The 53,425-nt window shown below is 36.5% G+C and overlaps 2 protein-coding genes across 2 annotated transcripts; both read right to left on the reverse strand.

Annotated features, from left to right (window-relative positions):
- Positions 1-31,569: 31,569 nt before the first annotated feature.
- On the reverse strand, positions 31,570-33,909 carry LOC145088615 (omega-3 fatty acid desaturase, chloroplastic-like). Its single transcript, XM_079026989.1, has 8 exons — positions 33,312-33,909; positions 33,144-33,233; positions 33,003-33,069; positions 32,821-32,913; positions 32,544-32,729; positions 32,375-32,455; positions 32,164-32,301; positions 31,570-31,938 (listed from the first exon to the last, which is right to left on the reverse strand). The coding sequence occupies exons 1-8, from the start codon at positions 33,803-33,805 to the stop codon at positions 31,765-31,767; spliced, it is 1,323 nt and encodes a 440-aa protein (XP_078883115.1). The 5' UTR covers positions 33,806-33,909; the 3' UTR covers positions 31,570-31,764.
- A 5,191-nt stretch (positions 33,910-39,100) lies between these two features.
- Positions 39,101-40,040, reverse strand: LOC145090817 (protein DOG1-like 4). The gene has a single exon (XM_079028883.1). It carries the CDS (start codon positions 40,022-40,024, stop codon positions 39,317-39,319), a length of 708 nt encoding a protein of 235 aa, XP_078885009.1. The 5' UTR covers positions 40,025-40,040; the 3' UTR covers positions 39,101-39,316.
- Between the last annotated feature and the right edge of the window lie 13,385 nt (positions 40,041-53,425).

The raw sequence follows: 53,425 nt of genomic DNA on the forward strand, positions 1-53,425 counted from the left end.
TTGTATGAGCACATAGGATGTTCTTAGGACCAAAACCCATCAAATTGATCCTCTAAGGAAACCTTAGTGCACTCGTATGGCTAAGAAGAGGAATCGTGAATTGTTGAAACGGTTATATCAATTAAGGAGAGTTATAATTCGTTCCAAAATCAAGTCTTAGAGTCATACTCCAAGATTGTGCCTTGAGTGACATAATCCTAAGAAAGGTTTATAACACTTATCAAATGTAGAGTAAAAAGTTTCTTACTCTTGTACATTTGAAATTGGTAAGTTGTGATGTCTTGGATAAGACAAAGACTAACTAAGACCAATTGTGTGAAGTGTTTGTCTAGATAAGAAACCGCAATAACTCTTGAATATATTTTTTTTCAAGTAATGTTTCTTGGCAAATAGAATCTTATATGTCAAGCGGTCAGTGGGAGTCTTAAAGATCTTAAAGAGTTTAAAGAACTAATCAAGAGTAAACCAATTGTTTATCAATAGCACACGACTTGAGGTTTATAACCTATCGTGTTGACATATTCTTATTTCTATGCCCATTCTAGTTAAAGTTGACTATGCATGTGAGTTCTATGAGTTCTCAGTTGTTTTCATAACAAGTTGGAAGCAATGGTGGGCCCTTGTGCTGCCAAGTGGCAATAAATTAAAATTGAACAAGTTCATTCCATATGAGTTTAGATTTGTTACTAACCTTGTCTTGTGATTATGGTTATGACAAATTCACATGGATAGAAACACATACACCATAAAATCTAAGTTACATAAGTTTTCTCTCCAATTCATGAAAATGATTGTGAGGAAACGCTTTCACTAAGTAGATTTTAAAGAGTTAGAAATTGTGATATTTGCATTCTCAAATTCGATTATGATTATGGCATCCCTCTTCATAGTTCGAATTGTGAGAAATGGAACATAGTTTGAATGTTCATAACTTATTATTGTAAGTTCTAAATAGTTTAAACACACACATGAGCTTTCTAATAAAAAGTGTATGAGCTTAGATAAAGGCTTACCAATATTGATTTCTAGAAGTCCAGCTGATTTCTGAGTACATGTCAAAGCTAGTGGGAGCATAAGTTTTATGCTAGTAAGAATGTAATTATTATGCTAGTGGGAGCACAATTATTACTTTAAGTGTTGCGAGTTAGCAATGTTAATTATAGAAAACAAAAGTTTAAATTCGTAAAGTTGTTTTGCTATAATTAAGGGAGAGGAATTCATATTTCATTTCATATCTAAAAGCTTAGATTGAGTTTTAATCAAATTTGGTCAAGAACATATATGGGTGTTATGTTGAAATGATTCAACATAAGGAGATTATATATGTGGAAATATTATAGCAAGAGACTGGTAAAGTATCATGTCTATATGTGAAACATTATGTATCGTATCCCATATGCTTCGGATATAGGATTTATTACATATGCTATAATATTAATCTGTTCTAATTTTCCTAATAGTTAGGGCATTGAGAGGGAAAAGGTACTAGAACGAGATATGAATAAAATGCTTAAGCAATTGTCGAGGACAATATGAGGTTTACCAAAGATTGGTTGCTTATGGACAGTTGGAAGTATATTGTAAATTTTGGAAGGACCATATTGACATACTCTAAGAAGAGGTAACTCTTGTTCAGAAGTGATAGTAAAAATGGGAATATGGAAATATTACCATAAGTGGAAGTTACTCTGTAAATCTATGTAAGTTAGAAACGTTTATGCAAGAAGGATGTTCAAAGGAATGTACTTTGAATATGAGACTTCGCTTCCATGGAATTGGTCCAGTAACCAATGTCCATAGGGAATACTTTGTAATGTGTGTTGCTATGTCTCTATGACTTTTGTGCATATTCATTACAAGAGGATTGTTGCATATAAGATTAGAATCTAACAGATTACAGTAAGTGGCAAGAACTTGGTATTCTCACACTTACAATAATGAAACATCCCAAAAACACAGTCTGAAAATTTTGTTTAATTTAATAATAAAAACCATAGTCAATATACCTCATAAAAATCATAAGCAATGTATCTCAAAATATTATAACAACTATAAAGTATATCATAGTATAAACATCTCAGGCTGAACAAATGGCATGTGCACTGCAATCTTCCTAAGCTCCTCTCTTGAAAACTGAGTACCTGAAACCAAAACTGAAACTGTAAGCACGAAGCTTAGTGAGCTCACCCAAACTACCACATACCATACAATAACATATAAAGCACATACTATGCCTTGCCCACTGCATCGAACCGAAATCCGAAAACTGCATCAGACCGAAGTCCGGAAACTAACCAGGGCCTTGCCCTCTGCATCGGAACGAAGTCCGGAAAATGCATCGGACCGAAGTCCGGAACTGACTGGGACCCCGTCCCCTGCATCGGACCGAATTCCAGAACTAACTGCATCGGACCGAAGTCCGGAACTGACTAGGACCTCGTCCCCTGCATCAGACCGAAATCCGGGAACTGACTGAACATAGCATAGCATAAACATATCAACTAGAATAAGCACATATAGTGCATACTGCATCGGACCAAAGTCCGGAACACATAGCACAAAAACATGCTTGAATCACAAAGACATTAAGCACACTAAACTACTACATCGGACCAAAGTCCGGATCTACTGCTAACTAGACAGGTCGGCATTGTGGCCGTAGACCCATTCCTACTGGAAGGAAACTCACCTGTACTGCTAAACTCTGCTGATAATCCTCTGGCTGCTATCCGACAACTCTCTGAACCGTCGCTCCACTAGCTCCCCGAGCTACTAATATCAATAAAACACTTAGTTCCAAACTGGACACTAGAAGTCAAACTAAGTCAACTATGGTTAAAGTCAAAGTCCTGGTCAAATTCAACCCTCCAATTGACTCGACTCTCCGAGTCAACCCGTAGACTAGCCGAGTCCTTAAACTCAGAAGCTCTCAAAATACAACCCAACTCGCCGAGTCACCCCAGGACTCGTCGAGTTCAACGATCTCTGAGTCCCATCTTATCCAACTCACTGAGTCACCACTCAACTCACTGATCTGCGTCTTATCTAGAAGAGGTTGGGGGTTCTACAACCTGACTCGTCGAGTCCAAGAACAGACTCGCCGAGTCCTAGGCAATCTTCAACAAACTCGTCGAGTTGTTGTTCCAACTCGCTGAGTCCATGCACATATTCATACAACTTGTCGAGTACACCCATGTGACTCGCCGAGTCTCTCCAATTCTCAATCCATACAGTGGCTTTTCGAGCCATGCAGGGGATCCAATCCATAGATCCACTCTTCTACAGTCTAACCCTCACATAAAGTTGCAAACTTTACATGAAACCAAGGAGATATAGGCCCAAAACACTCTAGGGCTAGGGTTTAAGACAAACGGGCTTCACCAATGACTCATTGATTGCTACTTTAAGACATTCTAGACCATCACAACCTTAGATCTGAAGTAGCAACCTCAGATCTAAGCCCCAAACCCGAAATAGACCTCAATCTTGCCAAAATAGCCCCAAATCTCATTCAAGAATAGATCTAGATGCAAAAAGGGTGAAGGTAGCAGCTTATTACCTCCAAGATGACCTCCTACTGAAGAATAATCCAAATCTCTGTAAAACCCCTTGATCCAAGCTTCTTGATCTTCAAGATCTCTTCACAAAAACCACTTATCTAAGCTCCAAATTGCTTCCAAGGAATCTCACTCACGATTTAGGGTTTCTAGATCTCAAAAGGGTAGTAAAGAGGCTGGGGAAGGGATGTAATGTTCTTTAAATAGGGCACAACCCCCAGGATTAGGGTTTTTCTCGTCCAGACCAGACTCGCCGACTCCACTAGCCGAATCGCAGAGTCGGCCACTTACTCTATGCCCTGGATCCCACTCCGAATCGTCGAGTTCCTCCCTAGACTCGACGAGTTGACTCTTGACTTAGAGCCTTTCCTTTCTTTTCTTGGTCTTTCTGATTCTGGGTATTACAGATAAGGATTTGGAATTGTGAAATGGGTATCATTGGAAATGTTTTACAATTGATCTATTTCACAAAGTAATGACCATAGGTAAAACATAGTGTGCATGCTTGGAGCAAGGGATGACTATTGTTTTAATTCAAGTATTAAATTGATCAATCGAAACATTATACAATGAATAATGTGTAATCACTATGGTGATTAAATAAAAGGTGTTTTATTTATATTCAAAAGTTTTGAGACCATACTGGATTCGATTATTATTATGTTTCACTTTGCATGTTTTGACTTCCCGAATAACGAGGTTATTCAAACTATTCACAGTCGATCACACTTTGGAAGTAGGTATTGAAGCTAAACTGTCAGGAATGGGTCTGTAGATTGTCTAAAGGCATTTAGACATAGCACAAGTTTGATGCAATGCTCATGAGTACTTCTGGAATAAGATTCGAGTGTTGGATTAAACCCACGCTCATCTGAATCACTTCATGGATTTCATCACGAGTGATTGTGAGACGATAATATCTTATATTCTTGAAACCAAGACATGTGAGTTGTAGTTTGCAAGTCGGTTGCACATTGACATATGTAAACGTACCAATAACTTGGTGTTATAAAACATATTGTTGTGTGTGATTTGATGAGTAAGTACAATCAATCATTTGAGTCGAAGTTTATCCATTCCTTTTACCCAAAGTGGGATAAAAGCGATATATGTGGGCCCCTCGATGATTTAGTGATGAAAACCCTAAGTGCTTGCCCAAGCCTAGAGTGATTTGATTTGTTCAATTAGTTGGTCATCATAAATCGAAAATCGAGAAACAACACATGAACAAAGAGAATGATTATAATCCATGTCTCAGTTCATACGATATCTAGAATGGAGAAATATATGATCCCTTATCTAATGGACACGTCATTTGACTAGGTCAGAGTTCGACAACAGATTTTGAGAGCTACGATTGCTAGTCGGGATCTTAGAGTCGTACTTGCAATAATAGTTATTAGACTTATCCAATTGGAAGACTGTTGGATTTGGTGTCTAAGCCCATAACTATAATTGGTATGTACTCGACCCGAGCGTAGCATGGTCCATTTGGGTTGCCTTCACAAAAACAATCTGATAGTATGGACATTTGAGAAGGAGGTTATTTATAATTTATTAATATATTACAAGTATAATATATTAATATGAAATCATATTATTTAATTAGTATTGATCAAGAATTAATTTGGAATTAATTTTGTGATCAAAAGAGACTAATTAAATTAACGGGGACTGATTATGTAAATCAGTGAGATAGATATATTGTTTGGGCTATTGATCCATGTTGGGCTAAGTTTATGCAAGTATACATAAGATTAGCCCACATGAGATATGGATCATAAACCAAGTGTATGGATTAGGGTTTACCCATGACTCTTGGAATCCTACACTATATATATGTTGCCCCTTAGCCAAAATCGTGACCCTATGTGTTCTAATAGTTCATATAAATGATTTTGTGTGATCCACCCTCTCTCTCAAAGTCCTCCTTTGTTCATGGTGTTTGTGAACCATTTGATACATCACACTTTAGGTGCTAAGCTCTTGAAATTCCAAAACTGCAAGCTACAATAAAGAGGTATTATTCTAACTTGATTTTATGATTCATGTACCAAATTGTATGCTAGATGTAGGCTTCATGCTTTGGAAAATTTATTGCATGTATAATTAGAGAAAACATAGATCCAAAGCATTTAGGGTTGCATGTGTACCATAGGAGTGTTATAGTGCTTAAAACCCAACAAATGTTGTTTTGTTTATTGTTGTACTTGGGTTATATATTTAGTTTATTTGTGATCTATGAACTAAGTTGCACAATCCGACATGTTCCGTCACCTCGACCGGAGGTGTTCCATTGACTTGGTCATTTTTTCTACGACCAGGCTCGCCCACTCTGATGTTATGAGAGGGGTTTAGAGAGCCACTTTGATTCCTAATGAGGTCGGTGTCTAAAAGCCCTTAGGCTTGCATTTTGAGAGTGAGGTTATCGAAAGGGTTTGATAGGGTAATGTTCAAGTTAAAAGTATTAAATTAAAAGTATAAAACAAAATACTGTTTTATTAATAAAATATGAATCTTATGTTATTCATGACAATTACACGTTTTATTTATAATCTGTTGATGGAGTTTGTGTGGTTAACCAACACATCAATTTGAGAATATAGTTGAAAGATGTGGAACTCGTGAATCTCAAGCGTAACTTGAGCTAAAGACCACACATTTTTTCATGGTTGATTCAACATTTGTTCTATGATCTGCAATGACCCCGTCATAGAATTTGAGATGAACATAATCCAAAATTAACATGCCATTAATAGTCAACGAATCTCAAAAGAATCTAGGAATTCATAGTGATTGAAATTGAGAAATTGTATTACCTACCTAAATAACTTTGTTGGTGTGTTTACAGCGACCCTTTACACATCATTGAGCCAAATATGGATCCTAGTCTTATTAAATAATTTTATTTAGGCTAATTATTTTAAGGATTATTGTAACATACTAATTGGAATCTTTCTTTTGTATATATCGATCCCAAACAACAACATCAACAACAATAACAACATCAACCTTCCTCCTCCCTTACAAACTCAAAATTCTAGCTTCTCGTTCCTCTCATTTATAAATAGGGAAAGGCTCAATGTGACTATATTAAATTATCTAGATTTCATCCACACCTTGAGGTATGATAACAAATAATATGTTCTCGATGATGATGTTCCTAAATTTTCAGAGGACGCTAACGAAGAAGAAATTACTGCCTACAACAAACACTACGATGAATCAACCAAAGTTGTGTAAACTTCCCAAAAATACCGAGTAAAACATTTATTTTAAATAAGTCAAAACCATTCATAAATTATCTCAAAAGAGGATTAGAGTAAAAGTATTCTCAAAACATCAGAGTAAAATCATAAATAATCATTGCGGAATACATCTTCGAGGGATGCAATGCAATCAAGCCGGGATCTTCTGTTTAAAACTGGAAGTACCTAAAAATGTTTAAACCACAAAACCATAAACACAAAGCTTAGTGAGTTCCCCAAAATACCACATACCATACATATATGTTAGCTTAAGGTTGTATCAGGTCTATTTCACCTCCAATTCTATTTCAACTCATATGTCAGCCCAAGGCTGTACCGGGTCTATTTCACCCCTAGTCTATTTCAACTCATATGTTAGCACAAAGATTTACCAAGTCTATTTCACCCATGGGTCTATTTTAACCCCCCCCCCCCCCCCGATATATATATATATATATATATATATATATATATATGTATGTATGTATATATATATATATATATATATATATATATATATATATCTGAAGCACCATTTCTTCCCTAGGCAAGAATCCTTATAGATCTAAATCCAAAACTTCATATCTACTCCTTCTCAATGAATTAATGGATAAAGTTTCCAACTTTATCCATTAGGACCTCATTCAAAGGTAAAATCATGAACCCTAGGTCCAATAAACACTTAATATGACCAAAACTCAAACATGGGATCAGGAACACTCAAGCTAAGACATTTTTCTCACTAACTCAGAAGTTCATGACCATGAGAAAACCATATCAAGTTCTGGAGTTCCTTAAACTCCACGAGTACCCAAGACTGGGACCAAACATCAAACAAGAAACAAAAAGGTCAAGATATGAACTTTATACCTCCAATAAGTCAAAAATGTGAAGAATATGTTGGATCCAAGCTTGATCCTTGCTTCCTTGCAGCAAGATGACCTTCTTTCTTCTTCAAGTTTCACCAAAAAAAGACATTAACCTCAAGATCAAGCCACCAAGCTCATTTCCATGGAAGAGAGGCTAGGGTTTTGAAATGAAGGGATGGAGGCTGAAGAAGATGACCTACAATTGGGTTTAAGATGCTTAAATATGGGAGAAACCCTAAAAATACGTGGGCTTGGGCTTGAACAGCTGCCATGCCATGGCGGCCTTACGTCATGTCATGGTGGCTCCATAAAATGCATGTTCCTTTCCAACATGGCCATATTGTGGGCATCCTAGCACCACGTCGTGGCATAGAGTTTTCTTCAAAACTCCATCTTTAGTCCTTGAAGATAAAAGGCTTAACCAATATGGAACACCAATGTTACAAGCGGTTTGCCTTATGTTGGTGACCATGGTCTCTGAGCTCCAAAGGAGATTTGAGAACTGAGGTTCCTATGACATAAACCAGTAACTCATGAAAATGTTCCTAGTACAAGCTAGGCAAAAATGATTCGAGATCACTAAATCCCTCATGGAATGTAAAAAACAAGAGAGAGTTTCTGTATATGCACAAATCCAAAAGATGACGTTGCACATAGATAAATCAGGGAATCTTGGTGTCTAATTGCCAAAGGAGTTGACCATTGACATGGTTTTGAACTCACTTTCTAGTTCATATTCTCATTTCATTATGAACTATAATATGAACTATCTCGATAAGACCTTGATGGAGTTGCATGGCATGCTTAAGAATTTTGAAGAAAGCATGAAGACACCTCCTAGCTCAAACCCTACTACTCATGTCATGGCCATTGATCATTGTACTGCTAAAACGAAAAGGGTTTCTTATCCCAAATGCAATGGAAATGGTAAGGTTGGACAATTTGACCAAAGCTCTAAGAAAAAAGTCCAAATCGAAATAGCTCCTACCACTGATCTAAATGAGGTTGTGTGTTTCTATTGCCAGACCAAGGGACATTGGAAAGGTAGCTACCCCAAATACTTCAAAATCTAAAGAAAGGCAAAATGAAAGTGGTTGGCACCTAAGGTATATTTATGACTGAACTGCATAACACATCCACTTTTAATTATTGAGTTCTTGATACAAGATGCGGTACACACATTTTCTCTGATATGCAAGGACTAAAGCAAAGTAGGAAGTTGAAGCATGTAGAGCTCAACATGATTATGGGAAATAGACACACTTCAAATGTTATAAGGATCAGGGATTACGAGCTCGTGCTTGGTAGTGTTATTAATCTTAGTTTAATAAATTGTTGCTTTTAGCCTGATATGGCACGAAACATTATTTCCTTTTATACATTGTATAAGGATGGTTATCATTTTTCCTTTAATAATGAAAGTGGTGACATTTTGGTTTATAAGAATGGCTCTTTTATTTTCAAATCTAGTCCTTGCATTGGTATTTATGAGAATTTTTTTTGCAGAAGTAAATTTGATAATCTGATCTTAAACTTTGGTTCTTCCAATAGTGAGGCAGATAAATCTTGTTTGTGGCATTATCGTCTTGGGTATATAAACAAGAAAGGTATCGCCAAGATCCAATCAGATGGGATCTTGGAATAATTGAACTAAAGTAAGATGATGTATGAAAATATTGCTTATTTGGAAAGATGAAAAGGCGCCATCCACAAGTCAGTGTGAAAGAGGAAAGGATATGTTGGACCTCATCCACACAGATGCTTGAGGAGCGTTCAGATCTGCCACAAGACACGGTGAATGATACTTCATGACTTTCACTGATGATTTTAGTGTATGTGTGTGTGTGTATATATATATATATATATATATATATATATATATAATAGAGCGTAACTCATAAACCTTTGAAGTGTTCAAAGAATTTCAAAATGAAATAGAGAATCAAAAGGGTAGAAAGATGAAGATGATCTAATATGATAGGGGTGGAGAATATTTAAGTCTTGAATTCTACGATTGTAACATCCTTATTTTCGCTTGAAGATCAAGATTTCCTTTGGTGAATTGAAGTGAAGAGCAAGTGTAGATCCAACAAGGTTGCACGTTTATTGGAATTTTGTGAGTATAAAGCTTCAAGCTTTCCTTTTAATTTACTAGATCTTGCTTATTGTCATTTTATGCAGTTTTGGTCTCTTTTTGGTAGTAAGCTTTGAGTTGAGATGACTCCAACTTCTTTTAAGCACTTAGGATTTTTCTATGGACCTTTTAGACTTGGCAAGTTGGTGTTTTATGCATGTTCTCAAAGCCATGCAAGTTGTGTTGGCTTTTTTGGTCATTTTAGTGCTTAAAGTTTAAATCTAGCTTCACTAGAGTGTCTTAATGAATAAAGATGGAAACTTTATCCATTAAAACATTGCTAAGGACCAGATCTGGAAGTTTAGGGTTTTAAATTAATGAATTAGGACTTTTCACCTTGTGAAAAGGTTTGGACGCGACGTGTCCTTCCCTGGAGCGGCACACTTTTTAGGGTTTTCTGAGGTGCATCTATTTTAGCTAGTGATCCCGACTGTTTTTTTCCTTTTGTGGATGTGGGGCGCCCAAAAGGATTCGTGGTGTGCATGTTGACCAATATGTTGACATGTTGACTTTTTGACTAACTTTGACTTTGGGTAAAACTTTAGGGTTTTGGGTCCTGGACTGAGGTTTGACTTTATTAAATTTCTAGGTGGATCGTGACACCGACTGTTACTTTATTCGCATGCAACAGTGATTATCCAGTTATCTGTGAGGTGAGTTTTCTCACTATATATTGAATACAGTGTGTGTCCTCATATGCTAGGATAAGATTAGACTATGGTGTGTGGTTAGGCAGGTAGACTTGAAAACTTTTACTTTTTATTATGAGATATTTGGTTTATCTACTTTATGTATATATCAATATATGTGGTGGTCGACTGAGGCGTTCCAACTTTGTGGGGAAGGTCAAGATGCGGGTGGACCAACATTATGCTGAAGGCTAGATTATGAGTTGATGACAAGATCAACATTAAATGTTGTAAGTCTAGACACTCACAAGGGGTAAGTTGATGACAAGAACAAATAAAGTTTTTTTGAGCCTGGACACTCGATGTTGTTTAGGTGGACTAGTCTAGCACCTAGATCCTTATTTACATGTTTGTATGTTTAATGTTGTATATGGTATTTTAGGGAACTCGCTAAGCTTTGGTTTATAATTGTGGATTAAATGTTTGAGGTACTTCTAAGGATCGTAGGAAGGCATATGCGTGACTATACACACTTATCAAAAACTTTCATATTTTTTATTCCACATTTATTTATCAGACTCAAATTTTATGATTTTACATTTTAGAACATATAATTGAAAATTTTAGGGTTTATGAAAATTTTATCTTAATTAAAAATTGAAAATTTTATCACGAAAAATGGGATGTTACAAGTTGGTATCAGAGCCCTGGTTTGAGGGATTTGGATGAACACTCATGCGATTCCACACTCTAACTAAGGATCTAAAAACTTTTACAAAACTTTTTGAAAAAGAATGAAATTGAAAATGAGAAGAGAAGATGCAATGTATACAATCGTGAGTTCAAAAACCCTAAACCCACAGAGTTTGACGGTGTCAAGGACCCAATTGTTTCTATGAGATTATAACTCCCACAAATTTGGGCTAGACGTTTTAAGGATAATGGTTATGATTATCCATATTACCAAACAATTAAAATCCTCGAATATGATAATTGTTCTGCGTACGTGTTACGAGTCATATAAATAGTTATTTATTTTATACACATTATGTGGACAAATATTATGGATATATAATATTTGTAGAAAAATCTTAATACCGTTAAGCAATAAATTAACTGTTAAATGTGACTTAAGCATTTGGATCTTGCTCATGGAGCATGTGGAGCAATTAGATCACAATGGAGCACTTGGGGTTCGTGGAGCATGTGACAAAGGAACACATCTTCTAAGAAAGGAATGGATGTGGTGCCATGAGGGAGTGAAATTGCACCAAGAGGTTGATGTTGGGCCATAAAGGAGTGGAGTTGTGCCAAGGAGGAGAAGTTGTGCCATCTTGAGGAGAAGTTGTGCCTTCCTCATGAGATGTTGCACCATGGAGGAGATATTACGCCATCATGGACCATCTTGGTACATGATGCACCATTTCGATTCCTTTGTTGTGCTATGTTGATTCACGTTTGCCTAGAGGGTGATCATACTCAATAAATACACCATGTTGTGCCACCATGATGGATTTTAGGCTATTAGTGTTCTAGATGTGCCAATTGTGCATTATGATGCTCCAATATGGTCAAGGTGGTCCATCATGTGCGTTGTTGATACTCATGGGCTGTATGACATGGAAGAATGTTCCAAAAGATGTTGCATGGCGGATTGTGATTGGTTGACACCTTTCATGAGCCTATGGACCAATGGGCTTGGCCTACTATGGTTTTAGGTCTGATCCCTCAATTATAAATAGGGATGCATGCTAGGTCATTTTGTATCTTGAATTCTAGAGTGTTAGGAGAATCTCTGTGAAAAATGTACTTGAAATATATGTGTGAGAGCTCTTAAATAAAGCATACTCCCTTCTTTCCCGTGAATTTAGGTCACCTTGACCGAACCACGTTAATATTGTGTCTTGTGTGCTTATAGTTTTTCTAGTTATCTGTTTTACTTCCTAACAAGTGATATCAGAGTTACAGTTTGTATTCATGTGATTAAATATGTCTACTCACAAGTTTGATTTGGTGAAATTAAATGGTTTAAATGACTTCACATTATGGAAGGAGAAGATGAAGGCTCTTCTGGTTCAACAAGGATGTGCAACGACACTGGAAGGAGAGTCAACACTGCCTAAAGACATGGCGATTGAAAAGAAGGTGGACATTCTGATGAAGGCACACAGTGCCATTATGGTGAGCTTAACATATGAAGTATTGAGGGAGTTCATGGATCAAACAACTGCTTCTAGTCCCTGGGATAAACTTTTTCACAAGTCCCAGAACAACTCGCTGACGAACAGTTTGTATCAGAAGCAAAGGCAGTACACTCTCAAAATGTTTGAAGTACCCAAGTGAAAGATCATATGGATAAATTCAATCTCATCATCTTGGATCTACAAGGGGTTGTTCTAAAGATTGAAGATGAAGATCATGCGCCCATTCTCTTGTGTTCTCTTCCTAACTCATATGATAATTTCGTTGATACCATGTTCTATGGTACGACAAAGATCACTGCGAATGATGTGAAGGACTACCTAATGTCCAAGGAACTAAAAAAAAGTTTCAGTTGGAGAGGAGGTGTCCAGTTCTGGTTTGTTCACAGGGAGAGGAAGGACAGAAGAGAGAAAGGGTGGAAACAGAGGGAGATCACGTTCAAAATTGAAGTCTAAAGTTCCATCGAACGCAAAATGTTATAATTTTACGAAGAAGGGACACTTCAAATGAAAGTGTCCACAACAGAAGAATGGGAAGTTCAATGGTGAATCAAGCAGTAATAACACTGCTACTGTGGTTCAAGAAAGTTATGACGAAGGGGACGATGGTGATGTACTGAATGTTAGTACATCAAGTTATGTTAATGCCCGGGTCTTGGATTATGTAGAATCCTATCACATGACGTATAATCGTGAGTGGTTCAACTTCTTCAAAGAGTAGGATGGCACAATCAATATGGGTGATGATTGGGTGAGCAGTATCAAAGGTAGTGGCACGGTGCAAATCAAGATGCACGATGGCATGGCCATGAAGTTAGATTGCTGGTACGTTCCAGAAATTTAGAATAATTTAATTTCTCTTGGTACATTGGATAAGAATGGGATGAGGTAGGATAGTGAAGGTGAATAGGTTAAAGTGACAAAAGGTTCTTTGGATATAATGAAAGGGAAAATGAATCGTGGAGGGATCTATATCCTAGAAGGCAGTACGGTTATGGGAACGGTGGCTAATCTCCCAATCCTTGAATGAAGGTGATGACAAGACGGAGTTGTGGCATCATAGATTGCGGCACATGAGTGAGAAGGGCATGTCAGTTCTAAGTAAACAAGGACTGCTTGGTGGAGAGGCTACTGGAATGATAAATTTTAGTGAAGCTTGCGTCAAGGGAAAGCATCGCAAAGTGAAGTTTGGTACTAGTCAACACACAAGCAAGGAAATCATGGGGTATGTTCACTTAGATCTGTGGGGTCCTGCCAATGAAGTCTCAAGGAATTTGCTCATACTTTGTGATGTTCATTGATGATTATTGAAGGAAGGTTTGGTTGTACTTTTTGAAGACCAAAGATGTGGTGCTTGGGATGTTCAAGGAGTAGAACACCATGGTTGAGAAAAGGACTAGAAAATAGGTCAAGACTCTAAGGAATGACAATGGGTTGGAGTTCTGCAATGCTCCATTTGATAATTTCGTCAAGAAAGAAGGTATAGTGAGGCACCACACTGTACGACACACACCACTACAAAATGAAGTGGTAGAATGGACAAACCAAACACTCATGCAACGTGCAAGATGCATGCGCATATTTGCTAACTTATCCAAGCAATTATAGGCGAAAGTAGTTAACACTGCTTGCTATCTGATGAACAAATCACCATCAACTGCAATAGACTTGAAGACTCCTGAAGAGGTATGGTCTGAGAAACCCTCTCACTATTTTGGTTTACGTATATTTGGATGCCCCGCATATGCTCATGTGAATGATGGTAAACTTAATCCAAAGGAAATGAAGTGCATATTTCTAGGATATACAACATGAGTAAAAGGTTATCGAATGTGGTGTACAGAAGAAGGAAAAACTCCTAAATTTATCATGATCAGAGATGTAACCTTTGATGAATCTGCCATGGGTAACTAGGGAGGAGGTGATACAACTCAAGCAGGGAACAAAGATCAAGGTACTAGCCAGAAGGTGGAGTTTGCAACTCAAAGTCCATACATATTTGTGATAAGTGACAAAGATCAAGGCAAAAGTGAACAACTTGGACAAGATGAAACCCTAGAGTAACCCAAGGGATCTTTGTCCAGTGGTGTCGATGTCGGGAAGGATGATGGGTCTGAGTCTATGGAAAAGAGAAGATCAAAGAGGGTAATTCGACAACCTGATAAATAATTGGGATGTGTGAATTCAGGTGAAATTGACTCAATTGTGTTTGCTTTAGCAATTGGAGAAGACATTGACCCTATGGAGCCTCAATCGTATAAAGAGGATGTGGCGAGTAAAGAAGAAAATGATTGGTTGATGGCCATGAATAAAGAAATGCAATCTTTAGAGAATAATGAAACATAGGATCTTGTTCCATTAATAAAGGGAGCTAAGCGAGTGGGATGCAAATTGATCTTTAAGAAGAAGTAAGGGACACCAAGAGTTGAACCAGCTAGGTTCAAGTCAAGGTTGGTGGCGAAAGGGTTTTCTCAGAAAGAAGGAATTGATTATCATGAGGTGTTCTTAGCGGTCATAAAGCACAAGACAATTCAGGTTCTTTTGGCCATGGTGAGTGCATTTGATCTAGAGCTTGAATAGCTTGATGTGAAAATTGCATTTCTTCATGGTAACTTAGAAGAAAAGATCTATATGTACCAACCAAAAGGGTTCCTTGATTCTAGGAAGGATCATGTATGTTTGCTAAAGAAATCTCTTTATGCTTTGAAGCAATCTCCACGACAATGGTACAAGAGATTTGATTCATTCATGATCTCAAATGGCTACACTCGGAACCAGTTCGACAATTATGTCTACTCTAAGGAAATGTCACCAGATTCCTACATATATCTATTGCTATATGTTGATGATATGCTCATCACATCCAAGGACATGGTTGGAATACATGAGTTGAAGGTGACCCTAAAGAATGAGTTTGAGATGAACGAATTGGGAGCCGTAAAGAAGATGTGGGGGATGGAGATTTAAAGGGACAAAAGAGCAGGGTGGTTATGTATTTCTCAACAAAAATACATTGAGAAAGTTACGCAGTCTTTCAACTGTGATTAGTCCACACCAGATGGAACACCTTTGGCGGATCACTTTAGACTTGGTCCAAACACTATACACACTACTAATGAAGAAAGGAAGTACATGAGTAGGGTTCTGTACTTAAGTGCTATTGGAAGTCTTATCTATATAATGGTTTTTACTGTTGGGTTTTATGTACTATAACACTCATATGGTGCACATACAACCCTAATGCGTTGGATCTAAGTTTTCTCTAATTATACATGCAAATTCATATTATCCAAAGCATGAAGCCTATCTAGCATAAAAATTTGGTACATGAATCATTGAAATTGTTAGAAGAATACCTCTTATTTGTAGCTTGTAGTTGTTGGCCTTTGAAGAGCTTAGCACCTCAAGTGTGATGCCTCAAACACGTCACAAACACCATGAACAAGTGGAGGACTTTGAGAGAGAGGCTTGAACCACCAAAATCGGCTAGGGTTCTCTTAGAACCCTTGGGGTGTTGAATTTGGAGCTAAGGGTTACTTTTATAGTGTGGAATTCCTAGGGATTCAACTTGTAAACCCTAATTCATTCCTTGGGACATTAATCCAATAATCCATATGATAAGCCTTATGGACTAACACTTCATGGACTCCCACATAAACTTAGTCCATCACTAATCAATCATGGATCATTGGCCCAAACTATATGTATTACTGATTTACTTAATCAATCCCCTTAATTTAATTAATCTCTTTTGATCACTAAATTCATTCCAGATTAATTCTTGACCAATATTAATTAAATAATATTATTTCTCAATTAATATATTATACTTATAATATATTAATAAATCACAAATAACCTCTTTCTCAATATCCATCCTGTCAAATTGTTCTGGTGAAGGTAACCCGAAATGGGCCATGCTACTCTCGGGTCAAGTACATACCAATTATAGTTATGAGCTTAGACACCTAATCCAACATTTACCAGACCTAATTTTGCCCATTTAGTTAGTTTGGTAAGCAGTTTTATGAGTAATCCAAGGAAGGCTCAATGGGAATATGTCAAGCGGATCATGTGATACTTGAAGGGAATGAAAGATGTTTGCTTGGTGTATGGATCCAATACGAAAACTAAATTGGTTGGATATGTTGACTTTGATTATGGTGGTTATTTTTTGAAGTGCAGGTCATGGGAGTGCTACATATTCACTTTGTTCGGATGTGTCATCAGCTGGAAGTCAACGTTACAAGATACCGTTACTTTGTCTATAACTAAATCCGAGTACATATCCATGATAGAAGATATAAAGGAAGAGATATGGTTGCACGGGCTTATTAAGAGTCTTAGTCTAAAGGTGGAGAAGCATGTCTTGTATTATGATAGTAAAAGTGCTTTGAGTCTTGCTAAGAACCCAATGTATTATGAGAAGACAAAACACATTGATGTCAGGATGAATTTCATTTAAGATATTATGGAAGAAGACAAGTTTTCAATACTAAAGGTTGACACCAAGGTGAACCCAACAAACATGTTAACAAAGTCATTTCCCATGGAGAAGTTCAAGCTTTGCTTGGACTTAGTTGATGTTCACAGGAGGTAGGTCCCTTCGAGGACGAATGACAGGATGGGAGAGGAAGTTCTTTTTTGAGTTGGAGTTCAAAGGATGCTCAAGTCAAGGTGAAGATTGTTAAATGTGACTTGAGAATTTGGATCATGCTCATGGAGCATTTAGAGCACTTAGATCACAATGCAACACTTTGGGGTTCATGGAGCATGTGACAAAGGAATGGATCTTCTGAGAAAGGAATGGATGTTGTGCCAAGAGAGAGTGGAGTTGCACCAAGAGGTTGATGTTGTGCCATCAAGGAGTGGAGTTGCACCAAGGAGGAGAATTTGTGTCATCTTGAGGAGAAGTTGTCTCATCATCATGAGATGTTGCGCCATGTAGATGTTACGCCATCATGGACCATCTTGGTACATGATGTGCCATCTTGATTCCTTTGTTGTGCTATGTTAATCCAGGTTTGCCTAGAATATGAGCATACTCAGGAAATACACCATGTTGTGCCACCATGATGTATGTTGGGCCATTAGTGTTCATGATGCGCCGCCTGTGCATTATGATGCACCACTATGGTTAAGGTGATCCATCATGTGTGTTGCTGATACTCATGGGTTCTATGACATGGAAGAATGTTCCAGAAGATGTTACATGGCGGATTGAGATTGGTTGACACCTTTCATGGACCAATGGGCTCGGCCCAATAGGGTTTTAGGTATGATCCCTCAAGTATAAATAGGGATGCATGCTAGGTCTTTTGTATCTTGAATTCTAGAGTGTTAGGAGAATCTCTTCGAAAATTGTATTTGTAACCTCTGTTTGAGAGCTTTGAAATAAATAATACTCCCTTCCTACCCGTAGAGATAGGTCATCTTGACCGAACCATGAAAATATTGTGTCTTTTGTGTTGTAACACCCTGTCCCGAATCGTTCCCATATGGGTGCGGGTGACGTAATTTAGATGATATGGGTGTTCGATTTGTGTTTTATAGCCCAGGGGTATATCGGTAAAGTGTTAGTTCGGGATTTTATGGAGATTGGATTTTTAATCGGTAAGTTTTAAGGCGGTCATGAGATGATTAAAGTGTAGAGCTTTTGTTACCTTTTCATGGATATAAGGATCGTCGGAATCGGATTTAGAATGAAGAAGTTATGGCCTTTAGAATAATTTAGGGTTTTTTGGGAAAAACCATAGTACATGGGGCGTACATGGGGAGTACGCAGGACATACTCATGCAAAGAACCTTACACGAGGCGTACCTTGGCGTACGCTGAGCGTAGTCAACAGTTGGCCGCAAAGCTTCGGCCTCGTACGCTGGGCATACAAGGAGTACGTTGGGCATACGAGGGATTCAAGAATCCCTAATTTGAGTATGTTGTACCCTATTTAAGCACCTTAAGTCTTTGGGGATGGCCTCTTTACAAGCCTCTAATCCCCCAAAACCCTAGAAATCGCCCCTTAGCGTCCATTAATGTGATTTTGAGCTATTAAGGAGAATTTGGTGTTGTTTTTGTCTATTTTGAAGAGATTGAAGGAGGAAGGTTCATAGCTTGATGAGGAACTTAGAGATCTAAAATCATCCATTACTTTGCAAGCTCCTAGAGGTATCATGTTCGAATCATGACTTGTTAATGTTTAGAACTCTTCTTGTCTTGATTTTCATGCTTTTGGGTCCCTTTTGGGTTGATTAATGAGTTAAGATGTTTGAAGGACTTATTATTTTGGATATAAGTTTATTGGGGGTTCCTTATGCATAAATGTGTCGACTTTATGGGGTATTGGGTCTTATGCAAGGATTAAGTCATATGTCAAGTCCCTTTAAATCTTAAGAGCTTCATTTAGCCATGCATGAGCGTAAAGTTGATAACTTTAAGTGCTTAAGCAGTACACAAAAGTCAGATCTAGGTTGTGGTGTAAAGTCTTTATGGAATAAGAGCTTAAATTGGAAGTTAGCTGCATGCGAGGGTACACTGGGCATACAAGCAGGTACGCTTAGCGTACAAGCCCTGAGGCGAGTACGTTGTGCGTACAAGCTGAGTACCGCGCACTCAGCAGGTTGGGCCTCATATTAATGGATCTTTGGTTTGGGCCATTTTTGGATTTAGGTGCTTTTGGCCTTGTTGGGCCATCAGAATTCAAGTGTTTTGGACTAGAAATATTTTGGTCTTTGGGTTAAGGGCCATGAAAGGGTTTGGGCCCAATATAGAAAATTGGGCCATATTTGGGCCTTGGGTATTTAATGGGAATTTAGGCTTTTGGGTTGTTGGATTGGGCCTTGGCTTTGTGACAAGTTATGAAAAGGGTAAAAAGGCCTTTTACCCTAGTTTGGACACTTATTGTGGGTCGGATCCGACTATTGATAGATGTTTAACTTGTGATTGATAGCGCGGGGATTCTTGCGGGCCAGCAATCAGAGATTCTTTTTATGAGATTCGGTAGTGCGAGGTGAGTTTTCCTCACTGTACTTTTGGGTCGAAGGCACCAAGGCTGACCCTTTGGAATGTTATCCTGGTTTATCGTATGATTGTGTATTGTAGTGATCTTTTAGATTTGTATCCTGGTAGATAGGATATGCTACGCTTAGCGATATGTAAGATCTGTCTGTTTGTTTACTGGTTGTTTATTTGTATGCTTGTATGTTACATATGTGTGTTGAGACGGCTTGTGTGTAGTTGGGTTGAGGAGGTCCTGCTTTGTGCTGATGGCCAACAGACCTAGGGCGTCCCGAATAGACCGAAAGCCAGTGGGGCGTACCAGTCAGGCCGAAGGCCTGGAGAACGGTCCATATAGGTTGAAGGCTCGGTGATGCGTACCAGTCATGCTGAAGGTTCTGTGAGCGTACCAGATTGACTGTAGGACGGTAGGGCGTTCCAGTCAGACTAAGGGCTCTATGGGCATACCAGATAAACTGTAGGCTGATTGGGCGTTCCAGTCATGCTGAGGGCCCTGTGTGTATGTTGTTTATTGGTACATGTTATTTTTTTGTGTGGTGGTACTTTAGGGGAACTCACTAAGCTTTGTGCTTACAGTTTTTGGTTTATGGTTTCAGGTGCTCCAAAGAATCATAACAAGGTGAAGGTGTGACCGTACACATCCATATTTCATGTCATCGATCTTGGAACGCAAGCATTTTTAAATAATAATTTTGAAAAACAATGTTTTGTAAACACTTTTATTAGTAATTGGGTTGTTTTGAAAAAAAATTAATTGGTTGAAATTTTAGGATGTTACATATACTTATAGTTTTGCTAGTTATCCTATTTACTTCCTAACATTAACATTTTAGATAAAAGATTATTTAAGATAAATGATCTAAATGAAAGTAGTAGTAATCCTAATTACGAATACGTGGGTATAAAGAACACAAAAATCTGACTTTGTATAAGGAAGTTGTGATTTTTCGAAATTTTAGGTTCGACACGATACAACATGTGTGTCATAAAAAGTGAAATAGAGATTGGTTAATCTTTAGACAAAACGATCTAAACGAAAATTGATGTCCTCATAAATACGAATATGTCGATGTAAATAACGTTGAGAAGGAAGTTCGTATGAAGAAGTTATGAATTCCACAAGTTCTTTTTGTAGATGTAAAATTGTAAAAGTCGAATATAGTGTTTTGTATAGTTTCGCATCTTATGTTATTTTACTAAGTCATCTTTATGCGAAGTTAAATGTCTAGACTTAGTATATTTTTTGTACAATCATGTTCCTTATAAATAGGGACTGAGATTAGAAGTAGAAAGAGACTTTTTCGTAACAAATATCTCTTTTCTGCTTATGTTGTAATCAGTCTTTATCAATATGAGATCTGATTAGTATTTACTCTTCGTGTTCTAAATCTTCAATTACTCAAATCAAACTTAGCTTTCTCAAATCTCGGTAACAATTCTCATTAATTGGTATCAGAGCAGGATTCAAACTGCTTCGATCTGATTTTCGTGTTAGAATCATTTGCTTTTTGAGTTGCAACTTTACTCAAAATTTTCCGCGCATTTTGGTTTTGAAAATCACATTTGATCTTTAAATTTGAATTGATTCTGTCTTTGAATTGTTAAGTCGAGTAATCGATTAGTGATTTGTGATCAATTCAATTGATCAAATTCTCTATTTCATCAAGTTTTTCAAGCTTTCTGAAAATTTTTGTGTTCATTAATGGCGAACTTCAACATGAATACAATGACTTCCTTCTCTCACTTGCTTGGTTCTTCAACCAAAATTCTGATGTTAATTCCAGAATACTATGATCAGTGGGCTGATAGAATGGAAGATTATTTAAATGGAATTGATGAAGAACTTTGGAATTGTATCAATGAAACAGTGCAAGCTCCTGTTAATGTTCAACCAATTGGTTCATCTACTACATCTACTGAAGTTGCTGATCAAGAAAAACGGTTGAAGAATAATGAAAAGAGGTGCATGAGGGAACTAAGAGGTGCTCTACCTCCTGTGGTTTACAATTACATCCGTAGTTGTAAAACAACCAAGGAGATCTGGAACACTCTAAAAGAGAAGTATCAAGGTAGCGAAAAGACGAAGATCAACTCTGTGAAGCAATGTCTAGTTGAACTGAAAGAATTCAGACAAAAGGATGCAGAAACTCTTGAAAATTACTATGATCGTCTGAATGAGCTTATGTTTCGCTGTAATAGGTATGGAATCACTAGGTCTCTCATGGAGTTCAATTTAACTTTCATTATGGGTCTTCGCAAGGAATGGCGAAGTGTGAGCATGATGACTAAGAATCAACAGAGTTTTGATACAACTAAATTGAATGATCTCTACAATCAACTGAAAACACATGAATGTGAGGTTTCAGAAATGTATGAAGAATCAAAACAAAGTATTGGAGGTCCTTTGGCTCTTGTTTCAAAGGTATCAGAAACTGATGTTAATGAAAAAGATGGTTCAGATGAAGAAGGATTTTTGATGAACTCTGATGATGAAGCTGTGGCATTCTATTCAAACAACAGAGTTAAGAAGTTTTTCAAAAAGCCTTTTAATCCAAAAGGAAAGGCTAGTGATGTGAAAAATGCAGTCACAAAAACTGGAGGGGAGGAGAGGAAGAAATTGGAGAAAGCTGATGAGAAACAAAAAGATGCGAAAGAAGAGAAGAAGCTGAAAGGTGATTCAGGAATTTACTATCACTACTGCAATGGTGCGAATCATTTTGCAGCTGATTGCATGTTGCGAAAGAAAGAAGAGAAGAAGAAAAAAGTTAAAGATGAAGCATACTACTCTGAAAAGATTGAAGAGATACGTGCTAAGACCAAAGGAGTGTCTTTGGTTGCGAAAGGTGAAACTGACAATGAAGAAAGTGGTACGTATCAGATCTGGTCTTCAGGATCTGATGACGAGGAAATGAGGCATCCCACACATGGAGCAATGTTCACAAGTTTTGAAGATTGCGAAGAGGAAATTTCAGGAAGGTGCTTCGTATCCAAATCCACAGACAAATCACCCATGACAACCAAGGTACGTGCAATACTTGAATCTTTTAATATTCCTTTATCTGCTTATGATGCTGAAATTGTTTCATTTGATGAAACTGTGGCTTATTTTGATTCTGTTATTGTGTCTGCTAGTACTGAAGCTCAAAAATTAAGTATGCAACTAGGTGAGACAAGGAGAGAATTAGAAATAAAGAGGAGCAGAGTAGAAAAACTTGAAATGCAGATCAAAAATATAGATTGTGATAGGAATAATCTTAAAAATGATGTTAGGTTGTTGCTAGCACAAAGGAACATATATTGTAATTCTGCCGAACGGCTATATGCAAAATTAACTGCTTTACATCATTCTTCTGACATTAGCAAAGAACAACATAGAAAATTGTTACCTTTTCTTGAATATGAACGTGAAAAAGTTGATGTTGTTTCTTATGATTGTGAAAGTATAATTGCTCAATTTGACAAAATACCTGATGATAGATATACATATAGTATTGTCAAAATTGATGAATTTCTGAATGCTGATGAGTTAGTTAACATTGTCAATGAAAGTTTGACAAAGAGTGAACAAGTGAAAATCTTAAAGAAAACAGAAAATTCAACTCTTGCCTCTCAATTCAATTATGCTGATATTGATGAAAATTCAGATAATATGAGTGAAATCAGTGAGATAGAAGAGGTAGATTGTTCTCAATTGTCAATAGTTAATATCACATCTAAGATTAAAGGTAAAGAAATTATTGTTGATTCGATAGTAGAGGATGAAATTGATAAACCTTTAACTTCACAACATTGTAAGTTTGATAATGTGGAAGTTGAAAGCTGGAAATCTGATGATAATGAAGAAAACAGAGAAGAAAAGAAAGATTCAAATGAAACATCTCAACGAGTTGTGGTTGATCAAGTGTTTGAAAATACAAAAGAATTTGACAAAATTTTAAATGACAAAGGTGCACATTATTTGGAAACCAACACAGTGGTATATCCAAATTTTGTATGTACTGATAAAACCATTTTTCCAAATCAAGTTTTTGTCACTACTGGAAATGCTAAGAAAGTTCATCCTGAATTCAACAAAATAATTGAAAAAGATAATCTAAATTCAACCACAGAAGGTTTTTTCACAAATCAAAACACAGAAGAAAACAATTTAACTCAAAATTCTTATGTGTTTCAAAAACAAAAATCATTACAAAAATGGGTGGTTAAAGGTGAAAAACCAAAAAAAAATTGAAAAAGTTGAAAAATCAAAGGTTGAAGTGAAATTAAATTCTCATGAATTCAAATTGATGGTTGGAAATTATTCAACAGAAAATAATGTTTCAAAAAGAAAAGCAAGAAAAGTAGTTTTCTGGCAAGTTGTGTCAAATGACAAACCAAGAGATGAAAAAGAACAGATTTCAAAAACAAAATCATCTAAATTTTAGAGCAATAATAAACAAACAAATTTTGTTGATAAAAGTCCATATGTTCGCAAATATGACAACAATCGAAAATTTGAGAATTCGCAAAAATTTGCAAATAATCAAAAGTTTCAAAATGTTGGCAAATTCACGAAAACTTCATCAAGTTTGACAGATTCAACTCAAGCAAAAATAAAATTTTCACCAAAACTACCAAATTTTCCAAATCCTTCAGTTTCAAAACAGACCAAAGTTTCATATACAAAAGGAAAATCTGATGTAAGTACAATCAATCGATGGTTTGAAGGGAAAGGAAGAAAATATCAAAGTGGGAAGTTTTCAGAGCAACAAATCAAGAATGCATTTGACAAGTTCGCAAATAACTCTTCCACTGCTAGTTCATCATCTCATCATTCGCAAGTTCCAGTTCAAAAATGGAAACCAGTTATCAAAAATGTGAATGTTGTGAAGGATAAGATTACAATCAATGGAAATCCAAAACTATTGAATGAATATATCTCAATATCTAGATCTGATGATGTTGATATAATGGATTCTGTCACAAACAAAGTGAAAACATGGTTTTTAAATTCAAAGAATTTGTTTCATTCTACTAATGATGGACCCAACAAGTCTTGGGTTCCTAAATTCTTTCAATAAATGCAGGTGATGTGTGAGGAGCAATATGATTCGAAATGGTATATTGATAGTTGTTTCTCTCGTCATATGACTGGAAGAAAGGAAAACTTGCGAGATTATAGAAGCTTGGAAAATGCAGGAGTAGTCAAATTTGGGAATAATCACAAGTGTCAAGTGAAAGGCTATAGGAAAGTCACAAATGGAAAATTCACTGTGAATAGAGTTGCTTATGTTGAAGGACTTCAACACAATTTGATAAGCGTGTCACAACTTGTTGTTGGTACTGGAAATCAAGTTGTATTTAATGAAGATGGAATTATCATTTCAAATGCGAAGTCAAATGAAATACTTCTCAAATCCAAAAGATATGGTGATATGTTTACACTGGACATCAAACCAATTGTGGGAAAACCTGTTGTGTGTTTACTATCAAAAGCATCTAATGATCTCAGCTGGCTTTGGCATACAAGATTGTCACACTTGAACTTTCGAAATATTAATAAACTTGTCACTGAAGATCTAGTTCGAGGGTTACCAGTACTAAAATTTGACAATGATTCTTTGTGTGCAGCTTGCGAACAAGTAAAACAACATCGAAAAGGTCATCCGATTGTGATAGATTCAAAAATCGTAGAACCATTGTAACTTCTTCACATTGACTTATGTGGACCGTCGACTGTTGCTACAATCAATAAAAAGCGGTATATTTTAGTTGTTGTAGATGATTTCTCTCGATTCACATGGGTGTTTTTTCTAAGGTTGAAATCTGAAGTTGCTCAGACGATGATTGATTTTATTAAAAAGATTGAACTTAGTCGGAAGAAGAATGTACGAAAAATTAAAAGTGATAATGGTTCTGAGTTTAAAAATCAAACTCTTGATATTTTTCTCACAAGCAAAGGTATTTCGCATAATTTCTCATCACCATATACTCCACAACAAAATGGTGTTGTTGAAAGAAGAAATCGATCTCTATGTGAAGCAGCCAGGACCATGTTAACATATGTGAATCTACCTCAATATCTTTGGGCAGAAGCAGTGTCCACTGCATGTTTTACTCAGAATCGATCGTTCATTCATCGAATATTCAATGTTACTCCATATGAAATAATCAATAATCGGAAACCTAATGTAAAATTCTTTCATGTTTTTGGTTGCAGGTGCTTTATCATGAATCTCAAAGATAATTTGTCCAAGTTCCAAGCTAACGTTGATGAAGGCATATTCTTAGGATATTCACAAAATTCAGTTGCATACAGAGTGCTTAATAAAAGAACAAGAAAAGTTGAAGAAACTTTCAATTTAACGTTTGATGATTACTATCTTAAACACATAGACAGTAAATTTGAAAATAAATCAATACTTGTGGATTCAAATACTCAAATTGATAATTCTGAAATCAATGATTATGAATATGACTTAATTTTCGGAATTCCTGACAGGGCAATTGAAGCAGAAAATAAAGCTCTTGATAATCAAACATCAGAATCCTCAAAACATACTGATGATTCGACAATAACTACAACATCAATAACTTGTGAAAGTACGCCTGATATTCGTATGGAGGAGGAACATACGAGTATTAATGAAGATAGTCAGCCAACTTTCGAGGGGAAGAATGAAATTATGAATCATCAAGTTGAGGGGGAGCATTCGCAGAATCAACAGGAACATCAAGTTGAGGGGGAGCATTCGCAGAATCAACAGGAACATCATTTTGAGGGGGAGCATCAAGATGAAGATCATGTTGAGGGGGAGCATGATGAAACAGAGACAATTAATCTTGATGAAAATGATGAGTTTCATGAACTAAATGATAATTTTTCTGTTGCAAGATCTGAAAATGAAGATATGTATGAAGATGCACCATTAGAATTTGATCCTAATTTTCCACCACTTGAGAAATGGACAAGAAACCATCCAAAAGAACAGGTAATTGGTAATCCACAAGATGGTGTGTTGACTAGAGCTCAAATTCGTGCGAAAAATGAGGTACTGAATGCGAACCAAGAACTATGTATGTTTAATGTCTTTATTTCGAAAATAGAGCCAAAGACAGTAAAAGATGCTATGGAACACTCAGATTGGGTTGTTGCTATGCAATCTGAACTGGCTGAATTTGAACGAAACAAGGTTTGGAGATTAGTTTCTAACCTTTTGATGTTTCAATTGTCGGATTAAAATTGATTTTTAAAAACAAAACCGACAAAGATGGCAATATTATTCGAAATAAAGCTAGACTAGTAGTTAAAGGTTATTCGCAACAAGAAGGGATAGACTATGAAGAAACATTTGCACCTGTTGCAAGACTTGAAGCAGTTCGCATATTTTTAGCCTATGCAGCTCACAAAGACTTTGATGTTTATCAAATGGATGTTAAATGTGCATTCTTAAATGGAGAACTAGAAGAAACAGTGTATGTTGAACAACCACCAGGATTTATAAGCAATGAACATCCTAATCATGTTTACATCCTAGATAAGGCTGTATATGGATTAAAACAAGCACCAAGAGCCTGGTAAGCAACACTTACAAATTTCTTGAAACAATCTAAATTTAAACAAGGATCAATTGACCCCACATTATTTCGCAAGAAAGTTGGGTGTCATCTAATGCTTGTTCAAATTTATGTTGATGATATTATCTTTGGCTCAATTGATCCAGCATTGTCAATTGAATTTGAAAATCTAATGAAAAGTCAGTTTGAAATGAGCATGATGGGAAAATTAATAATTTTCTTGGCTTAAACATAAGACAGAACAGGGATGGAATCTTAATTAATCAAGAACAATATACGAAGAATTTGCTTGAAAAGTTTGGAATGTCTAATAGCACGAAACTCAGAGTACCAATGGCAGTAGGAACAAGACTAACTCCTTCGTTAGATGCTCATGCTGTTGATTTAACTAGAGATAAGCATGGGTGGTTTAAATATGCTTTTGGCTAAACTTAAATCAAACCACTGAAAATCGATTTTTCTGTTTTAAAACCTATATGGGTTTGTTTCTGCACGAGTTGGTTATCGGTTTGGGTTTATGGGTTGTTGGTTTGAAACCATGGGTTTTGTGGGTTAACGGTTTTTTGATTTTTTGAGTTTTTCGGGTTAAACCCACATAAATTACATTGTTATAAATGGTATTGTACCCAATTTAAATATACCAAAATTTCTACGCAATGGTAAGAATACTAAAATAACTTTAACTTTGTCTTGAAACATAACAAAAATAAAAAATTATAACATAGTTAAAATTAAAAAATATATAATAAATATAAATAATATTTAAAATATAATTAATAAATATTAAATAATATATAAGATGAGTTGGTTTTTAAATCCATTGGTCAGTTCGGTTTTACTGGGTGAGTTTATAATACAAAACGGAATCGAACCATTAATATCGGTTTTTATAAAAACTCAAACCACGCAGTCGATTTTTCGGTTTTCTGTTCGATTTTTTATGATCCAGAAAAACAACACATTTTGTTATAAGACCATTCGTTATACCCACCACTAACCACTATAGTGGTGGGTATCACGTCATCACTACTAACAACCATTAAACCTATGGGATACCCACCAGTAACCATTCCACTCCACAACATTTTTTTAATTAAAAAATACAATAAAATTACATTTTTTGAAAAAAAAAATATGTAGAATTTTTTTAGCTAGTTTTTCATTAATTATAAAAATAATAATACAACTTCAAACTACATTACTTAATTAACCTAGAATTAAAAAAACATTACCTTCCTTAAATAACCTATAATTAAAAAAAAAAAAAACAAACAAACAAACATAAGTAAAAAAAACTAATCTTCGTTCATGTTGAGTTGGTACAAATGGTCCACGACATCTTTTCGAATATTGAAACACGTTTCGCTGTTTTAAATTTCAACAATTCGTGATAAAAATTCATTCGTTTCGGGTAGGAACTCTTTAAGCGGGATGACTCCGCCGTCCTGATCATACATGCAAATCGCTTGACATTGATCTTCAATGATCATATTATGCATTCTAATACATGTTTGAACCATTCGTTTAATTTTATCCTTATCCTAAAGTCGTATAGCGTATTTCACTATATGTCATGTTTGCTTGAGGATTCCAAATGCCCTCTGAATATCCTTCCTCGTTGATTCATGGCTCTTTGTGAACAACTTTTCTTTTTCACTCTGAGGAACCGAGTATGCCTTCATAAGTGTAGAATAATCTGGGTATATCTCATCACAAAGGTAGTAATCGTATTTGTACAAATGTCCGTTCACCGTGAACGTCATATCAGGTGTTTTGCCGGTCCAAAGATCGTTGAAAAAAGGAGACTGGCCAAGAACGTTAATGTCGTTGTTAGACCCCGCAACTCCAAAAAATGAATGTCATATCTACAAATTTTGAGATGCAAAAATTTCTAGGATTATACTTGGTTTACTTATATCTCCTTGAGCGAATTGACCATGTCATGCAATTGGACATTTTTTCCAATCCACATGTGTACAATCTAGACTGCCAAGCATACCAGAAAATTCATGCCTCTCTTCATGAGTCAAATATAATCTATCAATATCACGTGGAGTAGGTTTATGCAAATATTGTTAGTGAAAAACCTCATACACACATGCACAAAACCAATCTACACAATCAATTGCGGTCCTCTCAGATACTTTCAAATATTTGTCAAATGCATCAAATGTTATACCGTATCCCAAATACCTAAGGAGAGCCGCACACTTTTGTACACTACTAAAACTCATTCTTCCTCTAGCATCAGGTTTTTGTTTGAAAAATTCATAATGGGCTTCTAAAGCATTACTAATATGTAAAAATATAGTCTTATTTACACGGAAACGACGTTCGAACGTGTCGTCATTGCAAAGACAATTATCGACAAAGTAATCACGTACCAATAAATCGTGTGCGACTTAACGACTACCCTTGAATGAGCAAAATTCCAACTTTTTCATCGTGAATCTATTGCACAACGTTGAAGAAGGTTGGGATGAATTCCCTGTCTTCATCTGAGTCAAAATTCTTAAAGAAATCCATTTATTTTTCTTTTAGAGAATGAGAGTGTACATTTTGATGAAAGGTGGGTGTAAAACTTGATGTATTGTGATTATATAGATATTGAATTTGAAAAAAAAGTTAAAAATTAAAATTCAGACCGTTGAACAATCGAATTGAACAACTCCTATCCCATTGGTTGAGCACCTTCATCGTAGCCACCACGATCCACAACGTGACACCGGGACGGTGTACACGATTGTGGTTCGTGGTCACGTATACTAGAGATCCACTCGTCCTTCTTATACCGTATGGCCTAAATTAAAGAAATTTCTATTAGACCATCTGTTATAACCACCACTAACCACTATAGTGGTGGGTGCCTCATCATAACCACTAACCACTACTAAACATATGTGATACATATCACTAAACACACCACTTTACCTCATTTTTTTAATTAAATTTAAATAAAAAGTACATAAAAATCATATAATTTTTTTAAATACTAGTTTTTCATTAAAATTAAATACCAAATTACATTAAATAAAATTAATTAAAATAAAAAAATAAAAATTACATTAAAATTAAAAATTACATTAATTAATATCAAAAAAATAAAAATAATATTAAAAATAAAAAACCTAAAAATACCAAGTATAACTCAAATAAAATACTCCATACTCCTACGTCGGGCTCGAATCGACTCTTTCATCGCAAGAAAAAGCTCTAAATCTTCGTCATTGAGGTCATCCGCTTTCATTTTCAAGATTTACGTATCGTTTTTGTTTGAAGCGTCGCTTGTACCTCTTGAAATGACATTTACGCTTCAATTATTTTTTGTTCCACCCGACTCATAATCTCAACCTTGTTCTCTCGAACTTGCACATATCGATCAAATTTCTTTCAAAAATGGTCCATAACGCTAGATCTCGTAGACATTGAACCCGATTTTTTTGCTTTATTCTTCCAACGGGTCGACGAAGAGGTGGCTCATTTTCAAGATCGAATGAATCATCGTTTATGTCGATGTGTGTTCGTCCGTCCGATTGTTGGAAAGTTGCATCCAAGTTTCTTGAATGCTTTGAATCGAAAGAGGTTTGTGAAGTTCCTTCCGTTTGTTGTATCTATTTTGGAATGTCTTTCAATTTTAGTCACGCTTTCACGTACAGAAAAGCTTTGCGGGTTGACGTTTTTTTCAAATTGGTCAAAGGCCGCATTGAAGATATCAAAATCGTTTGACCCATTTTGCATATATTTTGGAGGTTGTAAATTTCTCCAAATTTCGTGCATGTTAGTGAAATATCGTGTCACTTGGAGCTAATTTGATCGGGATTTCGAGATTCACTTTTCGTTAACGCATAAAAAACGCTTCGAACTTTCTCCCAAAAATAATTAAGGGGGTGTTTGACTTATCTTTTGAGAGGCTAAAAGTCCTTTTAGAAAAAGTTGCAAAAAGTCAGGTTTTTAACTTTTCCAAAAAATTGATTTTCGTTATATCCAAAATCCAAAAGTAGTTTTTAGAAGTGCTTTTACCAAACATCTTTTACCCTCTTATCTTTTCTTAAAATGATTTTTGGTCTCTCAAAAGATAAGTCAAACACCCCCTAAAAGTTTGATTATCTTCTTCAATCGGGTATTGGGAAGCCGAAACCCACGCCCCCTAAAAGTTTGATTATCTTCTTCAATTGGGTATTGGAAAGCCGAAACCCAAGCGGCCGCTAGATTTTCTTCGTCCTCTTTTGTTGTGGGAGTGGTGGGTCAATCTGGTTTTTTTCCTTTTTTCTTCTTAGAAAAGCAGTTTAACTTATACGTGTGATTATTGATTATAACAATTTGTTCAATCAAATTCCAAGATTCCCACAAAGAACAAAGTTTTGGCATACTAAATTCTTATCATCGTCAAATCTCTATTCGTTTACATTATTTTCATGATAAGAAAAAAAAATGCAAGTTTAAGAATCGTGTGAGAATGTGTTGATAGAAACTCATGAATAAATTCTTGTCAAGCAAAGAATCATTAGAGGTCATGTAGCATCCCTTTCTCTTGTTAAATCTCGACAGAATGTACTAATTTCCACTGATTTTGGCATCCGTTTGGTAGTATACAATCTCCCCTTCGTCACTCACATAGTGATCCTTCTTCAAACTACTTACAAGAACTCCCAACAAGTGAAATGGAAGAGGCCAAGATTTCTTTGGCTCCCGATAATATTTCCCAAAAACTGGCTTCGCAGCTTCAGTCTGTTGAGAAAATTTCAAAATACATAAAAGTCAAGTCATTTGGAGGAAATAAAAAAGTAAATTTTGATGTGATAACGACATTTGTGACTATTCAAATATCCCTACGACCCTTTCAGACCTTTCAAAGGTCACGAACAGAACAGTTATGACAGATGTCACAATCATTATATTTCGTTCGATTAGCTTGAAAGAATTTAAACCTTTTTCGGAATCAAGAACACTAACCGCTTCTATTAGATTGTAGTGAGGGATTTGAGGGAAGAGATGATGTATCACATGGGTTCCGATATCGTGGTGGATGTTATTGATCCATCCATAGTCACGATCAAGCGTTGTTAATCCTCCTCTCAGATAACTCCATTCCTGTGGTACCCATTTGAAAAATTCACGACGATGAAATACAGAACAGAAATCTGGGTCGGGTCAAAGTTCAAACCTTTCCACGGTACCATGGGAGTTTATCTTCATGGCCATGGTGATGCAAATAAGTCACTAGATCCAGCCACATGACAAAACCCTGGATTCAAATCAAGGCTTATGATTGTTAGTTAGAAGAAAAAGGGAATAACACAAAGATTACGAAGAAGATTAACTGTTTAACTTACCCAATAAGGGATGCCGTAGAGTTTAAGTACTTGAAGAGGACCCATCGTGAAGGACAACCCCACAAGCAGAACAGCCATGGCTGTCCAGCACACTGTCGAGGTGATGATGTCTTTCTTTTCATTTGGGAGAAACAAATCGCTGTTGGGGTCGAAATGTGAACCCTTTTTTCCTGGGCTTCGATTCCACTGTTAATTTTTAATTTTTAAACATATCTGTCAATTACCAAAACTGAATAAGGCGACCACACATGTTCATCCATCCACATGAGAGTGTTACCAGATAGAAAGGGTATGCCAGCATCGGGAATGGTAACGTGAACCTCAATTTTCTTGTAGCATCTTCTAAACTTCTGTAGATCTTCTCCGACAACTGGAATATACATGCGATTTTGTTACAAAGTGTATCAAAATAATGTTAATTGATAATATGAATCAAGGTTAGTAACGAGATAGACTCACTGGGTGCCAAGATTCATCGTTTTCTACGTGTCCATGGTTCTGGTGATGAGTTCTATGGCTAATTCTCCTGTAACATCCACAACCCAATGATTAAAAGACGAGAAATAAATTGAAGCAAGACTAGCAAAAAATGAAACGCACCATCCATGGTAGGGTACAAGAATGGAAGAATGAAGAAGATGACCAACTACACTATTAAGTTTTGCATTATTGGAGAAGCTTCCATGGCCGCTGAACAATGGAAGATAGATTATAATTAGAATGACAATTAAACCAAATAGAGGATTTTTTTCACATAATCGTGATTACCAATCATGGCCAAGAACAAAAAGGGCCCAGAACATTGTGGACTGAGCAATCCAATAAAGTGGCCAAACGACGATATTATTGAAATACGCCGCCACCACCGCCAGCCCAAAAACCACCGCCACATCTCTTAAAACATAACTCATTGACCTCCATGGATCCTTCACCCAACAATGCTTGGGAATGGAGGCTCTAATATCGGCCAATGTGAACGGTGGTGGTGCACTAGGATCGAACTCAGTGGCTATTTCTCTTTCGTCTTCATCTAAAAACGGAATTGTAACTGGTGCACTCACCTTCAATGCCCAATTCTTGTCTTTACACATTCTTGAAAATGAGGACGAGATTGTGATTGACTTAGTGGTGTTGAATAGGGTGACTCCAATGGAATCGGATTTGGTATTAGAAAAGAAGGAATTGGATACTCCGGTTCGTGGCTTGGGGAAGAATGTTGGAATTGGTCTTACACCACATTCTGATAAGACCCAAGCCGCCATTGGAGATACCCAGATGATAAAAATAGAAATGTATAGCTTATCTCTCTCTAGAGAGAGAAGAGGTGAGTGTGTATGTCTAAAATCAATTGTTATGAAGGTGTTTCTGATGATCATTGGGGGATGAGGATATGAAATACAAGGGCTTTTTTACTCCACGTCCCTCAATTTTAGATTCTTATGCAATACACAGTAGTTCCACTACCATGATTTTTTTTTTTAATTATTATTATTATTATTATTATTATTATTATTATTATTTTTAAGCTTTTTAATGGTATACACTAAGAATAAGATCGGAAGGAGGAGAGGGAAGCTTACCTCATTTTTTATTGGCCATACTTTCCTTTCCCTCACTATTTTTTTTAAATAAAATTAATTGATTTTAATGATAACTGAAATATAAAAGTATAGTGTCTATTTTGTAATTTTCGAAAACTATTTTTGTGAAGAGAATTCAGAGTTGGGTGTATTCTCCCATACGACCAAAACATAGGGGCCAAATATGCCATTCCTAGAAATTCTTCCTTCTTCCTCGTTAAAACTTGCAGGCCCAAAAAAAATTGTAGCCACTAACAAGAAGAGAGAGAGAGAGAGAGAGAGAGAGAGAGAGAGAGAGAGAGAGAGAGAGAGAGAGAGGGGGGGGGGGGAACCCATCCCCTCACCTCCACCCCGCGCCTTCTATCCCGCACCGTCGGTGCGGTGCTCCTTCGAGCGGGAATGGCTCCCGCATATCCTTACCGTTCCACTCCGTCCGGCCTAAGACAATCTATCTAATAAATGAAAGTTTTTTGTCATATGTCATCAACTAATTCAAGATGTCACATGACATTTTTAAAATTTTTCAATTTCATATAAATTCATTTGGCAAAGCCCTTTTGGCTTTGTTATTAAGTTATATAAAAAAATCTAATCTAAAAATATAGTAAAGAAAAAATAAGGAAACTTAAAAGTCGCTATAAATTCCACGTAATTTGTCAATTAGTGTATTAAATTCAATTTAAATTCAAATCAACATTCTTAATTGAAAAACATAATTTTTTGTCAATCTCTTTTAAATTCACGATAATTTGCAAAAACCTTATAAAAATTGGTTTATTCACGGCTAATATTGATATTCTTTCCAAATCCAGTTTTGTAAATTATTAAACATGTAATGCTTAACAAAATATATTAATTTAAAAAAATAAACCCATGTATTACACGGGTCTCACATAGTACTCCTTAATAAATGAAAATAATTTTGTCACTTATCATTCTCTCATTCATTATGCCACATATCATTTTATGATAAATTTGGATTAAATTATATATATATATATATATATATATATATATATATATATATATATATCATTTTGTGTTTTTTTTTTTCATTTTATTAATTCAATATAATACTGAAATGTAATAAATGCATATACAATTCATTAATGCAATTTTCCTTATAATTTCTAAATTGAATCCAACTATTTTAGTTGTTTATTTATTTAAATTATTAGTTCAAATTTACAAGATAAACAAACACTTCAAATTTTAATAATTAAATAATTTATTTATTTTAAATTTAAAATTTCCAAATTGTTAGATTTTCATGTTTGTTTGTTTGTGTGTTTTTTTTATTTGAATAAACCCATGTTGGTCTCACAGTAGTATCATAATATATTTAAAGGACGTAACTGGACTGACTGAAAGTAAGTTTGACAACTTTTGATCGGCTAGAAATTGCAACTTTGGTTCAAAAAGCACTAGATGCTCAAAAATTTTATTTTGTTGCGAGTTTGGTCCAACTTGTTTTGAACTTTTTTATACGAAGATTTTACCCTTACATTTTCTTTTTCAGTTTCTTTTTATTTATTTAAATACTTTTCTAAATTAAAAAAATAAAAAAGAAAATTTGCCCTCTCTCTCACACAACAATCACACATACTTATGTTTGACAACACATTTTAAGAAAAAACCTAATTTTAGGCTAAGAGATGTAACGCCTCATTTCTGGTATGTGATTTAAATAAAGTAATTTTCATTTCTTAAGGGGTACTCGACGAGTCAGTAGCCCGACTCATCGAGTAGAGACGGGATTTGCACACGGTTTAAGTTGGTGACTCGATGAGTCCATATTCTCGGACTCGGCGAGTCTGCCAGTCTGGATGAAATCCTAATTTCAAGGGTTTGCACCCTATTTAAACGTCATTATAGCCCCAAACCAGCCTCCTTCACTTCCCAGAGACTTATTCCCAAAACCATAGCCTCCTTGAAGTGTGTGTGAGTGATCTTTGCCTTGTGAAGGAACTTTTGGTGCATTTTGGAGCAAGGAGAAGGCATCAGAACTCAAGAAAGAAGAAGTAGATCCAGAATACACTCCTCTTTTGCCATCCTTTTTGGTAATAAAGCTTCCATCTTGATTATTGTGCTAATAGATCTAGTTTGTCCCCAAATTGTTCGTTTTAAACTCAAAAACCCCAAATCCTTTGTGATAAAGCCTTGTGATCGAGTCATATCTCAGATCTAGCCTCTCTTGAGCTCCAGAAGCTCAAGGAGACCACCTTTTGGCAGCCATGGCTTTGTTTTAGTCAAGTAACCCCCCATAATAGCAAAGTATGAGTGTTATTGCTTCATTGCATCTTAGATACACGTAAAGTTAGCAACTTTATGTGTTCAGATAGTCCCAGAAGCTTAGATCTACGAATTGGATGCACTAAGGTTGATTAGAATCGACTGTATGGAATTTGCATGCAAAGGACTAGACGAGTCGTTCTTCTGAGTCGACGAGTCGGGTCGCGAGTCTTAGACTCCCGATTCAGTAATGGCGAGCCTGTGTAGTGAGTAGAGTAAGGACTCAGTGAGTTAAGACTTGGATTTGGAAGCAGACGGACTCGACGAGTTGTTCATACGACTCAGCGAGTTATAGACTGGGTGTGTTCTTTTGTTGAAGGGGAACTCGACGAGTTGTTCATACAACTCGGCGAGTCGGATGAAGTTAGACTCGATGTAAGTATCGAAGAAGAACTCGTCGAGTCTTTGCCAAAATCGACGAGTAGAAGCGGGTAGAGTATTAGAATGGATGATAGGGACTCGGCGAGTTGGCGGCCCAACTCGGCGAGTCCGGTCAACTGAAAGTTGACTTTGACCAGGAAGTTGACCTTACAGGGGTAAATAGTCATTTTACCCTGAAATTAGTTATCAGTATTTGATTTAGTGTTTATGGGATTTGTAGTCGGGGAGTTTCGGAGTAGCAGTCAGACAGTTTCAGATCTAACATCTCAGCAGCCAGCGTTACGAGGTGAGTTATCCTTCCGATAGGAACAGGTATACGGCCACAATGTCGGCCCGTTTAGTCAGCAGTAGTTCCGGACTTCGGTCCGATGCAGTAGTTCAGTGTGCTTGATGTCTTTGTGATTCAAGCATGTCTTTGTGTTATGTGTTCCAGACTTCGGTCCGATGTAGTATGTAGTTTATGTGTTATGTTAGTAGATATGATTTTGCTATGCTCTGTTCGGTCGGTTTCCGGACTTCGGTCCGATGCAGAGGGCAAGGCCCTGGTTAGTTTCCGGACTTCGGTCTGATGTAGAGGGCAAGTCCTTGGTTAGTTCCGGACTTCGGTCTGATACAGTTTCCGGACTTCGATCCGATGTAGAGTGCAAGGCCATGGTTAGTTCCGAACTTCGGTCCGATGCAGAGGGAAAGGCCTTGGTTAGTTTCCGGACTTCAGTCCGATGCAGTTTCCGGACTTCGATCCGATGCAGTTTCCGGATTTTCGGTCTGATGCAATGGGCAAGGCCCAGTATGTGCTTTATATGTTATTGTATGGTATGTGGTAGTTTGGGGAGCCCACTAAGATTTGTGCTTACAGTTTTAGTTTTGGTTTCAGGGTCCTCAGCTAGCAAGGGAAAGGGCTCGGGATGATGGCGTGGCACCCACCACAGTTTTGGCCTGGAGTTAGACTCTGATATTTTGTCACGATCTGACATCAATTGTGATATGAGACATATTTTATGATATTTTGAGACACATGACTTATGGTTTTATTATATGATATTTGAGACATATTTTATGATATTTTGGGGGCAAGGCCCCAGTTAGTCCGGACTTCGGTCCGATGCAGGGGGCAAGGCCCCAGTTAGTCCGGACTTTGGTCCGATGCAGGGGACAAGGTCCCAGTCAGTTTCCGGACTTCGGTCCGATGCAGGGGGCAAGGCCCTAGTCGGTCCGATGCAATGGGCAAGGCCCAGTATGTGCTTTACATGTTATTGTATGGTATGTGGTAGATTGGGGGAGCTCACTAAGCTTCGTGCTTACGGTTTTCAGTTTTGGTTTCAGGTACTCAGTTTTCAAAAGAGGAGCTCGGGAAGATTGCAGAGCACACACCATAGTCAGTTAGCCTGGGATTGTTTGACTCTGATAATGAGATTATGTTTTGAATTTATACTCGAAAAATTATGTTATGACTTATGATACAATTTTTATAAATATGATTTCAGTAATGTTTTTAAAGAAATTTTTAGTCGTGATTTTTGGGTCGTTACAATTTGGGTTGAAGTGGTTGAAGGATTTATGGGTTTATGATTTTTGGGTCGACGGGTTTGAAGGGATGAACATGATTGTGTATGTGTTTTCTGATCTAAAAAACCCACACATACACACCGATTGAAGGGTTGGAGAATTTTTGTTCAGATCTAACAAACACACACACTCACATGCAAATCTGAAAACATTTTTTATGAACTCATTTTTCAGATCTAGTTGTTCTTGAATATGCTCAATTTGGGTTGAAGGGGTTGAAGAATTTTTGAGGAAAACACATGAATCTAGGTGTTTTTTGTTTATGTATGTGTTTTTTTGGTGTTTTTGGTCGGAGACTCGCCGGAAAAGATGATCGGAGTCTCACCGAAGCTCACAAGAACGCCGAAAACCGGCTAAACCTCCGATAATATGTCATAAGGATGTTTTTCGAACAGTTAAACAAGTTCAATGGAAAAATTTGGATAAAAAAAAATCAATGACTAAATGTGTACAAACTTAAAAAATATGTTACCCTTATTTAAAAAGAAAATTTAAAAAAAAAAAAAAAAAAAAAAAAAAAAAGTGTGAAGAGAGAGAGAGACGATGGTGATCATCGTAGCAGAGGGAAGGAACCCCTCGTAAGAAACGGTTTTTATGTCCCTAAAAAATGAGAAAACTTAAAGTGAAAAATAAAATAAAATAAAAACCTCTTTTATTATAATAGAGATTTTTTGTTGGGCCCATTCCTGAAACCACCTTGGACAGATATTTTTCTTTGTTTTCAAAATAATCCTATGACTGCCGTTTACTTCATCGTAATTTTTCTTCCATTTCCTTGACCACATACATCTTTGTCGTTTACAACACAAACAAAAACACTTCCACACAAAACAACCTTTTGAAGAAAAGAGTGGAAACATTGAATTTAAAGGAACACAACAATTCTAGTTGTCATCATCCCATAGCGCATGGCACCTGCCTTTGGAACTTGGAAGTACCTTCGAACGACTATCCTTAAGAGAGATTAGCATCTCCATGAATCTCCCTCTCCCTCAGCTGCCCCCACCTCCTAATCCTTAACTGAAGTTGAGCCATAGCCGCCAAGAACCTCACCGTCTGAGCCGTCGTCAATATCCCCACCACCTTCGCCACCGTCTTCTCCCTCAAATAATCTGCACACCCAACCAAAAACTCCATATGCTCCGCCATTCTCTCTACTGCAGTATCCGCTTCACGAATCATGCCATTCACCTCCCTTCCTCCCATCCTCGCCATGGCCAGCATGGACGGCGCCAGTACCTGCTGCTCCAACCTCGCCAGCCTCTCTGCAATCACACTCTCGTGGTCTTTAGTGTCCACCGTCAACCTCTCCATCCTCTCCGTCTGATCGGAGCTCAATTCCACCCCACATTTACTCACGACGTGGAGGGCAAGACCCGGCTTGAACCCAGACAACCATAGGAAGGTTCGCTCATAGGAGCTGAGCCACGGTGGTGACATAATAAGAAAAACATTCCGGCTAGAAACTCGGGCCTTGGCAAGGAAGTATTTATGGTAGTGAGCCATGACTAGGCGAATGAGTTGTTTGTGTTTGGACTCGTCTTGTTGATCCGGGGACTGAAGAATGTGGAGAAGCTGATGAAGGTAAAACTCCAGTTGGGTCACCCATTCCATGAAGAAGGTCTGGAAATTATGGAGTTGAGATCCGGTTGTATACTCCATATATGGAAAGGTTTGATTGATCTGCATTAATGACGGAGATGATATGGGGTTTAAATAGTATGCCCGATCAAGAATTGCTTAATCTGTAAGAATCTTGAATCAAAATTGGAGGGAAAGTAGCTGATGGAAATCTTGGATTTTTCTGATAATAAAAGTGGTATGCTTCTGAGGATTGTTTCTGTGTTGAAGAAGAAGACACGCGAGAGGGTACGGAAACTGTGGAGAAATCGACTGCTGATGATTATAATATTAGCCCCAGCAGACCGAAGCTGCCCTGTTTCAGTTGGTTTCTGGTTGTATTGCATCATTTTATTTATTTGTTTATTTTTTTTTTCTTTATCGTTGTACGTGAAGGATAAAATTATAAATGAATATTACATCTTGTCTCTAGGAATAATGGAATACAACAGTCAACTTAATGTTTCATTGCTCAAAAAGTCCACATGCATTTTAAAAACCATGACTTATCCTTTCTTTCAAAACTTAGGATAAGTACTTTTCCGAAACAGAACTTCGTGATGAAGTTTTATGAACAAACGTATTTGTCTAATTCTTCGATCATGTAAACAAACTTGACACATTTAGTTTTATAAACCAACATGTTTACCGTCAAGTCAAGCTTCAGTTTGTCTTTATATTTCAAGAAATACGCACGTACCTATATATATATATATATATATATATATATATATATATATATATATATATATATATGGAAAAAGTGAATATACCTAACAACCTTATATAAGCTTAGGTACCTAACCACATTATATTATGTAATTTTGTATCATATTTGAATTGTAATCACCTAAAGTTCTTAAAATTCAATCTCATAACTTGATTGCTTTCAAAATCTTTGGACTTTCACCGTTATCTTCCTTCAAATGACGTCTTTCTATCGGAGACCCCCTGGTGGGCTTCATATACTACCGTTACAAATCAAATGGTGTAGGAGGAATATAATAGTGAATGTCTGAAAATTTTGGAAGTAAATCAAGTTAAGGGTTGAAGTTTAAGAACCTTAGATGATTCCAATGGAAATATAATTGAAAACAATGTAGTATAATGTCGTTAGGTACCTAAGTTTATATAAGGTTGTTAGGTATATTCACTTTACCCTATATATATATATATATATATATATATATATATATATATATATATATATATATATATGGGTAAAGTGAATATACCTAACAACCTTATATAAGCTTAGGTACCTAACCACATTATACTACATTGTTTTGCATTATATTTCCATTGCAATCGTTTAACGTTCTTAAACTTCAACACACAACTTGATTTACTTCCAAGATTTTCAGACATTCACCATTATATTCCTCCTACACCATTTGATTTGTAACAGTAGTATATGAAGCCCGCCAGGGGGTCTCCAATAGAAAGACGTCATTTTAAGGAAGATAATGGTGAAAGTCCAAAGATTTTGGAAGCAATCAAGTTATGAGGTTGAATTTTAAGAACTTTGGGTGATTACAATGCAAATATGATACAAAATTACGTAGTATGATGTGGTTAGGTACCTAAGCTTACATAAGGTTGTTAGATATATTCACTTATATATATATATATATATATATATATATATATATATATATATATATATATATATATATATATATATATATAATAAACTTTAAAATTTGGCCATTTAAAATTGGGGCTAAGCTCTTGCTTAGTTTTACAAAGTACAGAGTCGGCATGTGAACAAGGTCTTCATGAGTTTGTAACCGACGCTTACGACTTTTAAACCTGATTATTTGATATTTATATGGGTTGAAATATTGATTTACTAAAAACTCACTACAAGAAAAATAATACTTAGTGACGAAAATAATGTGGTCACTTACAGTATAAGAGTGGTCACTAAAATGATTTTTAGACAAAAATATTGTTGGTTACTTTCGTCACTATAGGTTTGTCACTAATTTTGATTAGTGACTGAAATATATATATGTGGTCGCTAAATAGAAGTCATCATTGTTTTATCCAATTAGTGACCATAAAAAGTTGTCACTAATTTGCCCATCTAATGACCATAAAAAGACAATTGTTGTATTCAACTACTGACCATAAAAAGTTGTCACTCAGTTATTCAATTAGTGACCACAAAAATCGTTAGTGATTTTGGTTGTTATTTCTTGTATTTAATCCATTTAAGTAACTAGCATAAAAGTTCGTCAATGGTAATATATATATATATATATATATATATATATATATATATATATATATATATATATATATATATATATATATACATACTTAGGTTACTTTGTTTTTACGAATTATTATGAGCCAGAATGCACAGATCTGGACCAACGGATAGAATTAATCAATGGACATAATTTGAGAGTGTATGATATTACAATGGGATAACATGTACCATATAATCACACAAATTTTACCAAAAGGGTATTTTGGACAATAAACCACATTTATAAAAGGAAATTTTCGGATTTTTAGGGATAACTAATTCTTCTAATTTTAAAAATCTGATTTTTTTTAATTAATTCTAACATAATTTGTAAACATAACCGATTTTATTTTGTCATAATATTTTTTTTGTTAGAATGATGTTCTTTTAAAATTTTATTCTATTAGAATATTATTGAAGAATAACAAAATTCTTGAATCTGAAGTTGAAAAATAACAATCTAATATATTCTTAAACATCTGAACTTAAATACAAATTCATATATACTCTTACAGACTAAAAGTCTTATATATTTTAATATAATTATACTGTAACGACACAATTTTCAAGTCCAAAAATTTCATTTTTATTTAGCTGACTCATAAAACATTCATAAGAAAATACTGTGAAATCACATCATTTCATAAAACAATGTATCATGTCTGAAAACCCAAGTCATAAAAGTAGTAACATGTCAGAGTACAATCCAAGAATATCCATAGTGCAGAAAAACAAAGAGTGTGTGTATGATGTGCCGCTACCGCGCCAGCTCCTTCCCCTTCGCTGAAGAGGTACCTGAAACCAAAACTGTAAACTGTAAGCACGAAGCTTAGTGAGTTCCCCCATCGTACCACATACCATACAATCACATAGCATACATACTGCCGGGCAATTCTGGGGTGCCCGACCTACCCGGTACGGCCATTCTATGGTGCCGACCTACCCGTACGGCCATTCTGGGGTGCCATCCTACCTGTGTCAAGCCATTCTGGGGTGCTGACCTACCTATCAGTCCTAACAACTGACCCTCGGGGACTATTCCACCCTCTACTGCTACTATCACATATATCATAACATAAACATACTATCAGACATATCTGAGGTGTCCGAACTACCCTTCGGTCCTAACAACCGAACTTGGGGACTATTACTACCACTATCACATATAACGTATCATGCCAGCATATAAACATATCATCACATACTGTCAGACATATCTGGGGTGTCTGACCTACCATTCGGTCCTAACAACCGAACTCTACTACTATCACATATAACATATCATGCAAACTTATAACATATCAGGTAGTAGCAAACCTAGATGATATCACAAAGACAATTATCTAATCATACAACTCCTACTGGTGGGCCGGAATTGTGGCCGTAGACCCACCACTACTGGAAGGTAACTCACCTCGTACGAGTAGTTGCTGATAATCTGTGCGGGAAACCTTTGTCTGCTACTGCTCCGGAAATCCTCTGGCTATAATCCCCACAAAACACTCAGTCAGAAACTGATATCTACTCTTAGGGTAAAATGACTATTTTACCCCCAACCAATTCCAAGTCAAAGTCAACTGCCAGTTGACCCGACTCACCGAGTTGGGCTGTCAACTCGCCGAGTCCGTAACCCTTTACCCGTCCTTATCCATGACCCGACTCGTCGAGTTTGGCAACGACTCGATGAGTTCCTCTTCGATATGAACATCGAATGAACCTTCATCCGACTCGCCGAGTTGTATGAACAACTCGACACCTTCATCTGATAAACAAGTTCTGACCTTGACTCACCGAGTTGTATGAACAACTCATCGAGTTCATCTTCAACCATAAGGATATTGCCTTCGACTCGCCGAGTCTGTTCTAGCACTCGTCGAGTCCCATGAACTCCATGTCTAAGGCTAAGTCCAAAACATTGGGTCATTCCTTCGGACCTTCTACAATCCTTCTAACACCCAACTGAGTTGTTTTGACCCTCAACAGATATGGGACTTTATGCCTTGGACTCTTCGAGTCCCAAGAACGGACTAGCCGAGTCGATAACGTCCACACCCTAAATCCTCGATTTCTGATGTACAACCTTTGACCAAAAGACAGATCCAAGCCCCTAAGCTCGATCTAGCACATAAAGTTTTGAACTTTACATGCATGCATGGGACTTTTGAGCCTAAAAGGCTCTAAAATGGCTCCTATGTTGCATGGGACCTTCCTTGGGTGCAAAAGCAACCCAAATCTGCCTTGTGACTCCTCCCAAGACTTAGATTCGAAGTCTTGACCCACAACCATGTTTGCAATCATGGTTGGCTACCTCATATGGCTTAAAAAGCCCTAAATCTTCCCCAAAGGGATCTAACAAACAAGCAATCAAGGTACAAACTTTATACCTTTCAAAGACTGCAAATGATGAACCAAACTCAAATCCTTCAGTCTCCTCTTGATCCTTCTATGCTCTTCCTTCTTCCTTAAGGTCAAAACCCACAAAAATCACTCAAAAGCCTTAGATCTTGCACCAAAACACTTAGGGTTTGCTATGGAGGGTCTCTGGGAGCATTAGGGACGAGTGGGGGCTGAAAGAGATGATTAAATAGGGTGCAAACCCTCAGATTAGGGTTTTATCCAGTCAGAGCCTACTCGTCGAATCCGGGACCCGACTCGACGAGTCCATCACTTAAATCCCGCGTCCCACCTCGCTTCTACTCGGCGAGTTGGTCCTTCAACTCGCCGAGTCCAAGGCCGAAAATGCAAAATACTTCAATAAAAATACATACCAAGAACAAGGTGCTACATATACATATTCTAAAAGAATATCAACAAAAATGAATAAAATTCTTAAAAAGTAACAACATTCTTAAAATGTGAGTGTAATCAATCTATTATGCATTCTTCAAGTTATTCCTATCAGGTCTTCAACACATTCTTCCAGTCATTCATATCATAGATACAAAAAAAAAACTAAGAATTGTTAAAAGCATGTTATCACTTTATATATTCTGGCAAAATATATAGAATATGACAGAATACATACAATACATTTGCAACTGGAATACATAAAATACATTCTAACATAATACACCAAAATATTAAAATCAATACCGAAAACCACCAATACCAATATCAATTGCTTTTAAATTTTTCTGGTCGAATCAATTTGACCATAATTAAGTTTATTGAAAATAATGAAGTAAAAATACATAGAAAAAAAAGTTATGAATTAAAAATAAATTAAATCGACACAATATAACTAAGATCATAAGCAATAAAAATCATTCATATGTTTATAATAAATTACTAAATACAGTGGCATATGTGGAATCGAAAATAAGCACACAAGTTAACCATATATGTAAATGATGATATGAATACCTAGGAAGTTGTCGTTCCATTTGCATATGTAGCCTTACTTTTGAGCAATAATTATTTTCTTTTTTGTGTTGGAAGAACATGTATTTTCTATCCAAATTCTTCTCGATCTGTTTTTTTAACGAGCAGCGGCAATGATGATAATCAAACATACGTTATGATAATCAGACATAGGTTTTTTAATACGGTTTTTGACTTTGATATCTTTATTTAAAGGGATAATAAATGTTTTAATTATCTACCATAATTAAATATAATAAAGATTACTATTATACTTTTAAATAATTTATTTAACTATTTTTTATTTATAAATTCTTATTGGTCTTTCAAAGCACACAATAGTTGCTAGAAACATTTGAACCTAGCTATATATATATATATATATATATATATATATATATATATATATATATATATATATATATATATGTTATGAAATATTCGTTTATGAATGACTATTGAATTTTTCATTTCTCTCATAACACTCTATCATTATTTAGCATTATTAACAACCATTTCAACATGTTTTATGAGTGTAATAATGCACCATCATAATGTGCATTCATCTTGTTGGGTTTTATACAAACAATCCTATGTGTTCATGCAACCCTAATTGGATCTATGTTCTCACTATTAGACATACAACTTTATGAACACAAAAAGAAACCTGGGATACTCCTATGATTTTAGAAATCCACAAAGGAGAATACAATACATACCTTTTGTTGTTATATAGCAATAACAACTAGTTCCTTGAATTTCCTTAGCTCTTGAAAGCAAGTACCACAAGTGTAGTACCTCTAATGGCTCACAAACACACTTTGGGTGAGAGGATGAATATGAGAGAGCGGAAGGGAGGCAAGAGGCTCTAAAATTCGACCCTAATAGGGTTTCTCCAAAGGGTTGGTCGAATTTAGTGCCTTAGGGTGCTATTTATACTTAAGGCTAACTAGGGTTTCAAGGTGGAAACCCTAATCCCTTAGCTTAGGGCCTAAGCAAATCCATGAACTCCTTTCCTTAAGCCCTTGGATGAAAACTCCTAGATCCTTCTAGGATTTTCGTTCAAGCCTTAATAAAGGTGATCCAATAGCCCAAACTCTCAATTATCAAATAATTACAAAACAGCCCCTGTACTTTTAATTAATTCCTTAAATCCCGAAATTAATTCCTAATTAATTTCTGATTAAATACTAATTAATAATATGATTCCAAATTAATATATTATTCATATAATATATTAAAAAAATCATATTTATACCCCAATTTATTATTCTTAACAATAAACCAGCCTCTCTCCTCAACAATCATCCTGTCTAATCACCAGTGTGAAAGCAACCCAAAAGGACCATGCTCACAATCGGTTCAAGTACATATCAAAATAGTTATGGACTTAGACACTAATCCAACAGTCTCCCACTTGGATAAGTCTAATAACTATTATGCGTAGGGGTGTAAGTGAGCTGAGCTACTCGTGAGCTACTCGGGATCGACTCGTTAAAAGCTCGACTCGAGATCGAATTAAACGAGCCCGAGCCGAGCTCGAGCCTAGATATGAGGCTCGTTTACTAAACGAGCTCGAGCCGAGCTTCAATTAATGGGGCTCGCGAGCCTAAACGAGCCTCTCTCTCTCTCTCTCTCTCTCTCTCTCTCTATATATATATATATATATATATATATATATATATATATATACACACACACACACATATATATATATATATATATACATATATATACATAGAGGCTCATTTAGGCTCGATTAGGCTCGCGAGCCCACTAAATTGTTCATGAGCCGAGCTCGAGCTCGAGCTCGAGCTTCCTCAAATTAAACGAGCCGAGCTCGAGCTTGGTCAGGCTCGGGCTCGGCTCGGCTCGCTTACACCCCTAATTATGCGTATGACTTCAGAACCTGATCAGCAATCGTAGCTTTCAAAAGCCGTTGTCAACTCTGATCGTATCAGAAGCGTGTCCTTTAGATAAGGGATCATATATTCCTCCATTCTTGATATCGAATAAACGTGAGACATGGATTGAAATCATTCTCTATGTCTATGTGTTGTTTCCTGATTTTCGATTTATGACGACTAACAACAGACTACAATTTAACACATCAAATTAGTCCCGGCTTGGCCAAGCGCTTAGGGTGTCATCACTAAATCATCGAGGGGCCCACAAATATCGCTTTTACCCCACTTTGGGAAAAAGGAACGGATAAACTTCGACTCGATGCTTGCTTGTACTCAATCATCGAATCACACACAACAATAAGTTTTATAACACCAAGTTACTGGTGCGTTTACTTATCATCAATGTGCAACCGACCAGCAAATAACAACTCACACGTCTCGGTTTCAAGAATATACAATATTATCGACTCACAATAACTCGTGATAAAATCCATGAAGTGATTTTTGTGAGCGTGGGTTTAATCCAATACTCTAATCTTATCAAAGCACTCATGAACTCTGCAGCAAACTTGTGCTATGTCTAAACTCTTTATGCAATCTACAGACAGATTCATGACAGTCTTCCTTCATACCTACTCCCAACGTATGACCGACTGTGGAGGTTCGAATAACCCAATTATTCTGGAAGTCAAAACATGCAAAGAGAAACACAATGTTAATACTTAATCCTATATGACCCCAAACTTGTGAGTATAAATAAAACACATTTATTTAATCACCATATTGATTACTCATTATCCATTGTTTAATGTTTCAGATAATCGGCTTTATAACTCGAATTATAATCATAATTGTCCCATGCTCCAAGCATGCACACTTTGGTTTCCTATGATCCATACTTTGTGAAATATATCAATTGAAAAACTTTTCCAATGAAAATCATTTCACAGTCCCCAATCCTTATAATTAGTGTAAGAATACCAAATTCTTGCCACTTTTAGAATATGTCAAATTCTAATATTTTATTCAATGATCCTTTTGTGAAGTCACGGCACAACAATCACAAAGAGTCGGCCAATGAAATCACAAGGTACTCTATCAGAAATTGTTACAAAACAATTCTATAGATGTGATGTCTCTCACTCAAAGTACATTCCTTTGAACATCCTTTTTGCATAAAATTTTCTAATCTAGACATGAATTCTTAATTTCCAACTCCCAATTATGGAAACATTTCCATATTTGCCATACGACAACTCATTCTAAATAGAATCTTATCTATTCATAATAATGTCGATATGGTCCATCCAATACTATACTTCCAACTACTCACAAGCGACCAATCATCAGCGAACTTTGGATTGTCCTTTGATAGTTGTTTAATTATTTTAGTCAAAACCGGTTTTAGTCCATTTTCCCTCTTAATGCCCTTGGTATTTGGAAAAATTTTAGAACGGTAAAATATTATAGCATATGCAATTGTTCCTATACCCGAAGCGTATGGGACATGATGCATAATGTCTCTCATAAAGACATGATACTTTATCAGGCTTCTGCCATAATATTTTATTTTATGCGTCATGTTCTCACAATTCGAACTATGAAGAGGGATGTCGTAATCATAATCAAATTTTGAGAATGCACTATGTATCCTTGACTAAATTTATTAACATTCCACAATCTAAGCCTTTAGATTTGAAATGAAGCATAATATTCTCTCCCTTAATTATAGCAAAACAACTTTTTAACCCTTACGACTTTGCAAAGTATAACTCTTGTTTTCTATAATTAATTTTACTAACTTGCAATACTTACCAAAATAATCATGCTCCCACTAACATGATGATTATTTCGTTATTGGCATAACACTTATGCTCCCACTAGCTTTGACATGTATTCAGAAAACAGCTGAACTTCCAAAAAACAATGCTTATTGAATTCCTTAAGTTCATATTTCTAATACCAGATGCTTTGATAATCCTTTATCTAGGCTTCTTAAACTCATACACCTTTTCTTAGAAAGCTTACATGTGTGTCTAAACAAATTCAGAACTTATGTTACTAAGTCTCAAATGTTCAGATTAATTGTTAAATCTCACAATTCGAACTATGAAGAGGGATGTCGTAATCATAATCGAATTTGAGAATACAATTTACACAAATGCTATCTCCTTAAAATCTCTCTTAGTGAAAGCATTTCCTCACAATCATTATCATGAAGGAGGGAAACCTTATGACACTTAGATTTTATGATGTATGCGTTCCTATCCATGTAAATTTGTCATAACAACAATCATAAGAGAATGTTTGTGACAAATCCATCTCATACGGACAAAACTTGTTCAATCTCAATTTCCTTCCTCATGGCAGCACGAGTTCCCACCATTGCTTCCAGGTTGTTAAGCAGCTCACCCTTACTTATCAATGTACTTTCCATTGATCAAGGTGCTTGCCTTTATGCGTTCAAATGATAACTCATAGAACTCACACACATAGTTAAATCAAATGGAATGACACATAAACTAGAGTATGTCAGTCACGATAGGTTATAAACCTCAAGTTGTGCGCTAGTGATGATCAACTAGGTTTATTCTTGAATTTGTTCTTGAAACTTTTCAAGACATTTAAGACTCCCACTGACTCTTTGACATATAAGGTTCTCTTGTCAAGAAACTTTTCTTGATAACAAATATTCAAGAGTTAGTGTAGCTTTTATCAAGACAAAACACTTCACAAAATTGGTCCTAGTTAGTCTTTGTCTTATCCAAGACATCACAACCTACCAATTTCAAATGTGCAAGAATAAGAAAACTTTTCCAAATTCCACATTTGATGAGTGTTATAAAACTACTTAAGACTTTTCACTCAAGTCACAATCTTGACTCTAAGACTTGATATTGGAACGAATTATGATTGACTTCTTGATTTAATGTAACGACCAAAAAATTTCAACCAATTTAAACTAGGGATGAGCTTTGGAACCGGACCGGTTCGGAACCGGAACCGGTTTTCATATATTATAAGAACCGGGAACCGGACCGCCGGTTCTAGCGCCGGTTCCGGTTCCGGTCCCGGTTTTTCGGTTATTTTTCAAAGTAGAACCGGTTGAAATACTATAGATTATATGCTATCTTCTAGAACTTGTAAATGATTCAATATTTAACCAAATTATGACTTTTTACATTCTAAATTGAGGTACAAACACTAAATTACATGATGAAAAAAGAATCAAGTAATTCCGACTTCATATGAGTGAGTTATGCGCATTTTAAAAGCGGGGACAGATTCCAAAAAAATAAAAAATGTTGAAACAGAAAAAACGCAACATTGATATGTTGTCTTCCAGGGTCTATAACTGATTCAATATCTAATCAAAATATGTGTTTTTATAGTCTAAAATGAACTACAAACATCAAATTACATGCTGGAAAAAAATGAAGTAATTCCGACGTCATATGAATGAGTTATACACATTTAAAAAATGAGACATATTCAAAAAAAACAAAAAAATAATGTTGAAATAAAAAAATGCAACATCGATATGCTTTCTTTCGGGGCATGTGTCTGATTCAATATCTAACCAAAACATATGTTTGTACCGTAAAAAATGAATTACAAACTCCAAATTACATGTTGGAAAAAAAATCAAATAATTTTGACTTCATATGAGCGAGTTATGTGCATTTTTAAAAATGAAAAAAAAATGTCAAATTGGTTCCGGTTCTTAGAACCGGGACCGGTTTTCATAAAAATGGAGAACCGGTAACCGGACCTATTACCAATTCCGGTTTCGGTTCCGGTCGGGTTTCGGTTCGGTTCTGGTCCGGTTCCGGTTCCGGTTCCGACGGTTCTAATGCTCATCCCTAATTTAAACTTTCCAAAAACAACACCGTTTCATTAAGTTATTACAAAAATGTTTTCATTACAATTATCATCAGAGTCTTCCCAAAATCACATCATAAAACAAAATCACGAGGAGCGGTATGATCACGTCTTTGCCTTGCCACGGTCTCCTGAAGAACCTGAAAAACATTAAACCACAACTGTAAGCCCAAAAGCTTAGTGAGATACCCCCAAAAATACCAACCACTTATACCATACACGCACAACATGCCATATCATAACAAAACACAGAACAACCATGCACTTCGGGTCTACTGTGTGACTGGTCCGCCGCACCGGCCTTCAGTCCACCTGGTCCACCCTCCGAGTCTAGTCATATACATCGAGCCTACAGTGTGATTGGTCCGCCCGCATCGGGCTTTCAATCCACCTGGGCCACTCTCCGAGTCTACAGTATGACTGGTCCGCCCGCACCGGGCCTTCAGTCGGCCTGGTCCACTCACCGAGCCTCGGAACGTCTGGTCCGCCCTCTTGGGGCCTACAGCCTATCCGGACCGCTCGCTGGGCCTTCGGGACAACCGGTCCGCCCTGGGTATGTTGGCCTACAGCACAAAGCAGGACCCGCCTCAACCCAACCCCAGTCCAACAACCAAGTGCACATAAACATTCAATCATATAACAATTCACATTCAATCAAGCCGATCTTAGCATATCACATAACATAACATCATCCTAACCAGGATACTGACCTAACCGGTCACTAGCATAGCATCATCCTATATACCAGGATACCGACCTTAACCAGGTCTCTAACACAATACCATCCTAACTACCAGGATGCAAACATAACAAAGTAATAACACACAACGATACCCAGATCACAATCCGATAAAGGGTCGGCCTTGGTGCCTTAGACCCTGTTGATATAGTGAGGATAACTCACCTCGCAACTGCCGAAACTCTGAACTGAAGAAGCAGATTCCCGAATCACCGCCTCACTGAAAATCCCGAACTATCCGAAGCAGCAAAATAACCATTAGACCAAACATAATATCCTTCCAAGGGAAAATTGACCAATTTACCCTTAACTCAATCCGGTCCATGACTAAGGCCCACAATCAAAATATGAAAGGCCCATCACTAGATAATCTCTCAAGCCCACTAATGGCCCAAAGACCAAAAGTCCAAAGCAAAGCCCAATATTGGCCCAATTTACTAAATTGGGCCCACCTCACCAAATGGGCCTAGATCCAAGGTCCATAATAATTAGTGAGTCCACAGTACTCCATCCATAATGTCCAGTCACAGCCCAAGATCTAGTATCCCAACAACAGCCCAATCTCCTAAGGCCCAAAATGAAAACCCAACAGAGGGAGTACGTTGGGCGTACAACGATGCTCGTGAATTGGAAATCGGGACACATACCCATTACGCTGGGTGTAACTCTGCTGAACTACAAATGGCTTTAGCTCTTAAGTCCAAACTTCAGATCCATAGACCAAATATGCCTAGGATTCATAAAGTCTCAAACTTTATTACTTGGGACGTCCATAAAGCTCTTAATCCAAGGTCTTAATCCATCTATAACACATGTGAGACAACCAAAGCCCTTGGGACCTCATTTTTCTTACTCAAGACCTCTCTTAAGGTCTAAAAGGACAGCTAATCTCAACCAACTTGAAACATGCATTAAGATGAGGGTTTTAGGCACAAGAATGATGTCAAAACTTCACAACACATAGATCTACACAATATGATTATCAAGCTAGAGACTTTTTACCTCAAAAGAGCCTCAGAATATGATGTCTTTCTAGATCTACAAGCTCCAGCTACTCAACTTCTTCTTTGATAACTTCCTCTTTCTTCTTCAAGACTCTCTTTTGCCAAAACAAGCTTTCCAAGGCCAAACACACCCAACAATGGAGGTAGGACGGCTATCTAGGGTTTTTGAGGTTAAGAGAGTGCTTATGGAGGCTAGGGTAAGAACCATTATGTTCCTTATATAGTGGCTGACCCTAAATTTAGGGTTTCTGGATGATAGACGTACATTGGGCGTACGCCGAGAGGCCTCCGCGT

The sequence above is a fragment of the Lactuca serriola genome, chromosome 2, assembly GCF_051521515.1.
Source record: "Lactuca serriola cultivar US96UC23 chromosome 2, Lser_US96UC23_V15, whole genome shotgun sequence".
NCBI classification, from domain to species: Eukaryota; Viridiplantae; Streptophyta; class Magnoliopsida; order Asterales; family Asteraceae; genus Lactuca; species Lactuca serriola.

What these genes read in the sequence shown, in the direction of transcription:
- LOC145088615 (XM_079026989.1), bottom strand. Translation starts at nt 33,805, where the DNA reads ATGGCGGCTTGGGTCTTATCAGAATGTGGTGTAAGACCAATTCCAACA. An exon ending in TCCCATGGTACCGTGGAAAG is followed by an intron (nt 32,302 to 32,374) that starts GTTTGAACTTTG and finishes TGGGTACCACAG; the next exon opens with GAATGGAGTTATCTGAGAGG. An exon ending in ACTACAATCTAATAGAAGCG is followed by an intron (nt 31,939 to 32,163) that starts GTTAGTGTTCTT and finishes TTTTCTCAACAG; the next exon opens with ACTGAAGCTGCGAAGCCAGT.
- LOC145090817 (XM_079028883.1), bottom strand. Translation starts at nt 40,024, where the DNA reads ATGGAGTATACAACCGGATCTCAACTCCATAATTTCCAGACCTTCTTC.